The sequence below is a fragment of the Rhipicephalus microplus genome, unplaced genomic scaffold, assembly GCF_043290135.1.
Source record: "Rhipicephalus microplus isolate Deutch F79 unplaced genomic scaffold, USDA_Rmic scaffold_36, whole genome shotgun sequence".
In the NCBI taxonomy this organism is placed as follows: Eukaryota; Metazoa; Arthropoda; class Arachnida; order Ixodida; family Ixodidae; genus Rhipicephalus; species Rhipicephalus microplus.
Window position 1 is genome coordinate 4,185,956 of NW_027464609.1, and position 72,089 is coordinate 4,258,044.

Consider the following 72,089-nt stretch of genomic DNA (forward strand, 5'->3'; position numbering starts at 1 on the left):
CATTATTTCATAATGAGCATGAATATTTCAGCTATTCTGAATGCCAGCATCGTCATCTCAAGTTTTGATGACAAATTTCTTTTAAAAATGTCCCATATATAAGATGCAGTAAAATGGCCTTTTAAATTACAATATTTGACGTTTGTCATCCCCTCTACCACTTCAAGTTTCTGCACAGTGCTAGCCTTTCAGAACTAAACTTTGTGATTGTCATCCACCAGATCAGGGGAGTTTGATACCTTTGGTTTTCTTCCAATGGTGTGCTTTCTTATAAGGATAGTTGCTAGATGCAGTGGTGTGTATTTTTTTTCTTGCGTTCTAGTTTTATCGCTGTGTTCATTTCAACATGCATACAATGCATCTGCACAGATATTTGAAAATAGTCAGCACAACAGCAGATAAAGCAACACCAGTGACACGAGAGCAAGCAAAGGCTTCTAATTGAAATTTTATACAACATACAATATATAGCCCCCCCCCCCAAAAAAAATAATAACATGCGCATGGTAGAGGAAAAAAAATTAAGTGAAGGGACACTGAAACAAACTAAAAGTATCTAAAGCAAAATAGCACATGACGATGAATACAGGTAAGCCAGTTCTTTAACAGATAGTAACATCGAAGGTTCAATGTCACCAGCTTCCTTTAGCTGTTCATGCAGCCTCAATGATAATCCTGGTGCTATCATAAAGGTGAGCTGCAAGAGCTTGTCTTTTCTCAAACACAGGCTGGCAACCACATTGTCAACAATCAGAAGCCAAAGAACCATCTCTATTGTTTTTACTTTTTGACAATATTCCTGCAACCCTATATTTAGGCACCCATCTATTTGGCCCACATAACTGTGTGCACAGAACCAAGGTATGCTGTAATCGATGCCTACTGCACAGTCAACAAAGCTTTGCAGTACATAGCTTGGCTATGCTTCAAAGGTTTTTGAACAACACTAGTTCAAGCACATAACTTAGATTGCTTATTCAGTGCGTTGGTCAAACAGGGAAGTTTTTAACCAGATGGCTACAGAAAAATTTGCAAAAAGTAAAGTACAAGGGTAGAAACGTTTGTTTGGCTTCTCATAATTAGAAAACGATTGCCAGAACCTGCCTGAGAAAACACAAGATCTTACCACTCATCCTCATGATGGCACCTGTGCCCCGCCGCAGTTGTCTAGTGGCTAAGGTATTCGGCTGCTGACCCGCCGGTCGCAGGATTGAATCCCGGCTGCGGCGGCTGCATTTCTGATGGAGGCGGAAATGTTGTAGGCCCGTGTTCTCAGATTTGGGTGCACGGTAAAGAACCCCAGGTCATCTAAATTTCCGGAGCCCTCCACTACGGCGTCTCTCATGATCACATGGTGGTTTTGGGACGTAAAACCCTACAAATAAATAAATCATCAGGATGATACCCAGAACCTTCAATACTTTTGACTGCAAAGAACTGGCTTACCTCGATTTATTGGCTAGTTCTATGTCACCGCTTTTTTTTTGTGGTCTCTGTGATTTTGTGCTTTACTTCGATTTTTTTTTGTTTTCAGCATAAGCCTGTTGTTTTTATCTCGGGTGTAGGCAACACAATTGAGAGTTGAGATAAGTTTCAATTGGATGTCGGTGCTAATCCTCGTCTAACTTGTGCTGCTGTGTTTAGCACTGAGCAGTTTGAAGTATGGAATACCAACTAGTCCGCAGCCGCATATGCTGCTCCATGCCCAGAAACCCTGGAGTGTTAGCCGAACGCTCAAAGTCGAAAGTTTTTTCATCGCTCGTGCAGCCATGGAAGCGAATAACGAGGCTTGATTCAGCATGCGAGTGTCACATGGGCACTTTCTATCGAAAGTGAATTTATGGACCGTTATTGACTCATCTCCACATCTAATGCAATCAGAAACTTGGACTGGATAGCCATCAAATTTATATCGTGTGATGCCTGTACTTTGAAATCAGAAATGGTCGGCAGCTTTTCTGAATAATCTAGTGGTTAAAGTACCGTGCATTTAACAGCTCAGGTAATACGAGTTTGATGCTACTACGCATGTAAAGTGAAGTATTCGACGAATAAGCGCAAGAATCTGAGCAGATTGCCGAACAGGCACGCAAACCACAAAACTAGAAGCGCACCCAGCAAAACTGGCAACACGTACGGACTACCACACCGTCACTACCGCACGCACAACAGAAGTGAATATCACGGATGTCAGAGAGCCCTGAAACAGGTTGATGAGTCCTAGACTCGTGGCCCTAGACATCGTGGCCTTCACGCCAGCTCAGGCGAACCACAAAATTCAGCGGTTCCAAACGCGAACACAATCTAACTATTCATGTTCACAAAGCTCATTGCAACAACAAACGAAATCATAGTGTGCGCCAACGATGTGAACACCGAGCCGACCATAAACACGAAAAAAATAGGCCCGATGTGCCTTCACCAAAATAAAAACTTCCATAGGTTTCCTGAACCGGCGTTGTAAACTTTGACAAAAAGCCGCAATGTTCCGCAAATCCGCCTAGATCCAAGCCAAGTTGGGTGAAAGTAGCCTTTTTGTTATTTCGACCGGGTTAGGGTGGCTAGAATGTGTTCTAGCCACCCTAACCGGGTGTATATAGCAAACCGGCTATTCTCACCAGGTCACAGCAGCGGCGGCCCTCTTTTCACCATGTCGTAGAAGTATTGATATGGTTGTCCCCTTTAGATCGGGCGGTGGCTAGCGCCACAAAGCCGTAATACTTAGTAAAACAAAAACTACATTTATTTTTTCCCCTTTAAATAGTGAGGTTGAGGATTCATGCTTTGCAGTGAAAGGTGGAATTTTCACTCGTGCCGTGACTTTAGCCACCAATCAGATAACCCCCTCCTAGTTAATTTTTCCCGCTTAAAGTCTATTTTGCCCTCCTGTCCCTAAACCACAGTGCTTTGAAAAACTCTGCCCCATCATCCTGAGCTATAGGGTGAAGCCCTTTCCAGAATAATATCAAGTGTGCAGCTGTTTCTTCTTCCTCTCCACACGCACAGCACACCGTGTCTACCCCTTCGTCTTTGGCCCGATATGTCTTGGTTCGCAGTACTCCCGTCCTGGCCTCAAACAGTAGGTCTACCCCGAGTATTATCATAGATCCTTTCCTGGGCAATTTCCTACTTAAAAGTTTGATAGATATCTAGTGCGGACTTCCTAATCATGCCGATTTTCCACATATTGGTTTCAGCTTCCTTCACCTTCTTCTTAACCGATAAATTTTTTATCGCTGCTGTTTTCTAAGTATTTACCCGTCTATTTTCTGGTTCGCTTCCTCCATTTTGTATCGACAATTTTCATGTACAAGTAGCTCAATACCTTCCTAGCCCAACGCTCCTCCCCCCTTTCTCTCAATCGCTTCTCAAATTTTATCTGGCTGCAAGCTTGCCTGCCTTCAAATGATGTCCATCCCATCTCACCTTGTGCTCCCTGATTTGGTGTATTCCCGTGAGCTCCTAAGGCAAGCCTACCTTTTCTACGTTGCTTAATTTCTAATCTTGCTTGAACTTCTGATCTCATGCACACGACTGAATTGCCGAACGTCAGACCAGGAACCATGACCCATTTCCATATACCTCTCACAACATCATAACTATTGTATTTCATAACTTCCATAACTTTTTTCTGCCTCTAACAAGCCACTGCACCAATTTTCTCGAATTAATGACGACGTTCCAGATATTTTATTTTTACCCGGTATTGTTTCGTTGCTCCTGAATTTGAAAACTAAAACTTCAACCGGTCCCGACCAAATTCCCAACACTTTTTTACGACGATATGCCGAAATGCTATCGGAATTCCTTATAATCATTTTCCGCGCTTCCATCTGTTCCGGACGCTTGCCTCGTGACTGGAAAGTGGGACGCATTGCTCCAGTGCTCAAAAAGGGTGATAAAGATTTGGTGCCAAACTATCGTCCGATTTCTATAACGTCTTCATCTTGCAAAGTGCTTGAACATATCATAGCTAAATTTATTATAACGTTTCTTAATGATAACAACCTACTTTCGGATGTTCAGCATGGTTTCAGGAAAGGGTTTTCCACAGAAACTCAGTTAATTTCTGTTGTGCACAGTTTTTCACAAATTTTAGATAAGGCAGGTCAAGTTGATGTCATCTTCTTGGATTTCACGAAGGCATTCGATCTTGTTCCTCATGATAAGCTTATTCAAAAACTGGAATCGATTGGCCTTCCAGAATTTATAATTTCCTTGATTTCTTCCTATTTGTCTGACCACGTTCAGTTTGTAAGCATTGCCGGTAATTGCTCTGACCCGCTTCCTGTAACTTCTGGGGTTCCCCAAGGGAGTGTACTTAAGCCTTTATTATTTTTACTTTATATTAATTACATTGTTGATACTGTTTCTTCGCCGATTCAGATCAGACTGTTTGCTGATGATTGTGTGCTGTTTAATGAAATAACTTCCTATGAAGGCCAGGTCTTGCTAAACACTAACCTCCAAAATATCTTTGCATGGTGCGAGCAATGGGAGATGAGGTTAAACACAGACTTCATGCGAGTAACCAACAAAAAAATATTTTACCATTTACATATTAATCCGGTACCCAGACACTAGCTGAGGTTGTTGAGTATAAGTACCTTGGTGTCACTCTAACAAACGACCTCAGCTGGAATAAGCACATCTCTAATATTTGCACATCGTCTTTCCGTAAACTTGGTCTTTTGAGACACAAACTAAAGCATGCTCCTTCTACTGTAAAAAACTAAGTTATTCGACTGTTATACGCCCCTCATCGGAATATGCCTCAATCGTCTGGGACCCATACACAAAAAGAAACATTGAGGCTTTCGAACTAATCCAACGCAAAGCGGCACGTTTTATTTACTCCGAGTACCGAAGAACTGATTCCCCCACAAACCTTATGAAAGAAAATAGTATACCCACACTTGAAAAACGTCGTAAAATTCACAGGCTCAAATTTCTTTTTATTTTAAATAACAACAAGCTGTCAGTAAACCGTGATATGTATCTGAAACCACTTACGACAAGACAAACCCGGCATCGACAAACTCATTCATTAACACCATATTTCGCCAGAACAAACATTTTCAAATACTCGTTCTTTCCTCCAACCACAAACGACTGGAACTGCCTACCTCAATCGTTAACCAGCTCTGTAGAGGTACTTGAGCGTATTTAACAATGACCTATGTTTTTGTATCTTTTGTATCTGATGTATCCTTTTTGTTCTTGCTGTTCACACCTGTGTGCAATGTTATGATCTTTGCCCCTCCTGCTGGGGCCCTTAAATGGGTCTGCAGTATTTTGTAAATAAATAAATAAATAAATTCCACAGTGCCCTGTTTTTCATTACCGCTGCGTTTCTGTTACCTTTAGTCGTCATGTATATTTCGTGTTCCCTTAGGTACTCGGCCCCATTGCTTATCCATACGCCCAGATATTTGTATTTATCTGTTATCTCTAGCGTGACCTCCTGTATTCTAGGCTCACTACCTTCATTGTCATTAAACATCATGACAGCTGATTTTTCCTTACTGTATCTGAAATCGAACCTATCTCCCTCATTACCACAGATTTCCACCAATCCCTGCAAATCTTCCTTGTTGTCGGCCATTAGCGCTATATCATCTGCGTACAGCAATGCTGGTAGTGCCTGATCAATGAGTTTTTCTTGTTTGGCTAAAGAGAAGTTGAATCCATATGCACTTCCCTCTAATTTGGCCTCTAATCCTTGTAGGTACATCAAGAATAACAAGGGTGAGAGTGGACATCCCTGCCTAAGTTCCCATCTCACCTCTGTGGGCTTGGATACCTGTTTTTCCCACTTTATAACTACCTTGTTACTTTTATAGATTTTCTTTTAAAGATTAGTGACTCCATCTTCCACACCCAGTGTGTCTAGTATTCCCCACAAGTCCTCTTGATCTACGCTATCGTACGCTCCCTTGATATCCAAAAATGCTAGGCACAGGGGCCTGAGTTCCTTTTATGGTATTTTGATGCACTGCGTCAGTGAAAACAGATTATCTTCCAACCTCCTGTGTTTCCGAAACCCATTCTGTAGTTACCCCAACACCCCCTATTCCTCTATTCATGCCTGCAGTCTTTCCTTTATAATCTGCATCGCCAGCCTGAAGACCACCCGCCGGAGGCCCTCCCGCTCCCGGTATGGATGCGAACTGCACGTAGCCCGACCTCGCCTGCTCAACCCCATCACCAACGAACACAGGATACCTCAAGTTTTTCGCATCAGCGCCCACTGCACGAGCCAGTTCCCTGGATATCGCCACCAGCTCACGTGGCCGCAACAACTGCTGATCTTCGGGTTACGTCCTCTTCGCCACCGGAACGCATATATTCATGCAGGCCGTGCACGGCCCATGTTGGGCTTGGCAACACCGCAACCATGGTCACGGCAACTCACCTGCGACACCTTTTTGTATTGCAGGTAAAAACTCCATATTCATTGTATCCACGTCACACTCGTTATGCGGCACTCCTGGTGTTGCCAAGCCCAAAGTGCTGTTTAGAAATTGCAGTTGATTGTGCATATGTCATCAAACAGATATTAGCGCTGTCAGGTGACATAGAACTGAATCCAGGTGCTACCACTCGTTCCGGTGAAGCGCAAGCATCCGGCGACTTACTCCTGGTTCCTAAAGAACTCCAGTCTGGTCAAGCTTCCATGCTGCAAGAACTCAAATCCATTCAGGAAAAGCTATCCCAGAACGACAGCGCTATTAGAGAGATCAATAAGAGGCTCACTTAAATAGAAAGAGATTGCGAATTGCTAATGGGCATAAAGGAGCAAATCGACGATATCCGGTTACTTTCTGATAAAAATGCAAAAGATATAGCAAGAATTAGGGTGAGATTAGACAACTTGGAAGACCGAGCGCGCCGTTCTAACCTCCTATTTTTGGTTTTCCGGATCGCGAGCGTGAAACATGCGCAGAATCTGAGGTTTCAGTGCTGCAATTCTGCAGCAAAGAACTAAACACCATTATTGAACATATGGAAATCGAGAGAGCCAGACTCGGGAAATACAATTTAAACAAAAGCCACCCAATCATCGTTAGATTCGCTCACTTTAAGACTAAAGATAAAGTTCTGTCGTGCGTCTATAAACTGAAGGGTTCCAATTACCGAATATCTGAAAACTTCTACCCCAACACACTACAAGCAAGGAAACATCTCGCTGAATTCGGAAGAGCTCAACGGCAATCGTTGAGACTTCGACATGACAAGTTAATTGTTGGTAGCAATACTTACATGTACGACCATAATTCACAAAAGGTTGTACAGCGCCCTTTCAACGCTTAAGCCCCAGCCATGCCACTCTGCGAAGAAAGTCTTTTTCGTTTTTACATACCAACATAAGAAGCATCCTTCCTAAAGCCGACACCTTTCAAAGCCTAATTAATACAACGGAGTCCGATTTCTTCACGATTACAGAGACATGGTTTAACCCTTCTATTACCGACACTGAGTTGCTACAGCATTTCCCAGATTTCGATATGTTTCGACGTGATCGTACTGTAGGAAACTATGCGAACGACGACGAAGAAGCAAGAAACGGCAAGCCACAGCGTTGGTGCACACGCGCGACCCGAGCTTACGCTTGTTTTGTATTTTCGGCCTGTTGACGTTCCCCGCTCTTCTGGCGTTCCTTGGCCTTCCAGTAGGTCTATACGTAAATAAACTACGTGGCATCTGGTGGAGGTGTGTGGACTCCCGTACAAACGTGGAAATTCACTCCCATAAGCTTCCCCCTCCACGTGACACGAACATGGCCACCGAGACGCCTCTCCAGGTGGGACCTTCGACCGTCCACGTCACTTGCGGTGCCGTGTATCCTCAACGAGACCCTCCTATCTTCACGGACTCCACTGAGTCGGATGTCGAAGATTGGTTGGCGAGATACGACAAAGTCGGCGCAAGTAACAAATAGGACGACCCAAGTAAGCTGGGCTACGTCACGTTCTACCTTGCGGACACCACGCAACTGTGGTTTAATAACCACGCAGCTGAAATTCCTACGTGGTCTGCATTCAAGACTGCTATTACGGACGTCTTTGGACGACCTGCGGCACGCAAGCTTCAAGCCGAGCACCATTTATGTGACCGTGCGCAGCAACCAGGCGAGACCACACGGCCTACATTGAAGATGTGTTGCATCTATGCAACCGCGTCAATTCTACCATGCCTGAGGAAGAAATAATTAGGCATATTTTTAAAGGCATTGACGACGGCGCCTTTGAGATGTTGCTCGCGAGAAATTTCCCGACAATTGCTATGATCATTTCTCTCTGTCACAGCTTCGATGAGTTGCGTAGGCAGCACGCAATTGCTCGTCAAGCCCTCACGACGCCAGACACACTCGCTAGCTTGCAACTAGCTGCCCATCCTACCGATCAGCAGCCGCTGCTTTCGACAACCAAGGACTTCGTCCGCGAAGAGGTAGCGCGCCAGCTGTCACTGCTGCCACTGACACATGAGCCCGCGCAAGCTTTGGCACCGGACCTACAACACGCCATTCGAAACCAAGTCGCTGAGGCCCTTCCACCGATGCATCAGCAACCACCTGTCACTACGCCTCTCACGTACACCGCCGTTGCTGCTCGGCCTACGCAACAGCGTATGCCGTATGCCCAACCTGCCACGCCGCCCTATGTCGTGCCTGCAACCACAATTGCTGCGCCGTATCCCTACGCGAAATCTCCAGCTCCATTTTACCGTCGAGCAGACGCTTGGAGGACGCCGGATAATAGGCACATCTGTTTCGCCTACGGTATCGCTGGACACGTTGCCCGCCCCTGTCGCCGAGATCCATCGCTAGTTGACACCGTGGGCAGGCCAATAGCGTCGTCTAGGACGCCATCAAGGTACACCACTGACGGTCATCGACCCTTCGCAAACCATCGGTCACCATCGCCCCGACGACGCACCCTATCACATAGGCGTCGCCGACCTGCTACGGAAGAGGGAAACTGATCGCTGCAGCTCCGGAGGCAACAGCTGCATACCATTTGAACTGCTTAAGGCCTCCATCTTTCTCGCCGCAAAACGTTATCGATATCGATGTTGAAGGGACCGCCGCACAAGCGCTTATCGACACAGGAGCCACCGTTTCCATAATCTGTGAGACCTTATGCCGCCAATTGAAAAAGGTGACGACACCTCTTTCGGGCCTGATGCTCCGCACGGCCAACTCACAGTGCATAGAACCTACAGCTGTGTGCACTGCACGTGTCATTATCCAAGGTGAACTTTATGCCATTGAATTTTTTGTGCTGGCATCATGCTCCCACGAAGTAATTCTGTATGGGACTTTCTTTCGCGTCATCGGGCCATCATAGATTGCTCACGTGCAGAACTTGCCCTTACACCACTGCCAAGCTCTTGTTTGGTAGATTCTCCTTCTGAAGCTTACAAACTTGTCGTTGTTGCAGACACAGAAATAGCACCGAGAACATCCACCCTTGTAGCCCTGACCTGTACGGCCACTCCTGCCGGAACTGTTTTGTTCACTCCGTCTGACGTATTTACCCGCCACCGTAGCCTACACCTGCCCTTTGCCGTACTCACCGTGGAATCCGGCGCTACCGGCATGCTCGTTGCGAACTCGCTATCGTCGCCAGTTACCTTACTTCATGGAGAATGTTTGGGTAACATACAAGACGTTGACCTCTTGCGCCCTCTGGAGTTTGCCGAACACCCACCTCACCTGCAGCTCAATGCTATGACGCCACCTGTGGCCACACTGCCCGCGCCAGACTCATTCCAGCCCCCTGTTGCCGCTGAGCTATCGCTGACACAAAGACGCGAACTCTTGTCCCTTCTTCGAGAGTTCCGTGCTGCGTTCGATTGCGCTCAACCATCTTTGGGTCGCACAGCGAACATCATGCACCACATTGACACCGGTAATAATGCTCCCTTACGCCAACGACCATATCGAGTTTCAGCGGAAGAGCGCCGTATTATCAACGAACAAGTCGACGATATGCTCAAGCGTGGTGTCATCCAGCCATCGCAGAGCCCTTTGTCGTCCGCTGTTGTACTTGTGCGCAAAAAGGATGGGTCTATTCGATTCTGTGTCGACTACCACCGGCTCAATAAGATAATTCGGAAGGATGTGTACCCATTGCCACGCATCGACGACGCTCTCGATTGCTTGCAAGGAGCAGAATATTTATCCTCGTTAGATTTACGCTCAGGTTATTGGCATGTTTCAATGGCTAATCCTGACCGATCGAAGACTGCATTTGTAACAACTGATGGGCTGTATGAGTTTAACGTCATGCCGTTTGGACTCTGCAATGCCCCAGCTACCTTCGAACGGATGATGGACACCATCCTTCGTGGCTAAAAGTGGAACAAGTGCCTCTGCTACCTAGACGACATCGTTGTTTTTTCTCGCGACTTTTCGGCTCACCTTGTTCGTCTTCGTGCTATTCTCACGTGTCTCACCTCCGCTGGCCTTCAACTTAACATCAAGAAGTGCCATTTTGCCGCACGTCAGCTCATTATGCTGGGTCAAGTCGTCTGCAAAGAGCGTGTTCTCCCAGATCCAGCGAAACTCCGCGCCATGGCCGACTATCCGAAGCCCAATTCTATCAAGACGCTTCGAAGTTTTGTCGGCCTGTGCTCATACTTTCGTCGATTTGTGCAGAACCTCTCTTCCATCATCGCACCTCTTACCAACCTGTTGACAACTTCCAAAGGCATTTCTACTTGGTCCAAAGAGTGCGACGAATCCTTCACCGCGCTTCGGCGGTTGTTATCATCACCTCCAATACTACGTCATTTTGACCCCGATGCGCCTACGGAGGTCCACACCGACGCCAGTGGTGTCGGTCTTGGTGCTGTATTGGCTCAACGAAAACCAGGATACCAAGAATACGTGGTCGCTTACGCGAGTCGAACCCTCAAGAAAGCCGAGTGTAATTATTCTGTAACGGAGAAAGAGTGCCTCGCAATTGTCTGGGCTTTGACGAAGTTCCGCCCATACCTTTATGGCCGCCCTTTCGAAGTCGTTACGAACCACCACGCTGTATGCTGGCTATCATCGCTCAAAGACCCATCGGGACGCCTTGGTCGTTGGGCGCTTCGCCTACAGGAATATGACATTCGTGTTGTATACCGATCCGGTCGCAAGCACTCCGACGCTGATGCTCTATCCCGCTCGCCGCTACCGGCTGACCCAACCTCCTCGTCACCTTCTTCAACTGTCATAACACCAATCGACTTTAGAGAAATGGCATCGGAACAACGCAAAGATGTGTGGATTTCCCAACTACTCGCCTTTCTGACTGATCCGTCAGATAATTTTGTCTCAAGAACTATCCGCCGTCAAGCCACACGTTTCGCTAATCTAGACGACCTCTTCTATCGGTGGAATTACACGTCTGAAGGTCGGAGGTGGCTCTTAGTGATACCCAACCACATGCGTTCGGAAATCTGTACAGCTTTCCACAACGACCCGCAAAGCGCTCACGCCGGCGCTCTCAAAACGTACAACCGTCTACGTCAGCGGTACTACTGGCGCGGCATGTACACATTTGTTCGCAAGTACGTACGTCCTTGTACTGCATGCCAGCGACGTAAAGCCCCACCTCAACGCCCTGCCGGTACACTTCAGCCTCTGCCTTGTCCAGCGCGTCCATTTTACCGCGTCGGTATCGACTTGTACGGACCACTTCCCCCGTCGTCTTCTGGAAATAGGTGGATAATTGTCGGCGTGGACCACCTTACGCGTTACGCGGAGATGGCAGCACTACCCGCAGCAACCGCCAGGGAAGTTGCGTTTTTCATCTTGCGCAACTTCGTCCTTCGCCATGGTGGTCCCCACGAGCTTTTGAGCGACCGGGGGCGTGTTTTCTTCTCTGACGCCATTCAAGCCTTGCTCGCTCAGTGCAACATGGTTCATCGCATGACGACAGCATATCACCCGCAGACGAATGGCCTCACAGAACGATTTAATCGCACTCTCGGTGATATGTTGACGATGTACACAACTTCAGACCAGATCAATTGGGACACTGTCCTTCCATTCGTCACGTATGCGTATAACACCGCTACGCACGCGACAACAGAATTTTCCCCTTTCTTTCTGTTGTACGGACGCGAACCATCGTGCACGCTGGACACTATCCTGCCATACACGCGCGACTCCTCCGAGTACACTGCAATTTCTGATGTTGCCAGGTACGCAGAAGATTGCAGACGATTGGCCAGTTCACTGACAACCGAGGACCAAGGCCACCAGAAGCTACGGCATGACACCGACCGACATCTCTCTACTTTCACGACTGGTGCTCTTGTTTGGCTCTGGATTCCACCGAGTACTCATGGCCTTTCCTCGAAATTACTGGCACGATACCACGGGCCCTACCGCATTCTCGCCCGTACGTCACCAGTCAATTATGAGGTAGAGCCTTTGACACAGTCTCACGACTTAAGAAGTCGTGGCCGAGAAATTGTGCATGTGAGTCACCTGAAGCCGTATTACGACCCCGCTATAGTGGCTACGCCTTAAGTCGCCAGGTTGGCTACGCTATCCACCGGGGGCCAATGTAGGAAACTATGCGAACGACGACGAAGAAGCAAGAAAAAGCAAGCCACAGCGTTGGTGCACACGCGCGACCCGAGCTTGCGCTTGTTTTGTATTTTCGGCCTGTTGACGTTCTTCGCTCTTCTCGCGTTCTTTGGCCTTCCAGTAGGTCTACACGTAAATATACTACGTGACAGTACTAATAAACGGGGTGGAGGCGTACTAATAGGTAGCCATAAAGATCTTCAGTGAAGCGAAATTAGGACATCATCGTGCTTAGAAATCATGTTTGTTCTTTGTAATGCTTGTTATCCCCCCACAATCATCGGTGTTTGCTATCGTCCCCCTGGTAGTGACCCCCATTTTGTATCTGAATTCCACGGGGCTATTCGCTCCTTAACTGAATCTTATCAAAATTTTCCGATACTGCTTTTCGGCGACTTCAATTTCCCAGCAATACCTCGGACTAACCTAGCATGTGTTACTTTCAAAGACAGTATAGAGAGCAATTTTGTCCATTCATGTCTAACGTTTGGACTTACGCAATTAGTCGATGAACCTACGCGTGGCAGCTATAACTCCTTTCATATTCTTGACCTTGTTCTTACTTCTGGGCCTCAAAGAGAGTGTCCCAGATGACGTTCCTACGAGGACTCAGTGAACACTTTGTAATCATGCGTCCTATTCTTGTAAACTACACCATTCAAGAAAAACAACAAAAGATATAACGCTGTATGATAAAGGCAATTATTCCGCTATAAACTCAGTTCTCGAGCAATGTGTTGCTTTCTTTCTTATCGACCTTTCAAAGCGTTCGGTTGAAGCTAATTGGCTGCTAATAAAAAACAAAATGTTAGTTATATTCACTAAGCATGTGCCCACGATTACTGTTACCAAGGAAAAGTCATCCCCGCGGTTTAACATCACATAAAAAACCTAAATAACAAAAAGAAACGACTCTTTCGATCAGCAAAGCGGTCCAATAGCGCATGTGCGTGGAACAGGTACTGCAGAAAAATAATTCGATAAACTTGCTAACAAAGAAAAACATTTATTTTTTTCACAAACATTGCCTGCTTTGTTAAGCAACAACCCCGAAAATTCTGGCGCAAAATTAACCCCTGTACCCTCCAACCTTTAGTACTGCACAACGATCAAAATCATCCAATTCCCGATCACGAGGCCGCCGAACAACTTAAGAGCTTTTTTTCTTCCGTGTTTATCGTTGAACCTGTCGATAACTTGCCTTCATTTCTTAATATCAACCACAGTGAGATGCCGGATATCACGTTCTGCTCAAACGGCACCGCAAAACTAATCGACTCACTGAAACTCACATCTTCATGTGGAATCGGCGGTATCCATGCGAAAATGCTCAAAACACGAAATCAATTGCTAGTACACTACTCTGTCATATTTTTCAGCAGTCGCTATCATCAGGATTGGTGCTTGAAGATTAAAGAGTGGGCAAGATTGTTCCAGTGCCCAAAAAAGGTCCTTCATCTCTTTGCAGCAGTTATCGCCCCATTTCCCTTACTAGCGTTTGCTCCAAGCTAATGGAGCATGTTATTTACTCTAACATCGTCAAGTTCTTAGTCAGCAATAACTATTTTCATTCCAGTCAGCACGGCTTTCGCTCAGGATTTTCATGTGACACACAACTAGCTTTATTTTATCATAATATCAGTTCCAGCCTCGACATAAATATACCTGTTGACGCCCTGTTCTTAGACTTTGAAAAAGCACTCTACCAAGCCCCACATCAACGGCTACTACCAAAACGTTCTCGTCTAAACAATAATACAGTTGTATTTAATTGGATTTGCAGTTTCCTTACCAATCACCAACAATTTGTGCATGCTAACTCCGTCGCATCTAGCCGTTCCTTTGTAATCTCTGGTGTGCCGCAAGGTACAGTACTCGGACCATTACTTTTTCTCATTTACATCAATGACCTTCCATCAAACACCTCTTCAAGCATTCGCCTCTTTGCAGACGACTGCGTCGTATACCGTCCCCTAGCAAACAGCGCTGACACTACTACACTTCAAAACGACCTCAATCTAATTGTATCCTGGTGGGATAAGTGGTTAATATTATTAAACATAAAAAAACGCAGGTCCCATCACCAGTTAGCAGAATACACCATTTCCGGCACTGCAGTCTCACCCGCTGTGTCATACAAATATCTTGGTGTCACATTTTCAAGCAACAATTCCTGGTCAGCGCACGTGATTAAGATAACCAAATCCGCGAATCGCACTCTGGGTTTTCTACGTAGACACTTAAGACTTGCGCCCCCATCAGTTAAACTAATATCGTATGTCCCACTTGTTCGTCCAAAATTAGAGCATGCATGTTCTGTCTGAGATTGGTGAGATTGGTGGATCCCCACCAATCTCACTTATCCAACATTCTCGAATCGATTCAAAACCGTGGTGCGCATTTTATCTACTCTGAATATACCTACCATTCCAGTGTTTCCAAACTTAAAACTCGTGCACACTTTTCTAATCTAGAATTACGACGTCACATATCTCGACTATGCCTTTTTCGCAAATTTTATCATGCCCCCATCGAAGTTCCAGCCATCCTGCCAGTCCATCGCTCATCAAACCATACGAACCATTCAAGCGCAGTGTATCCTCCACCAGTCCAAAGCACCGCACATCTTCGCTCCTTTTTTTGGACAACCGCACGGGACTGGAATAGTCTGCCTACAGCTACCGAGCACCACTCCGACCCGCATCAATTCAAGATTGCCCTCGAATCACTTTTTTTTATTCTGTAATTATTACCCATCCCGCATGTAATACCCCAGCTGGGGCCTTTGAAATATTCAAAATAAATTATTAAATAAATGAATGAATAAACAAATAAATAAATAAATAAATAAATAAGTAAATAAATAAATAAATAAATAAATAATAAGGGTGACAGGGGACAGCCCTTCCTAAGCCCCCATTTTACCTCTGCAGGCTTGGATACCTGTTTTTCCTACTTTATAACTACCTTGTTACCTTTATACATATTCTTTCAAAGATAACTCACTACATCTTCCACGCCTAGCGTGTCCAGTATTCCCCACAAGTCCTCTTGAACTAAACAATCGTACGCTCTCTTGATACACAAGAATGCTAGCAACAGGGGCCTGATTTCCTTTTCTGCTATTTCGATGCACTGCCTCAGTGAGAACAGATTGTCTTCCAAGTTCCTGTGTTTCCGAAACCCATTCTGCAGTTCCCCCAGCACCCATCATCCTCTATCCATGCCTGCAGTCTTTCCTTCATAATCTGCATCGCCAGCCTGTGGACCACTGATGTCACTGTTATAGGACGATAGTTTTAATGTCAGCTTTGTCCTCCTTTCCTTTATAGATCATGCTCACCCTGCTAAGTTTCCATCCATTGGGAACTTCACCATCGATTATTGTTTTGCTCACTGCCTCTCTCAAAGCCTGCTTAGACTTCGGACCTAATGTCTTTATCAGCATAATTGGAATGCCATCTGGGCCTGTTGATGTTGCAACCCTCTTCTCAGCCCTTTCCTACTCTCGTTGTGAAAATGGAGCCATTGCGCCACTTGATCTATCGCTGTCTATTGTGGTGTGTAAGGCACTTCTTTGTTGAAATTTTGGTCACCCTTGTTCTTATACTTTGAATAGCTTCGTCCCCTTTAACCTAGCACCTTGAGTTGTAGTTACAAACCTCTGCTCTAGACTTGTTTCTTTTCATAGGGAGTTCAGATGGTTCCAAAACTTCGCAGCTGCCTTTCTGTCCTTTTTATGTACTTCTGCCAGCCACTGAGCACCCTTTCTTCTAATCTTTTCAGTGATCAGGAGGGATGCTTCTTTTCTAGAGCTAAGAAAGATGTCCCATTTTCTTTCAACATCGTCTGTCGGTTCACCCCGCTGCTTAGCATGTCTGTGTTCCCTAGAGGCTTCTTGACGTTTTGCTATGGCTCTCTTAATTTCCTCATGCCACCAACTCTTGGGCTTGTGTCTTCTTTTCCAGGGTGACTTGTCACAGGCCTTAGCAAGCTCTAGATCAAACAGCCTAATTAGGTTTGTGTATGTCCACACTATTTTATTATCCTCAGTGATTACTTTCTCAATTTGTTTAGTAGCAATTTCTATTTGCCTTTCTGAATGAAAATTGGCATGTAGTTGCTCATCTTGTCTTCTTCCCACTTTCACAGATCTTCCAGAACTTAGCTTGATACGTTTGTGATATCTACCCAGACCTCTGGAGCAACCTTCATCTATGTGCATTCCCCTGAGCTTATCATACATCCTTTGTGACATCAGTGCGTAATTTATCTTCGACTGCAGCCTTCCTACTTCCCTTTGCCCTTCACACTTCTCGGTACTGTTGGAAATGATCAATCAAGCCTTTCACACATATCCATGATGATTTTGCCTGTCGGGTCGGTATACCGATCTATATCCTCTATGTGCGTATTCATATCTCCCAGTATAATTATCTCGCACCCTCCTCCTAACTCCTGAATGTCATTTTATATACACTCTACCATTGCCTGGTTTTCCTCTCTGGCTTTTGCTCCCGTCCACAAGCACACGAAACCAAGGAGTGTCATTTGCCCTACCACTTTCCCTTTTAGCCATAAATATTCCTTGCACTCCTGCTTGACCCTTTGCCAGTCTGAACTTTTAAGAATGAATGCCCATATACCACCCCCCTTTCTGCTGCCTTCTGTTCTATTACAATGTTTCCAACAGTATTCCGAATTGTTAGGAGGTTGTTCCATGTCCCGAAGATGTGTCTAACACCCCATATACCATCAGTTCCTCCTGCCTCAACTGCTCTTCTATCTCTTCCCACTTTAACCTATTCCTTCCACCCTGCATGTTAATACAGACTATGTCTGACTAAGCTTGGCCCTTGTGCTTACATTGATTTTTTCTCCCATGGACTCCGTGTGACTCGAATATTTGTGCCCCTTTAGAACCATCTTCGGCTACACTGTTGGCCTTAGAGCTCTGGGCCCCCCTAAAAAAATTGTGGCTTGACGATCCATCCTATCACCAACCCTCCAGCCCGTCGCACCACTGTAGTGAATGCCATCCTGTGCAAAGGGGCGAGCGCAGGGCTCATTCACGTCTTGGTTCACCTTCATTACGCTGTATCCAAGTTGCCGGCTCATACCCCTGATTACACAGTTGGCCTCTTTTCAATTCCGCGAGACTGCCCCCAGACCTCTGGGACTGTGCATGTGGTCACATGCACACTCCCGGAGGCTTCTCGGAGCTTACGCATCCCATCCATTAACCGTCTTTCAAGGTTATGATCCTTGACCTTAAACACATCATTGAGCCCAGCCTGATAAATGACGATATTTTCGCCCTCCACACTCTCCTCTACAACCTCCTGAGCCTTTGCCAGTGCATCCACCATGCCCTTCCCTGACTGGACCTCCACCCTCACTCTCCCACCTTTCTTCACTGTTTTGAAGACGCCATCCCTAACCCCGGCCACGTTAGAGTCCCCCACCACCAGGACCCTTCTACGCTCTAATCGCTGGCTTTGTGTTTTTCATGGTGCCCCCGTTTGCTTCACCTGTTTTTCTCTCGGCAGTCTGTCATGTGTTGACAAAGCTTACATAAGCAAGGCGGACATAGCTGACATAAGCAACTACCGTCTTATAATAGTGACATCAGTGGTCTACAGTATGGCGATGCAGATTATAAAGGAAAGACTGCGGGCAAGGATAGAGGATGAGGGGGTGCTGGGACAACTGCTGAATGGGTTTCAAAAACACAGGAGGTTGGAAGACAATCTGTTCTCAATGACTGAAATGAGTGCATCAAAATAGCAGAAAAGGTCCCTGAGGCTAGCATTTCTGGATATCAAGGGAGCGTACGATAGCGTGATTCAAGAGAACTTGCGACGAATACTGGACACACTAGGTGAGAAAGATAGGGTCACTAATCTTTCAGAGGAAATTAATAAAAGTAACAAGGTAGTTGAAAAGTGGGAAAAACTGTTTTCCAAGCCCACAGAGGTGATACAGGGGCTTGGGCAGGGGTGTTCTTTGTGTCCTTGTTATTCATGATGTACTTACAAGGATTCAAGGCCAAAGTAGAGGGAAGTGGACTTGGCTCCAACCTCTCTTTCGTCAAACAAGGAAAACTCATTGATCAGGCACTACCAGCATTAATGTACACAGATGATATAGTGCTAATGGCTGACAACAAGGAATATTTGCAGAGAATGACGGAGATCTGCAGTAATGAGCGAGATAGGTTAGGTTTCATATTCAGTAAGGAAAAATCAGCAGTCATGATTTTTAATGATAACGAAGGTAGTGAGCTTAGAATACAGGAGGTCACACTAGAGATAACAGATAAATACAAATATCTGGGCGTATGGATAAGCAATGGGACCAAGTACCTAAGGGAACACGAATTATACGTGACGAATAAAGGTAACAGAAATGCAGGAGTGATGAAATATAGGGCACTGTGGAATTATAATAGGTATGATATTGTGAGAGGAATTTGGAAAGGGGTCATTGTTCCTGGTCTCATGTTCGGCAATGTGGTTTTGTGCATCAGATCAGCAGTTCAAGCAAGATTAGAAATTAAGCAATGTGGAATAGGTAGGCTTGATTAGGAGCTCACGAGAATACACCAAATCAAGGAGTACAAGCTGATATGGGATGGACTTCATTTGAGGGCAGGGAAGCTAGCAGCAAGATAAAACTTGAGAAGCGATTGAGAGACATGGGGGAGGAGCGTTGGGCTAGGAAGGTTTTGAGCTACTTGTACATGAAGAATATCGATACAAAATGGAGGAAGGGAACTAGGAAATTGAGTGGTAAATACTTATAAAACAGCAGGTGGCCAAACCAAAAAGAACTATCGGTTAAGAAGAAAGTGGAGGAGACGAAGACTGGCATGTGCAGAAAATGCATGATTAAAAAGTCCGCACTAGAGATCTATCAAACTTTTAAGCAGGAAATTGCCAAGGAGAGGATCTGTGAGAATACTCGGGGTAGTTTTACACTGTTTGAGGCCAGGATGGAAGTACTGTGAACCAAGACATATTGGGCCAAATACGAAGGCGTAGACACGGTATGCAATGCATGTGGAAAGGAGGAGGAAACTACCGAGCACTTGATAATGTTCAGTAAAGCGCTTCACCCTATAGTTCAGGATGATGGCGCGGAGTTTTTCAAAGCACTGAAGTTTAGCGACAGGGAGGGCAAAATAGACTTTAAGCGAGTAGAATAAACTAAAGGAGGTTATCTGGTTGGTGGCTAAAGTCAAGGCATAGGTGAAAATTAAATCCTTTACTACAAAGTAGTAGTCCTCAACTTAACTATTTAAAAGGAAAAAAGATAAATCTAGTTGTGATAAATCTAGCTGCCCGATCTGAAGGGTACAGCCACATCAATCCATCCATCCATTGTGGGCCGCAGCAATATAATAATATTGCCGCGAGGTGTATTGCGGATAGTGTTGCGCATGCCGATACCGTGACTCATCTGCGAAGATCATGGCCCGCACGTCGACCATTCGTTGATAACGAGATAGCGCCAGACGCTACGGTGACTGTATCTCGGATGGTGAACGCGCCTTGCGTTCCAGTGGCACATTTTCTGTTACCCGACGGCCGTCGAACGCGTCTTGCCTTCCAGTGGGACATTTCTGTTACCCGACGGCCGTCGAACGCGCCTTGCGTTCCAACAACAGACACACCGGCTTAGCGGGAGGCGAACAGCGCACTCGACTGCCATCGGGTAACAGAAAATGTCCCAGTGGGACATTTTCACCTGGCCGTCACCGTCACCTGGCCAAAGGCACGACCACCTGGCCAAAGGCACGACCATTGCTTTTCTCGATGAAATCGCGGAAGTCAGTGACACCCTCGCTCTCTCGAATCCAGCGACTATCACTCCACAGACTCACAACTCGCAGCTGTCATTCGACATTAACCCTTCCTTGCCTCAATGCAAGCAGCAACTGCTCCAGAACGTCCTTCGACGTTATGACGACTGTTTCGTCACTTCTTCACAGGTCCGACACACTTCTTTGGCAAAGCATCGAATCATAACACAAGAAGACATGCGCCCTCTCCATCAAAGCCCTTATCGTGTGTCGGCACGTGAACGTCAGGCCATCCGAGAGCAAGTTGAGGGAATGTTACACGACGATGTAATTCAGCCATCGAAAAGCCCATGGGCGGCACCAGTCGTCCTTGTCAAAAAGAAAGACGGAAGTCTTCGGTTTTGCGTCGATTACCGACGGTTGAATAGTGTAACCAAGAAGGACGTGTACCCTTTACCAAGGATCGACGATACCCTAGATCATCTTAGTGATGCAAGGTACTTCTCGTCCATTGATCTGAAGACAGGGTATTGGCAAATTCAGGTTGATGAAAGAGACCGAGGAAAGACCGCCTTCATCACGCCGGATGGATTGTATGAGTTCAAAGTGATGCCATTTGGACTTTGTTCCGCTCCAGCAACCTTCCAGTGTCTAATGGACACAGTACTGGCAGGTCTCAAGTGGCAAATATGTCTCGTATAACTGGACGATGTGGTCGTCTTCGCCTCCAACTTCAGCGACCACCTGAGCGACCACCTCCGGACGGTACTGGACGCAATTAAGTCATCAGGACTGACACTGAAGCAAGAAAAATGCCATTTTGCCTATGAAAAACTACAGTTCCTTGGCCATGTTAAAAGCAAAGATGGCTTAAGACCAGATCCCGAGAAGACAGCCGCTATCGCACAGTTTCCTCAGCCGCAAGATAAGAGAGCAGTGCGCCGATTCTTAGGACTGTGCGCCTATTACTGACGCTTCGTCAAGAACTTCTCACACATTGCTGCCCCTTTGACCCAGCTCACCAAGTCGGACGCCCCTTTCGAATGGAAAGCTGAGCAACGTGAGGCATTCAAAGAACTTCAACAACGTTTACAGTCTCCGCCTGTGCTGGGTCACTTTGATGAAAATGCCGAAACTGAGATACATAGAGACGCCAGCAGCATCGGCTTAGGTGCCGTTCTAGTTCAGAAGCACAAGGGCTGCGAGCGCGTCATCACGTATACAAGCCGCTCACTGTCGAAAGAGGAAGTGAACTATTCCACGTCTGAGAAGGAGTGTCTTGCGATAGTATGGGCCACCTCGAAATTCCGCCCATACTTATATGGCAGACCCTTCAAGGTCGTAACGGACCATCATGCGTTGTGCTGGTTGGCCAGTTTGAAAGACCCTTCTGGCCGCCTCGCTCGATGGAGCCTACGGCTTCAGGAGTTTGACGAGAAGGTAGTCTACACATCTGGTCGTAAGCACTCCGACGCAGACTGCCTCTCAAGAGCCCCTGTCGGCGCACCACCAAGCCATGAAGACGACGATGCCTTTCTTGGGCCTATCAGCAGCAGCACCTTTGCATTACAGCAGCGCTCAGACCCGATCCTACAACAATTGATCAACTACATCGAAGGAAAGGCCTCCATACCACCTGCACTGTTGATTGATTGATTTGTGGGGTTTAACGTCCCAAAACCACTATATGATTATGAGAGACGCCGTAGTGGAGGGCTCCGGAAATTTTGACCACCTGGGGTTCTTTAACGTGCACCCAAATCTGAGCACACGGGCCTACAACATTTCCGCCTCCATCGGAAATGCAGCCGCCACAGCCGGGATTTGATCCCGCGACCTGCGGGTCAGCAGCCGAGTACCTTAGCCACTAGACCACCATGGCGGGGCACCTGCACTGTTCAAGCGTGGGATATCCTCCTTCTGTGAGCAAAACGGGGTGGTAGGTAAAAAGAACTTCGCACCGAATAAGGCAGCTTGCCTTCTTGTCGTCCCAAGCAGCCTCAGAGTAGAAATTTTACAAGCGTTACATGACGAACCCACTGCAGGCCACCTCGGTTTTACACGCACACTCCACAGAATTCAAGAACGATACTACTGGCCCCACCTCTCCTCAGATGTAGCGCGGTACGTCAAGAGTTGCCGCGAATGTCAGCGCCGGAAGAGACCTCCAACAAAACCAGCTGGATTTCTCAAGCCAATTGAACCCCCGTCGAGACCATTCCAACAGATTGGTATGGACCTGCTTGGACCATTCCCTACATCAACATCCGGTAACAAGTGGATCATAGTGGCCACTGATTACCTTACCCGATACGCTGAAGTTAAGGCCCTCCCGAACGGCACAGCCGTAGAAGTTGCCAAATTTTTTGTCGAATCAATTCTCCTCCGTCATGGCGCACCTGAGGTACTAATAACAGACAGGGGAACAGCGTTTACGGCTGATCTTACTCAGGCAATCTTACATTACAGTCATACAGATCTTCGAAATTGAGGACGACGCAGCGAGCAATGGAAAGAAAAATGGTAGGTGTAACCTTAAGAGACAAGAAGAGAGCAGAGTGGATTAGGGAACAAACGGGGGTTAAGGATATCATAGCTGAAATCAAGAAGAAGAAATGGACATGGGCAGGGCATGTAGCGCGTAGACAGGATAACCGCTGGTCATTAAGGGTAACTGACTGGATTCCCAGAGAAGGGAAGCGGGTTAGGGGGAGACAGAAGGTTAGGTGGGCAGATGAGATTAAGAAGTTTGCGGGTATAAATTGGCAGCAGCAAGCACAGGACCGGGTTAACTGGCGGAACATGGGAGAGGCCTTTGTCCTGCAGTGGACGTAGTCAGGCTGATGATGATGATGATGATGATCTTCGAAGAACAACTGCGTACTATCCGCAGACAAATGGTCTCACGGAACGCTTGAACAAGACCATTGCCGATATGCTCGCTATGCACGTGGACACAGAACACAAGACCTGGAAATTAATTCTGCCTTACGTGGTCTTCGCCTACAACACCGCGGTGCAGGAGACCACTAAAATGACACCACTTAATCTCGTCCATGGGAGGGCTGCCGTTACTACCCTGGACGCCATGCTGCCTAATGTCACCGATGAAAACAACCTAGACGTGGCCGCCTACCTTCAGCGCGCAGAAGAAGCCCGGCAGCTTGCTCGTCTGCGCATAAAAGACCAACAGTGAAACGACGCAAGACGCTACAACCTGTGGAGACGCGATTTAACATACAGGCCAGGTGACAAAGTCTGGGTTTGGACGCCCGTTCGCCGCCGAGGATTAAGCGAAAAACTCACGCGCCGTTATTTCGGCCCATACAAAGTCATCCGTCAAGTGGGTGAAGTGGACTATGAAGTAGTCCCTGATGGGGCTAGCTCATCCCAACGACGCCGCGCACGACAAGTAGTGGTACACGTCGCCCGTTTGAAGCCCTATCATGCGTGCTAAAGGAGGCTCCCTGTTTGCATCTCTTGTTTTGTTTATGTGTGCGTGATTCGTGCTTATTTGCCAATTACTTCCGCACAGGCTGTCCTTTTGTTTTGGTTTTATTTTAAACAAAGCATCGGGTCGATGCTTACGTTGAGGAGGGGAGCAATGCCGCGAGGTGTTGTTGCGGATAGTGTTGCGCATGCCGATACCGCGACTCATCATTCGTTGATAACGAGATAGCGCCAGACGCTACGGAAACTGTATCTCAAACGGTGAACGCGCCTTGCGTTCCAGTGGGACATTTTCTGTTACCCGACGGCCGTCGAACGCGCCTTGCGTTCCAGTGGGACATTTCTGTTACCCGACGGCCGTCGAACGCGCCTTGCGTTCCAGTGGGACATTTTCTGTTACGCGACGGCAGTCGAGCGCGCTGTTCGCCTCCCGCTAAGCCGGTATGTCTGTTGTTCCTTTAGTGGGCGCAAGTCCGCCAAATAAACGAATCTCCTTCTACTTCTACTAACCTCCCGGTCTCCTGTCTTCGGGCTACCCTCACTCTTACGTGACAATATTATATCTCTTGTAAACTTGCCTAGCTCTGTACGACTCGTTTTTGATGGGAGCTGCTGCGCTTCGCTCATACACTCTTAAAATTGTGGCTCGAGGCTTTCACTTGTTCTTAGGCCACGCAATTTGTAGTGTTTGTAGTGAAAGCGAGATAATGGGCCCTGGTAGGTCGTAGTGGGCAGCCAGTGTACGCAATGGCTGGTGTACGTGTCGCACATCTTGATTTTCTGGTCTTGTATCGAGTGAACAAGCGAGGTCTTCCCGATTCAATGAGCTCGTTAAAGTCATTATTATCATCATCAGCCTGACTGCGTCCACTGCAGGACAAAGGCCTCTCCCATGCCAGTTAACTCGGTCTTGTCCTTGCTGCTGCCAATGTATACGCGCAAACTTGTTAACCTCATCTGCCCACCTAACCTGTCTCCCCTTAACTATCTTGCCTTCTCTGGGAATCCTGTCAATTACCCTAATGACCTGCGGTTATCCTGTCTATGTGCTACATGCCCGGCCCATGTCCATTTCCTCTTCTTAATTCTAACTATTATATGCAACCCCCCTTTGTTCCCTAATCCACTCTGTTCTCTTATTTTTCTTAAGGTTACGCCTACCATTTTTTTCTATTGCTCGCTGCGTCGTCTTCAATTTAAGCTGAACTGTCTTTGTAAGTCTCCAGGTTTCTGCTCCGTAGCTAAATACCGACAAGATACAGCTGTTATATATCTTCCTCTTGAGGGATAGAGGCAATCTACCTGTCATTATTTGAGAGTGCTGGCCGAATGTACACCACCCCATTCTTATTCTTCTAGTTACTTATATCTCGTGGTTCGGCTCCGTGGTTATTACCTGCCCTAAGTATACATAGTCTCTTATAACTTTAGGTGGACTATTATCTATCTCAAAGCGCCACTGTTTTCGAGGTTGTTGTACATTACTTTAGTCTTCTACAGATTAATTTTAAGACCCACCATTCTGCTCTCCTTGTATAACTCCATAATCATGACTTGCAACTTGTCTTCTTAGTTACTCAGCAATACAAAGTCATCGGCGAAGCACAGGTTACTAAGGTAATCTCCTTTAACCCTTATTCCTAACTGTTCTCATTCTAGGCTTCTGAAAACCTCCAGTAAACATGCGGTAAATAGCATTGGGGAGATTGTATTCCCCTGCCTTACACTCTTCTTGATTGGTATTCTGTTGCCTTCTTTAAGAAGCGTTGTGGTAGCAGTTGATCCCCTGTACATTTCTTCCAGGATGTTTATATATGCTTCATTGACACCTCCATTCCACAGTGTCAGCATGACTGCTGATATTTCAACTGAATCAAACGCAGTCTCGTAATCTATGAAGCCTATGTATAGTGATTGGTTATATTGTGACCATATCTCTATTACCTGATTGATAGTATGAATGTGGTCGATTGTTGAGTAGCCTGTTCGAAATCCTGCTTGTTCCTTTGGTTGATTGAATTCTAATGTTTTCTTTACTCTGTAGGCAATTACTTTTGTAAATAGCTTGTATACTACAGAGAATAAGCTAATCGGCCTGTAATCCTTCAAGTCCTTGTCATCTCCTTTCTTATGTATTAGGATGATGTTAGCGTTCTTCCAAGACTCTGGTAATCTTTCCGTCAGGAGACACCTCGTAAACAGGGTGGCTCGTTTTTCTAACACAATCTGACCTCTATCTTTCAGCAGATCAGATGTTACCTGATCCTCACCAGCAGCTTTGCCTCTTTGCATGCTCTCTAAAGCTTTTCTGACTTCTTCGTTCGCTGACAATTGCGCCTTATACCGCAACATTAAATGTTTTAATGATCCTACCACTCTTCAAAATGACCTTGGCTTAACCTTTCGGTGGTGCGAAACTTGGCAGATGTCCTTTAACGCCTCTAAATGCAAGTTATTCTCGTTCACTCGAAGGCATACCAATTTAGCATTTCACTATAAGATTAATGACGCTGTTGTGTCAGCTACATCATCTTACAAATATTTAGGCGTTCGCCTTACATAGGATCTATCCTGGACTACGCATATAGCAGCTGTCTCGTCGAAAGCCTCTCAATCTTTCGGATATCTCTGCAGAAACTTGCGCAACACTCCTTCTAATGTACGCGCATTATCATATTGTTATGAATAATTGTAGCACCTGGTACTATATAAGCTCTTTATTTAGGGCGAACTTCTGCCCGTAAACTCAAAACTAAAAATGGTCAGCCAAATTGTCTCTTGCTCGCTGATTCCAATCTCGTCGGTCTCTTCATCTACCCCTCAAGTCTCGTGCCAGTCCCGTGGCGTAGCATCGTGGCGCGTGCAGGACGGCGTTCCATGGCGCGGCTTTCTTGCTACTTGTGTGGCAGCTTTTACGAACACGAATTGTGGCACGCGTCTTCTGCGATGGCCGAGCTGTGGCCTTAGTCCCCCTCTTAGCACGCATCGCCCCGATGCGTAGAGCCAGCTGACAGTTCCTAAATAATAGGACTTGTCCTTGCGTTAGACTACGTGAGTCAGTTCACTTGTTCAGTTCCTGTCGTAATACGGTTTCATCCGTACTACATGTACAACTTCCGGGAGATTCCTGCGATGTGTTGTGCATACTTGACCTTCAAGGATCACTTGGTAGTTTAATAGGCCTAGCTGACGAAAAACCCCGTAAGGGCCAAAATAGCGCCGCATAAGCTTTTCTGATAGGCCACGTGCACGTAAAGGCGTGCAGACCCACACTTGGTCTCCAGGGGAGTACTGAACGTCCTTTCGTCTTAGATTGTAACGGTGCGCGTCGACATCCTGCTGTTGATTGATGCGGTTCCGTGCTAGTTGTCGCGCCTCTTCTGCCCTTTCTACTTATTCGCTTATGTCAGGGTCCTCTTCATTCGTGCTATTGACAGGCAGCATCGCTTCTAATGTCATTATTACTGTCCGACCATAAACAAGTTGAAATGGAGTGAAGTGGGTTATCTCTTGTACTGCGGTATTGTATGCAAATGTAGCATACGATAATATGGTGTCACAAGTCCGATGCTCGACGTCCACATACATCGCGATCATGTCAGCAAGCGTCCTGTTCAGCCTTTCTGTTAACCCGTTAGTTTGTGGATGGTACGCGGTAGTTCTTCTGTGGTCGGTGTGCGTTAGTTTCATGACAGACTATACTAGCCTGATAATGAACGCAGTTCCTTTGTCAGTTGTAAGGACTTAAGGTGAGCCATGTCGCAACACTATTTGGGTCACAAAAAACGGAGCCACTTCATTTGCCGTTCTTTTTGTGAGAGATGGGGTCTCGGCATACCGTGTCATGTTGTAGGTTGCTAGAACTATCCAGCGCTTCCCAAACGATGACATAGGAAATGGTCCTAGCAAATCCATTCCGACTTGCTCAAACGGGACTTTCGGTGGCTCTATGGTTTCAAAAGACCTGCTGGCTTTAGGGGTGGTACTTTGCGTCTTTGGCATTCTCGGCATGATCTTACGTAATGCTGTACTGAATCCACCAATTTTGGCCAGTAATTTCTCTGGCGGATTCTTGCTAAAATGCTACTAATGCTTAAGTGACCTGCCGATGGGTCATCATGACACGCTTCTAAAATTTCCGCTCGCAGTGATGATGGTATCAGCAGTAGGAACGTTTCACCGGTGTGTTGAAAGCTTCTCTTGTAGAGAACGTTGTTGCGGAGGACGTAGGAACGTAGTCCACGGACGAAAACTCTCGGTACTTCGACTTGCTGCCCCTCTAAGTATTGAATGAGCAGAAGTGATTCCGGGTCCATTCGCTGATCATGACCCATCTCCGACACATTCACAGCTCTAAGAAATGCGGAGTCTTGTTCTTGCTCAGGAGACGAGGTCTGGACTGGTGCTCGTGACAAGCAATCCACAGCATTGTGCTTGTGGCCAGACTTGTAGACTACCGTGATTCTTGTAGACGCAGGCTCCATCTAGCAAGTCTTCCGGAAGGATCCGTGAGGTTCGCAAGCCAGCACAATGAATAATGGTCACTGATGGCTCGGAAGGGTCTACCGTATAAATATGGACGGATCTCACTGATGGCCCATACAACTGCGAGACATTCCTTTTCCGTAGCTGAATAATTATACTCAGCTTTCGACAGAGTGCGGCTTGCATAAGCAATAACTTTTTCTTCCCCGTTCTACCACTGAACAAGAATAGCCCCGAGGCCAACGTTGCTGGCGTCCGTAAGAATGTCTGTTTTGGCATCTTCATCAAATTGAGCGAGTATGGGAGGTGACTGCAAACCCCGTCGTAACTAAAAGAAGGCATCTTCATGCTCTTGGTGCCAGATGAATGGCACACCTTCCTTCGTAAGCCCTGTCAGTGATTCCGCAATCTTGGAGAAGTTTTCAACGAAGCGCCTCTAGTAGGCACAAAGCCCCAGGAAACGTTGCATAGCTTTTTTGTCTCTTGGCCTGGGGAAATTCTATTCCGACTTGCTCAAACGGGACTTTCGGTGGCTCTATCGTTTTCAAAAGACCTGCTGGCTTTAGGGGTGGTACTTTGCGTCTTTGGCATTCTCGGCATGACCTTACGTAATGCTGGACTGAATTCACCAATTTTGGCCAGTAATATCTCTGGTGGATTCTTACCAAAGTCTTACTAATGCCCAATTGACCAGCCGATGGGTCATCATGACACGCTTCTAAAATTTCCGCTCACAGTGATGATGGTATCAGCAGTAGGAACGTCTCACCGGTGTGTTGAAAGTTTCTCTTGTAGAGAACGTTGTTGCGGAGGACGTAGGAACGTAGACAACGGACGAAAACTCGCGGTACTTCGACTTGGCCAGTAATATCATAGCAGGACTTTTACCAAAGTCCTACTAATGCCCAAGCGACCTGTGGATGGGTCATCATGACATACTTCTAAAATTTCCACTCACAGTGATGATGATGATATCAGCAGTAGGAACGTTTCACCGGTGTGTTGAAAGTTTCTCTTGTAGAAAACGTTGTTGCGGAGGACGTAGGAACGTAGTCCACGGACCGCAGTGATCTTATCAGAGTCTGGGCGGACACCGTGAGAACTGACAATGTGCCCAAGGAACCGAAGCTCCGGAATCCAAAGTAGCACTCTTTGGGTTTGATTGTAAGTGCAGCCATACGAAAAGCGTCCAGTACCGTTCTCAATCTCTGTACGTGCTGCTCGAACGTTGTGGAAAAAATTACTACATCATCAAGATAGACAAGGCATGACTGCCATTTGAGGCCGGACAGCACAGTGTCCATCATCCTCTGGAAGGTAGCGGGAGCAGAACACAAATCAAATTGGAGTACATTGAACTCATAGAGTCCGTCGGGTGTCACAAACGCCGTCTTTTCACGATCTGATTCGTTGACTTCTATTTGCCAGTACCCCCTCTTTAGGTCCAACGATGAAAAAAAGTGAGCATTGTGCAGTTTATCCAACGTATCGTCGACTCGTGGGAGTGGTTACAGGTCTCGCTTCATGACGAGGTTGAGTTTTCTCTAATCAACACAGAACCGCCTGGTGTTGTCCTTCTTCTTCCCCAGAACTACCGGCGATGCCCTTGGGCTTTTGGAGGGCTGTATGACATCGTCGTCGAGCATCTCCTGCACTTGCTTCTTTGCCGCCTCCTTTCTTTCGGAGCTACTCAGTATGGATGCTGACATACTGGTCTAATCTGCCCTTCTATTACAATGAGGCGCTTTGCTACAGGAGTACGTCCGACTTTCGATGAAGAGGAAAAACACTCTGCGAATTCCTTGATCAAGTCCACAATCTGGTCTTTCTGCAGAGATGAAAACTCTCGGTCAATATCTATTTTCTCGAAGACACTGTCCACAGTTGAGGGGGTTGTGGTCACTTTTTCTTTGGTGCAAACATCTGAGACTTGTGCGTAGTCATGAAGTGATACAGTGGCTGCTCCCTTCGCCACATGCTGTACCTCGTTGGTAAAGTTAGTCAATAGCACATCAGTATATCCGTTCCGCAGGTTCACTAGACCTCTCGCCACGCGTATCCCCTTCGGGAGTAGCAGTTCGATATTTTCATCAGCTAGTCCGGCATATTCACGAAAAACATCGCTTTTCACAGAAACTGTCATGCTGTTTGCTACGTGGCGGCACTGTCCCACCTTCATCCACAATACGAAGAGACGAAACAATTGGTTGCTCCGCATGACACACGGCAACAGCGTTCTCTGTAGAGAAAGAAACTTGGGATTTCCGCAAGTCGATGATGGCACTGTTTGCTTGCAGAAAGTCCATGCCCAGATTTGCCTCACGGGAACATTTAGGAAGACCAATAAAACTGCAGACGTACACATGGCCTCTTATTCCAACTCTCGCTTTGCACAACCCTACGGGGCTGACTAAGTGCCTTCCAGCTGTGCGTATCTGCGGTCCGGTCTATTGAATGAGCACTTTATTCAGCTTCTTTGCGAGCATGCTACTTATTACTGAGTAGTCTGCACCTGCGTCTATTAACGCTATGGTTTCGAGGTCGTCGATTCTGACTTGTAGCTCGGAATCACGTCACCATTACTGCGCTTGTCCGTCATTGTGTCAGTGTCGTACTCTGATCCGGTTAACGGTGGACGGTTTTTAGTTTTCCGAAAATCAGCGGTTGTGCCTCCACAGGTCACTGGTTCTAGTTTTCCCGCCGCGGGCTTGGTGAACGACGCCTCGTAAAAGTAGATGATGGGTGTGGACTCGGCGACCTATTGCGCATTGGTACAATCGACCGCGATTCATGTCACTGAGTGTTTGGAAAGGCATAGCGCGAAGATAAAAATTCTTCGATTTCGTAAGGGCACTCACCGTTACGAGGGCAGGGTGCATTCACTGGGAAGCCACGTAGCCCGACCCGACGGTAGTGGCATGTCCGATAAAGATGACCTGCCTCCCCACAGTGGTGGCAGAGGGGCCGCCGGTATGCCGTGCGCCACACATCATTTTTGCGGGGTCTCGCTTCGGGCATCGGGGGTGGCGTACTGCGAGGAAAGGTCGGTGGCATAACGGGAGCTTGTGCAAAGTTCGGGCGTCTGATGTCTTGCAGTACGACTTGCGCGTACGACAGCTGTGGCTAAGGTTCCGGTTGCGTGTGGTGGGGCACCTGAGGCTGTGGTTGAATAATTGCTTGCCGCACTTCTTCCCGTACAACGTCCGCGATCGAGGGCATTGCCAGAGGACTTTGGGGGAGTTGCAGTTTCTGGAGCTCCTCCTTAACGATAGCCTTCACCATTTCCCGGAGGACGTCAACGTTGGTGGGGAGGGCTGTTGACTCCGCCCTGACTGTAGAGACGCTGAAGTCTCTGCTGTACAGTCACGCACGTTGTTGTAGTGTCCTTTCCATGGTCGTTGACTCGGACCGGAACTCCACCACTGTTCGCGGTGGATTACGCACCAGGCCTGCGAAAATTTCTTCTTTTACTCCGCGCATGAGGTGCCGCATTCCTTCTCTTCGGCCATGTTTTGGTCGGCTCGGCGGAAGAGCCGCGACATGTTTGCTATGTACATGGCCATGCTCTCGTTATTCCGTTGGTTCCTCGCCTGAAGAGCAGCCTCTGCCTTCTCTTTGCGGTCTGTGTTCGGATAGGTTGCGATTAGCTCTCGTCGGAAGTCGTCCCACGACAGCAAGGACGCTTCATGGTTCTCAGACCACGTACGTGCCAAATCTTAAAGTGCGACGTAAACGTAACGAAGTTTTCGTGCTTCGTCCCAACCATTCAAACGTGCAACGCGCTCGAAGCCTTCAAGCCAGTCCTCGGCGTCTTCAAAGGTCTCATCGTGGAAGACCTCTGGTGTACGTGGCGAATCCACAATGAGGTGAGATGGAGATGGCATCGACTGGGTGGCCATCGCAGTGACGCTTGTGCTTGAGGTCTCGACAGGTCCTTATGGGTCAATTAGGAGGCCATACTCGGGCTGCTCACCATGTAGTTTGCGACTCGTGCGTTGGTGCACAGGTGTTAATTCTGCTGGCTCCAATCCTCTAGGATCTTGGCTTCTCTCCCTTGCCTGTGATGGGCTTAGAATCATACCCCGCACCTCTACCAGATTGTTACGAATAAATATAGCACCTGGTACTGTATAAACTCTTTACTTAGGGCAAACGTGTGCCCGTAAACTCAAAACTGAAGATGTTCAGCCAAAATGTCTCTTGCTCGCTGACTCCAACGTCGTCGGTCTCTTCATCTGCCCCTCGAGTGTCGTGCCAGTCCCGTGGCGTAGCATCGTGGCGCGTGCAGGACGGCGTTGCATAGCGCTGCTTTCTTGCTACTTTTGTTGCGGCTTTTACGAACACGAATTGTGGCACGCGTCTTCTGTGATGGTCGGGCTGTGGCAATATGTTACTTATGTTCGCCCACAGCTAAAGTATGCGTCATCCACATGGTCACCATATCAAGATTACCACGTACGTATGTTGGAAGCCATCAAGAATAGGGCAGCGAGATTCATCTCCGGAAACTACGGCTATCATTCAAGCATTACCCTAATAAAACAAGACCTTGCATTTCAGGCGCTAGAAATTTGCCGCAACATTGCTCTTTTATGTCTGTTTCATAGGTACATTTATAGTAACAATATTCACTGTTTGCCACTTTATTCTCCTGCGCGCACTTCCCAGCGCATTCACAATGCACGTAGTTTCATGCGCATTCATAGTCACATGCAGGCTTTAGCTTATCATCACAAATTTGAGCCATTGCATATTGGAACAGTCTTCCGGATCTTGTTGTATCCAATTGTAACCGTGAAATTTTTTGTGGTGACCTGATTTCGTGTCACTCTAATATTGTATAACGCAGTTGCACCTTGATTTTTGTAATCCTCTCTCTCTCTCTCTCTCTCTCTCTCTCTATATATATATATATATATATATATATATATATATACATATATATATATATATATATATATATACTGAAATACAATGGTGCAGCTGACGCTTTATTCAAGCAACAGCAAGATGGCACCGATGATGTAGAGGAACGGGCCGAAGACTGATGATGGTTATTGATAGATGAGGAAGATGACGTACAATGAATTCTCACACTAATTTCCCCCGTCGACGGAAGCGGCCAGCCTGGCCGCGAATTACGCTGTGGAACGCATACAATAGGGCTTGAGACGCGAAACGTGCACAATCTCTGTCCCGCGGCAGCGTTGGTCAGTGGGGACATGAACAGGTGTGACACGGTAGTTCACCGGTGAGGTCTGTTCGATAACTTTGTTGGGGCCAAGATAGCGTGACTCAAACTTTTTGCATAAGCCAGGCGTTCGCTCAGGAGTCCACAGAAGTACATTGTCGCCAGGGCGGTAGAGAACGACGCGGTGAGTGGCATCGTAACGATGTTTTCGATCTTCTTGGCTAGCTTCGGTGTTTACACGGGCAAGACGACGGCATCGAGCAACGTGGGACAGAAACTGGTCGCAAACGAATGGTGAAGAGTTGACAGGGCCAGAAAAGAATGAAACATCGAGTGGTAGTGTCGGTTGGCGTCCGTATACTAGGAAAAATGGAGAATAGCCTGTGGTTCGTTGAACTGACATATTATATGCATACGTGACAAAGGGAAGTATGGCATCCTAATTGCGATGGTCCGGTCGGATATACATGGACAGCATGTCACACAGCGTGCGATGAAATCTTTCCGTTAAGCCATTGGTTTGCGGGTGATAGCTAGATGATTTTTTATGAACTGTTTTTGATGCTTGAAGAACTTCACTGAGCGTGCTTGAAAGAAATGCCTTTCTCCGGTCACTCAAAAGAACATGAGGGGCTCCATGACGTAGATAAATAACATTCAAGAAGAAAGTTGCTGCTTCCGAAGCACTTCCTGAAGTGATTGAGGCCGTCTCAGCGTACCGGGTCAAGTGATCAACCGCGGTGACGATCCCCCTCTTGCCGTCTGATGTAGTTGGGAGGGGCCCGAAGAGGTCAATTCCGACGACAGAGAATGGCTCTGATGGACAAGGAAGTGGTTGTAGGGTCCCGACTGGAGCAGTAGTGGGCCGCTTGCGGTGTTGGCAAAGTGCGCACGAGGCAATATATTTAGCTACTGTCGTGGAAAGACCTGACCAGAAGAATCGACTGTGGATGCGCTCGTATGTTTTGTAGTAACCCAAGTGTCCTGACGTCGAGTCGTCGTGGGAAGCGCGCAGAACTTCAGTGCGTAGTGCGTGTGGTACGACGGGAACCCATCGGTGGCCTTCCAGGTGGAAAATGTATCGATATAGCACATCGTCCTCCAACTTCAATAGTCGGAGTTGTTTCCGGAGCCTGGCATTAGGGGAAGACGAAGCCCCGGTAAGCCGACCAATGATGTCAGTGCAGTTAGAATCGGCTCGCTGGTGAGTAGTAAGTACTGACGGATGGATGGATGAAGGTAGGGAATAAATGGATGATATCGACGAGGCGTCCTCCATATAGCCAATTTGACAAGGGGATGTGACGTGTGCCGAGAACTGCGGCAAAGGGCATCGTGACAAAGCGTCGGCATCTTGATTTTGTCTTCCAGTCTTGTAGATGATGTCAAAGTCATAAGATTGTAATCGGAGAATCCAGCGGCCAAGTCGTCCCGACAAGTTTTTGATTGTGGACAACCAGCATAGAGCATGGTGGTCTGTCCCAACTGTAAAATGTCGACCATGTAGGTACGGACGAAATTTTTGGATGAAGCAGGCAACAGCCAAGCACTCCTGTTCGGTTATCGAGTACCTCTTCTCTGCAGAGGTCAGAGTGCGGCTTGCATACGCGACAACTTTCTCGCGAAAGGCATGGTCGCGCTGGAGGAGTACGGCGCCGATTCCTTGTCCACTCGCGTCAGTCTGTAATATCGTAGGTGCCTTGTCATCGAAATAACAAAGCACCAGTGGGGATGTCAGTGCCTGCTTGAGTTCTTGAAATGAGGCTTCGCATTGATCATTCTAATCGAAGAAACCGGTACTAGCAAGGAGCTTGTGGAGAGGAGCGGCAATAGTGGCAAAGTTGCGAATGAAGCGGCGAAAGTACAATGCGAGTCCAAGGAAACTGCGTAGTTCTTCGGAACGAAAGGGTCGCGGAAAGTTGAGGACTGCGGAAATTTTGTTCGGATCGGGCTGGATGCCATCTTTACTAACGAGATGTCCTAGAACTTTTATAGCTCTGTTGCCAAAATGGCACTTCCTTGTGTTTAGTTGAAGTCCAGTGTTGGAGAGACATGTGAGCACTTGATCTAGGCATTGCAGATGATCATCAAAAGTGGAAGAAAACACGACGATATCATCGAGGTAGCATAGACAAGTTTTCCACTTGAGGCCACGAAGAACAGTGTCGATCATCCTTTCAAATGTGGCGTGAGCATTACATAGACCGAATGGCATTACGTTAAACTCGCAAAGACCGTCCGGCGTAGAAAAGGCGGTCTTTTCTTTGTCTGCTTCGGCCATTGGTATTTGCCAATACCCGGACCGAAGGTCAAGGGTGGAGAAGTATTGGGCGCCTTGCAATGAGTCAAGTGCATCATCTATACGGGGCATCGGATATACATCCTTTCGGGTAATCTTGTTGAGCGCGCAGTAATCAACACAAAACCGTACCGATCCATCTTTCTTTTGTACCAACACAACGGGTCATGACCAAGAACTGGTAGAGGGTCGTATGATGTTTCTGTTTAGCATATCGGTCACGTTCTCCTCGATGATTTTGCGCTCGGCTAAGAAGACTCGGTAGGGACGACAGCGTACAACAGTCTGACCTTCAGTGTCGATGGGATGATGCGCAACTGTGGTCTGTCCTAGTGCCGAAGCATTGGCGTCGAAGGAGGCCTGGTGTTTCGTTAGCAAATTCAGCAACGCCTCACGCTGAGAAGCAGAAAGGTCAGGATTTATCCCGGGAGCAAAGGTGGAGGAAGTAACAGACTGGGCCTGTTGTGGCTGAGCTGTCAAGGCGTCAAGAGAGACCAAAGATACCGTTTGGGTATCTACATAACATGACACTGCAGAACCTTGGGGTAGGAGGACGGGCTCTGGGGTAGGGTTCAGGCCAAGGATTATCGCAGCACTGTCTTTGAACCGCACCAGGCTGGAAGGGACTACAACGCCGCGAGCTAGACAGCTGCTGGAAGGGGTAATAAGGACGTCACCATTGGCAATATTCGGAGAAGTGATGGTGATGAGTTGCTCTTGACCCGGGAGCAGTATGGATTCGGAAGCTGTGAAGAAACGCAATAGTTTTTCGTCGCCGCGTTCGCTGCATTGATCGGTCTCGATCATTTCGACTACACGTTGACGGCAAGAAATTAATGCAGATGCTGATGAGAGAAAGTCCCAACCTAAAATTAGTTCATGAGCACATGAAATTAAGACAGCGAAGGTGATGTGATGAAGAATACCATCAATGAAGACACGTGCTGTACATTAGGCCGATGGTCTAATTATTGCTCCATTGGCCCCAATCAAAGATGATCCAAGGTAGGGTGTCTTCACTTTCCGCAATAGAGAACACAAGTCGGCACGCATAACTGAAATAGTTGCTCCTGTGTCCACCAAAGCCAACGCCCGCACACCTTGCACAGTTACCAGTAACATGTTTGACGGTCGTTCAGGAGAACTTGGGTTATTTCGCCGCCATGCAGTTTTCCCTCCAAAAACCGCACTGTTTAGTTTTCCGATCGCTGGGCAGCCAGTTGAGAGACAGGCCGAAGTGGTGAAACAGAGCGTCGGAGTGGCGAAGGGGAGCGTGGTCGGAATGCACGTGTATTGTTGGTCGTGTTGGAAATGCGCACAGGAGACAGTAATCGGTGGTTGGAACGACTGTCGGCATAACGGTAGTAACCTCGAGCACGTGTGTCGTCTCGTTCAAAAGCGGCTTAACCACGACGTTCATCTTGCTGCTGACGTCGACAGACCCGGGAAATGTGTCCTCGAATTCCACAGTAGGAGCAAATAGGCCGTGGGGCCCGCCAGGAAGAATGGTAGGTGGGGTTCGGTGGACAGGCGACTAGAGGTGCGAGTTGTTCGTGATCAGGTATAGGTGGTGGTACTTGAGACGGCGAGGGTTGCATTGCAGCGATCTGTGCATACGAAGCAGGTTGGGGGCATGGTGGAGCACGGCGGGTGCTTTGAAATGCTGACATTTCTTCCCTAATAATGCCTCGCAGATCGCTAGAGGCGGGTTGAGCGGGAACGTTGTTAGAAGGAGGTAAAGTGTAGGCTTGCAATTCCTCACAAATTATGGCTCGAATGATGGATCAGAGCTCCATACTGTTTGCCAGGGGGTTCTCAGAGAAGTCGGGTCGCAGGCGGATTGACGGCAAGGTATCATGCCGCTGGCATACCGAGACGACGTCAGGAACCATCGAAGGGTTGTGTGCGACGAGGGCGTTCAAAGCGGTAAGTCCGATACCCTTCAGAAGGTGCCGGACACGATCACCTTCTGGCATGGTGTCGTCGATACGGCGGCAAAGTGCAAGCACATCCTCAATATAAGAAGTGTAGAGCTCACCACAATGTTGAACGCGTCCTGCCAGTTTCTTGCGAGCAACTTTTGAACGGACGGTCGGTGTGCCGAAAATGCGTTGAAGCTGGTCTTTGAAGAAAGACCAATCGCGGAAGTCGCTCTCATGATTCAGGAACCACGTCTTGGCAACCTGAGAGACGTAAAACTGGACGCGGGCTAATTTCGATGCCTCGTTCCAGTTGTTGTAGACACCTACGCGGTCATAGTTGTCGAGCCAGTCTTCGACATCTTCGCCAGGCAGACCGGAGAAGATTGGAGGCTCCCGAGTGGGGTTGTTGACCGGGCTAGGGTTGGCGGCTGGTGGTTGCGCCGGCGGGTGGTTCGGTTGGGCTTGCTCTTGCGCCATGGTGCTCTGCTGGCGTAAGCGACGTCCCGAACGGAGCTCCAGGAGCTGGCTTTGGATGGAGAGAGGTCGAATAGATCGGGAAGCACCTTCCACCACTTGAAATACAACGGTGCAGCTGACGCTTTATTCAAGCAACAGCAAGATGGCACCGATGATGAAGAGGAACGGGCCGAAGACTGAAGATGGTTATTGATAGATGAGGAAGATGACGTACAATGTATTCTCACAATATATATATATATATATATATATATATATATATATATATATATATATATATATATATATATATATATATATATATATAATATATATATATATATATATATATATATATATATATATATATATATATATATATATATATATATATATATATATATACATATATATATATATATATATATATATATATATATATATATATATATATATATATATATATATATATATATGTAACGTAAGAAGGTAGCGATAGTTAGGAGTTAGTAGTAGAGGTCGAGAAGGAAGAAGTGAAAATGGAATAAACACGGAGTATGAGCCTGGCCACGTCTCCGATTCATCATAGCGTCACACAAGTCGACAGGATGGAGACCTGCCTGCCCCTTCATCAGTCGCTCAGCATCGACGCAGTTCTACAGAAGACACCCTGCCCATACATTGACTACCGAATCATCGCCTAGAAGGACAACGACCAGCACCATGACAGAACCATCGGCTGATCTCGACATCCCCAGGTACACTGGATCAGCGGACGACGGACCCGTACAGGACTGGTTCAACCTATTCGAGGTCCACGCCGCCGCTGCATCCTGGTCGGAACGGGAGATGGTTACGAACTTCAGCGACTACGTCACCGGTGAGGCATTCAAATTTTACCTGGTTCACATTTTCGAGAACGACGAGTCATGGCAAAAAATCAAAGAGGAGATGATTACCCGTTTTAATGATTATGACCAAGACTTACTCATTGGCAACCATCTAGAGACAACTGCACACTATCGTCAATTTCCTAAGCAGTCCTCATGCATTCGAAAGTCCAGCGCGAATCGACAAGTGCCTCAAGACGAAGTGGCACATGCGTTTACTTACAGAAGGCCATGCGTATATTCGGAAAAACCTAACCGTCAAGCGCGCATCCCTTCTGCGTGAAAGTCAGCATTTCCGAAGTCATCGCTTCAACATACGACACGAGACGTCGCTCACCCTACTGATGCCTTTCATGCTTCGTCTGGCATACATGGTCCACCACCTGGTTTTCTACGACGCAGCTCTTCAAAGGCTCCTAACGGTCACTATTCGTGTCATAAGGACGCCTTGTTCATGGTAGACCAGCTGACACATGAGGAAAATGCCGAACAACGCCATGACGACTCAAAGAGTGAAAATCAGTCTTCACACATTGGATCAGCTTATTTTCCATCCAGCACAATTGGGCTACCTCCTGGTTTTCCGTCACTTGGCTCTTTCGTCGCTCACAACGCCCACCTCACATCTAGCACGCTCACAATGGTCGGGATAGAGCTGTGGAGCTCGGAGAATACTCAGCCAAGCCCTGAACCTACCATCCAGATTCACACGCAAGAACCACTCGCAGCGAACAGAGAAGAAGACCCGGATGATGTATCTATCAACTCTGAAGCATTACCTTCATTACCCGAAATGCAGCACAACAGCCTAGAGACTACTACCTGCCCACTCGACACCACATTCAATTGCCCAGAAAGTCAGTGTCATGGTAAAAAAGGGCTGCCACCTCAAGTCTTTTCGCAGCAACATCATCAATTCCAGCAAGTCCAAGAACAACAGAGATTCCAAGGGCTATACCAACAAGGACGACGACGAATGGAATCATCTTCGGAAGAACACACGCGGTTTATGGAAAGCCGTTTACAAACGTGTCAACCAAGCCAACGACATACTCAAGATTTCTCGCTCGAAACAAAGAAAGCATCGAATTCAAGATATTTTCCCAAGGAACGTCGAGTAAGCTTTCTTCAGTCGAGATCAAGACTCAGGCAACACGACATACAACGTCGAGAAAGGCGCCTAACCCTACCCTGTATTCCGCAAGGACGCATAAATCACCGCACTAGCTTCGGTCAACAAGCACGCAAACGGGTGGCGATGCATGGGTTCCAATCAAGACAAATAGCACGATACCTGCGCAAATCATCCAGCCAATGCTTCAAAGCCATCACACCACGTTCATTCATCGCAAGAATACCGGCTGTGTTTCCATCTGATTTCACGCTCAAAGCATGCTTATGTTGTCCAGAGCGCAACAGCCAGCCTCGCCCTCCAGAGCTGTACTTGATACCCCGGATTGCTGTCCTCTCCTGTGAAGCTATAGTGTGTTAACGGAAACTTCCTCGGACTTGGAATGATCTTCTCTTTTTGACAGTGTTCAGTTCTAAGCCATGCATGTTCAGTTTTCATTCATGTTCATCTGACGCAACTTCTTTCGGGGGGAGGGGGAATCCTGTAACGTAAGAAGGTAGCGATAGTTAGGAGTTAGTAGTAGAGGTCGAGAAGGAAGAAGTGAACATGGAATAAACACGGAGTATGAGCCAGGCCACGTCTCCGATTCATCATAGCGTCACACACACACACACACACACACACACACACACACACACACACACACACACACACATATATATATATATATATATATATATATATATATATATATATATATATATATATATATATATATATATATATATATATATTCTACCGAAGCATAGTGGCGCCAGCTCTGTGCCAGCGTGAAAGAAGACGTTGACGTCCGTGTGTGGCTCGTGCTTGCCGGGTTCCTGCCTGTAGCAGCTTGTTGCGGCTAACGTTTCTCGAATAATAACCTGTGTTTTTACGCAAACTTGCTCGTTGCATTTGGTGGAAACGTGCTGGGTAACGTCCTGGAGCACCGCAGCCGTAAGCTACCATCTCAGTCCGCGATGACCGAGCGCGTCGATCCCCTACAAGACTCTTCCACGCTGCCACCTGTCAAGTGTTCTGGTGTACTTCTTCTGCGTGAACTACCAGTATACAACGGCTCTGAAGATCAAGATGTCGAGGACTGGCTGGCAGAGTACGAGCATGCCAGCGCGATTAACAAGTGGGATGACCCTGCGAAGCTGACTCACGTCATCTTCTACTTGACGGATTTGTCCAACCTATGGTTCAGCAACCACCAAGCCGACATCCCCACCTGGTCGGTTTTCAAAGAGGCCGTCACCTCGTTTTTCGGTCGTCCAGCCATGCGAAAGCTTCGTGCTGAACTGGGACTGCGGGGACGATTTCAGCGAAATGGTGAGAGCTTCACGAGCTACATTGAGGATGTGATCAGCCTCTGTAGGCGAGTTGATGCCAGGATGACGGAGGCTGACAGAATAAAGAATATAATGAAAGGCATTGATGACGACGCTTTTCATATGCTTGTGGCCAAAGACCCACAGACCGTCACGGCCGTGATTCAGCTATGTCAACGTTTCTATGAGCTGCGCAAGCAACGAATTTCTACACGTCGCGCTAATACGCAAACAGCTGATATTTCGGCCTTGGAGTGCAAAAGCAGTGGCCCCGACTATAGCGTTTTAATGCCTCAAATTCAACAGTACATCCGGGAGGAAGTTGCTCGACAGCTCTCTGTTGTAGCCACCATCAACGAGACCCCCACAACACTGGACCACTCACTTCGCCGTGCTATTCAGACGCAAGTTGCCGAGGCTCTCCCTTCGCCCGCATCCCCAATATCAGTGGCTGCACCCTGACCTTTGGAGAAGCCGTCCGCCAACCTCCTGCCCAACCGCCGCTCCCTTCATACAGTCCAGCCACCAACTACTACAGGTCACCTGTTTCAGTTTATCCGGTAAATCGGCCCTTTCCACCACCTCGAGCACCTGTAAACTCTTGGCGTACTCCAGATAACCGGCCCGTCTGCTACAACTGTGGTATTCCAGGACATGTCGCGCGCTACTGTCGTCGCCGTGGATTCTATTTTAATGATGTTCAGCATTCCGGCAACGCACCTCGGCAATCAGAATCGCATGTGACACCTGCTTCACATGACCCCCGCTCACGTCGACCAGACTTCAGCCGACGTCGATCTCCTTCACCCCGTCTTCGGTCTCCTTCCCCCATGCTTCGCCGTTCCAACTACGCCGGGGAGGAAAACTAACAGTCGCAGTTCCTGAGGCAAGAGCTGCGCCACCAACGAAATTTCCAAGGCCTCATATTTCGCCCCCTAACGAGATTGCCGTGTTTGTGGACGGTTTCGCCACAACTGCTCTTGTCGACACAGGTGCCGCTATTTGTATAATCAGTGAAGTGTTATGCCGGAAACTGAACAAAGTGACGACTCCACTGGTTGAAATTTATTTACGCACAGCGAGTTCGCAACACGTTCAACCTTCTGCCACATGCACTGCTCATGTTGTGATTCAAGGAGTGCTTTACATCGTTGAATTTGTCGTCCTTCCGCATGGGTCTCATGAAATCATCCTGGGATGGAACTTTCTTTCCGCTAATCATGCGGTTGTTGACTGCGCTCGTGCTCAACTCGTTTTGTTTCCATTCAGCACGACATTTATAGATCTCCCTCGCTCACCCTAAAAGATGATCGTCACCGCTGACGTCGTCATTTCTGATTTTTCGGTCGCCGCGGTATCTATTTCGTGCAACTCCGTTTCCGATTCAACTGCCCTATTTATGCCGTCACAAAAATGCGCTCGTCGCCGGAACTTTGTTGTCCCGTTTGCCGTCATAACACTTGCCGATGGCTCAAGTGCCGTGTACGTGTGCAATCCGTTCCCTTGTCCCGCTACCTTATTGCATGGCGAATGCATTGGGAGTCTTGACACTTATGATGACATCTTTCCTTTCGATGCCCGTTCTGAGACGACACCGACGTCCGTGGATGCTGTCACAGCTGCCACCGCGCCCTCACTACCTGACGAAGACGTTCTGTTGCACAGCGTATACATCGGCCTTACGCAAGACCAGCGCAATCAGCTCATTCAACTACTTGACCGTTTCCGCGCCTCCTTCGACCACGGACAACCTCCATTGGGACGCACGTCAGTTGTCGTTCACCATATCGATACCGGTTATTATACTCCACTTCGTCAGCGCACCTACCGCGTCTCGCAGGCTGAGCGTGACGTCATTACTCAACACGCCGACGAGATGCTGCAACGTGGTGTTATTCAGCCCTCACACAGTCCTTGGGCTTCGCCAGTTGTCCTCGTGCGAAAAAAGAATGGCTCCATCAGGTTTTGCGTGGATTATCGTCGACTAAACAACATCACACGCAAGGATGTTTATCCCCTGCCACGCATTGATGACGCCTTAGATTGCCTTCAAGGTGCGGTGTTTTTCTCTTCACTGTATCTGCGCTCTGGATATTGGCAAGTGCCAATGGCTGAACCAGACCATCCAAAAACGGCGTTTGTGACCCCTGACGGCTTATATGAATTTAATGTAATGCCCTTCGGTCTTTGCAATGCGCCTGCGACTTTTGAAAGAATGATGGACAGTGTCCCCAGGGGACTTAAATGGCACATCTGTCTTTGCTATTTAGACGACATAGTTGTATTCTCGGCGAATTTCGAAACTCATCTTTCCCGTCTGGAACAAGTTCTCCAGTGCCTTACGGCAGCCGGGTTGCAAATAAGCTTCAAGAAATGTCGTTTTGGCGCCCGCAAACTCACAATTATCGGCCACGTCGTTTCAAAAGAAGGAATATCGCCAGACCCTGCCAAACTGCGTGCCGTTGCCGAGTACCCCAAGCCTACTACCCTAAAGGAGCTTCGTAGTTTCGTAGGCTTGTGTTCCTATTTTTGGCGTTTTATTCGCAATTTTGCCTCTATAATTGCCCCTCTCACTCAGCTTCTCTCCCGTAGCGCGGACCTCTCTGGCTGGAATGCCCACTGCGATGAGGCATTCACGGCGCTACGCCGGCTACTCACGTCTCTGCCAGTTCTCCGCCACTTCGATCCCAATGCACCCACTGAAATTCCCACGGATGCAAGCGGTGTCGGCCTCGGTGCCATTCTCGCTCAACGCAAGGATGGCTGCGACGAGTACGTTGTCGCCTATGCCAGCCGTACACTAACGAAGGCAGAATCCAACTATTCCGTCACGAAAAAGGAGTGCTTGGTTATCATTTGGGCTATAGGAAAATTTCGCACCTACCTTTACGGACGCCAGTTTGATGTCACAGATCACCATGCCTTATGCTGGTTAGCGTCCATGAAAGATCCTACTGGCCGCCTCGCTCGTTAGGCTTTACGCCTTCAGGAATACGATCATCATCATCATCAGCCTGACTACGTCCACTGCAGGACAAAGGCCTCTCCCATGTTCCGCCAGTCAACCCGGTCCTGTGCTTGCTGCTGCCAATTTATACCCGCAAACTTCTTAACCTCATCTGCCCACATAACCTTCTGTCTGCCCCTAACCCGCTTCCCTTCTCTGGGAATCCAGTTAGTTACCCTTAATGACCAGCGGTTATCTTGTCTACGCTACGATACGATATCCGTGTTGTTTATCGCTAAGGACGCAGACATTCAGACGCCGATGCACTATCCCGTTCTCCATTGCCTCCTGACCTTGCCTGCTTATCAACTGCCATTTGCGATTCGTCATCGTTGAGCATCACTGACATGCCATCCGAACAGCGCAAGGATCCCTGGATCAATTCCTTGCTCGACGTCCTCTCTCACAGTTCGTCAGAAACGACTTCACGCTCCCTCTTTCGTCAAGCAAGACACTTTGGTGTCCGTGAAGGCTTGTTGTATCGCCGCAATTACGTGACGGACGGCCGTAGGTGGCTCCTCGTCATCTTTCGTCATTTGCGTTCGGACATCTGTGCTGCCTTTCACGATGACCCCCAGTGTGACCACGCTGGAGTATTTAAGACTTACTCTCGCCTTCGGCTAAGATACTACTGGCGCGGCATGTATCGGCACGTTCGCCAGTACGTTCGGTCATGCACCACGTGTCAACGACGCAAGACGCCTTCTCACAGCACTGCTGGCCCTTTGCAACCCTTAACCTGCCCAGCGAGACCATTCGACCACGTCGGAATTGATATTTATGGTCCTCTACCCAACTCTCTTCGAGGCAACCGGTGGATTATCGTCGCCGTCGATCATTTGACACGCTACGCTGAAACATCTGCGCTGCCTGCTACCACTGCGAAAGACGTTGCGTCCTTTCTTCTTCACCATCTTATTTTGCGATACGGTGCACCTCGTGAATTACTGAGTGACCGTGGACACGTGTTTCTCTCGAACGCTGTCGACGAGCTACTCAAGGCATGTCGCACTGTCTATCGGAAATCCTCGGCATACCATCCTCAAACCAATGGCTTGACGGAACGCTTTAACCGTACCCTTGGAGATATGCTTGCCATGTACGCCTCTGGCGACCACACTAATTGGGACCAAGTGCTCCCTTTTGTCACGTACGCGTACAACTCTGCGCCACAAACAACCACTGGCTTTTCTCCTTTCTTCCTCCTGTACGGACGTGAGCCATCATGCTCCATGGACACCATTCTCCCTTACAGGCCTGATGTTTCCGAAGCGACGCCTGTTTCCGAAGCAGCTGCTTATGCCGAAGAGTGTCGTCAACTCGCTCTCTCATTTACCGCACAAGACCAATGGCGCCAGAAAACTGACCACGATTCCTCTGCGTCTACAGTACACTATAACCCAGGAATGCTGGTCTGGCTCTGGGTCCCGTCTACCCCTCTCGGTCTTTCTCCGAAGCTTTCGTCGAAATACCATGGCCCCTACCGTGTGGTGCGGCAAACATCTCCTGTCAACTATGAAGTTGAGCCCATTGATCCACATTCGGACCAACGCTGCCGTGGGCGTGAAACAGTACACGTATCACGCCTCAAACCGCGTTATGACCCCCTTGTCGTGTCCTTTCCCTAGGTCGCCAGGTTGGCTCCTTTCTGCGCGGGGAGTAATTGTACCGAAGCATAGTGGCGCCAGCTCTGTGCCAGCGTGAAAGGAGACGTTGACGTCCATGTGTGGCTTGTGCTTGCCAGGTTCCTGCCTGTACCAGCTTGTTGCGGCTTACGTTTCTCGAATAATAACCTGTGTTTTTACGCAACCTTGCTCGTAGCAATATATATATATATATATATATATATATATATATATATATATATATATATATATATATATATATATATATATATATATATATATATATATATATATATATATATATATATATATATATATATATATGTATATATATATATATATATATATTGCCACATTGAATATGCAGCACGAAGAGAACAACGAAGAACACGCGCAGCGAGTGAAGAAGACGAGGTTCTCTTCCGATCAGTTTGCCAGTATTCTAATACAATTAAAGTGAGTTCATATATATATATATATATATATATATATATTGTTTCATGTGCTTTTCTCTTTTATAGGTATTTCATTTGTATACTGATGCCCCCCTTACTCAATGCCCTTCAGTGGGCCTGTAAGGTATTTTGAATAAGTAAATAAATATGCAAGTGGCAGGTAAGGGGGACCAATGCTTCTCTGTTGGGACCTTCCCCCCCGCCTCCCGTTAGCTCGGGTCCGTGGTGTCGTTACACACCAAACGCCTCCTTAGGCAGACACCACAGCGAATGCTCGTTAAAGTACGACAACAAAAAACACAATCAACAAAACCACAATCAATTGCAACATCGTACTCAGCAACAGATGACTAGCCCACAACAAACCGTGCTGCAGCACGTGAGCTTCCATAGGTACCCAGAGAGGCACCCAGGTATGGCGTGAGAAGGCGAGCACGGTGGAAGTTACATCACATGAACACTATGTATAAAGGAAAGACTGCAGGCATGGATAGAGAATGAGGGGTGTTTGGGGAACTATGATGATATGTGGGGTTTAACGTCCCGAAACCACCATATGATTATAAGAGACGCCGTGGTGGAGGGCTCCGGAAATTTCGACCACATGGGGTTCCTCAACGTGCACGCAAATCTGAGCACACGGGCCTACAACATTTCCGTTTTCATAGGAAATGCATCCGCCGCAGCGGGGATTCGATCCTGCTACCTGCGGGTCAACAGCCGACTAGTGCTGGGGGAACTGCAGAATGTGTTTCGAAAACACAGAAGGTTGGAAGACAATCTGTTTTCACTGACGCAGTGCATAGAAATAGCAGAAAAGGAACGCAGGCTCCTGTGGCTAGCATTTTTGGATATCAAGGGAGCGTACGATAGCGTGGTTCAAAAGGACCTGTGGGGAATATTGGACACACTACGGGTGGAAGATGGAGTCACTAATCTTTTAAAGTATATCTATAAAAGTAACAATGTATTTGTGAAGTCAGTCACTGCGTCAATCAGCTGCACGATTACATATCCGATTGGGCCCATACTCTGTCATCGAGGCCGTGACATCCGCAGTGGTAGTAGGCATACTGTCCCCTCACACATGCCATGCGATTCGCTCGCTGTGGCAGCTCTAAACCCTCGTGGACGTCCTCAAGTAGCGCTGTCATCCTGCTCACACCTATATCGCCACAACGTGTCCATAGCTATGCTCTAAATAACGCGTCATGCAACGTGAGCCCTCGAGCACGGCAGCCTGCATCGGGCATGCGCGGCGGTGTTTTCCCCACGGAACACCTATACACTACGTTTCCCCGGCCGTTCCATTCGGCGTGCGTCCCATTGAACAAATGTACCTGGAGGAGTTCTGCCATACGCCACGACGCGGCATTCTTCTCCTATTCTTGGTCCTATAACAACTACCGTCCTATTACAGTGACATCAGTGGTATACAGGGTGGCGAAGCAGATTATATAGGAAAGACTGCAGGCATGGATAGAGGATGAGGGGGTGCTGGGGGAACTGCAGAATGGGTTTCGGAAACACAGGAGGTTGGAAGACAATCTGTTCTCACTGACGCAGTGCATTGAAATAGCAGAAAAGGAACCCAGGCCCCTGTGGCTAGCATTTTGGGATATCTAGGGAGCGCACAATAGCGTGGTTTGAGAGGACTTGTGGGGAATACTAGACACACTGGGTGTGGAAGATGGAGTCACTAATCTTTAAAAGATATCTATAAAAGTAGCAAGGTAGTTATAAAGTGGGAAAAGCAGGTATCCAAGCCCACAGAGGTGAGATGGGAACTTAGGCAGGGATGTCCACTCTCACTCTTGTTATTCATGATGTGCCTACAAGGATTAGAGGCCAAATTAGAGGGAAGTGCATTTGGCTTCAACCTCTCTTTGGTCAAACAAGGAAAACTCATTGATCAGGCACTACCAGCATTAATGTACGCAGATGATATAGTGCTAATGGCCGACAACAAGGAATACTTGCAGAAATTGACATCTGCGGTTATGACGGCGACAGGTTAGATTTTAGCTTCAATAAGGAAAAATCAGCAGTCATGATTTTTATTGATAAGGTAGTGAGCTTAGAATACAGGAGGTCACGCTAGAGATAACAGATAAATACAAACAACTGGGCATATGGATAAGCAATGGGGCCGAGTACATAAAGGAACACGAAATATACTTGACAACTAAAGGTAACAGGAATGCAGAAGTGATGAAAAATAGGGCACAGTGGAAGCACAGTAGGTACGATGTTGTGAGAGGAATATGGAAAAGGGTCATTGTTCCTGGGCTGACGTTCGGCAATGCAATCTTGTGCATGAGCACAGAAGTTCAAGACTAGAAATTAAGCAACGTGGAGTAAGCAGGCTTGCATTAGGAGCTCACAGTAATACACCAAATTAGGGAGTACAAGGTGATATGGGATGGACATCATTTGAGGGCAGGGAAGCTAGCAGCAAGATAAAATTTGAGAAGCGATTGAGAGAAATGGGGGAGGAGCGTTGGGCTAGGAAGGTTTTCGGCTACTTGTACATGAACAGTGTCGATAAAAAATGAAGGAAGCGAACCAGAAAATTCACTGGTAAATACTCAGAAAACAGCACGTGGACAAACCAAAAACAACTATCGGTTAAGAAGAAAGTGAAGCAAAGGCAAACTGACATGTGGAGAATTGGCATGATTAAGAAGTCCGCACCAAAGGTCTATCGAACGTTTAAGCAGGAAATTGCCAAGGAAAGGATCTATGATAATACTCGGGGTAGTTCTCTACTGTTTGAGGCCAGGACGGGAGTATTGCGAACCGAGACAAATCGGGCCAAATACGAAAGGGTAGACAGAGTATGCAGTAAGTGTGGAGAGGAAGAAGAAACAGCCGAACACTTGATAATGTTCTGTAAAAGGCTTCACTCTATAGTTGAGGCTGATGGCGCAAACTTTTTCAAAGCACTAAGGTTTAGGGACAGGGAGGGCAAAAATAGACTTTAATTGGGTAGATTTAACTAGAAGGAGGTTCTGATATGTGGCTAAAGTCAAGACACGAGTGAAAATTATTTATTTATTTATTTATTTATTAGAATACCCTCAGGGCCCGTAGGGCATTACAGAGGGGGTGGGTACAACATATATAACACACAAGAAAAAAAGACAAAATAAAGAAACAAGTATCAGATGCGCAAATCAGGAAGGCAACATAAGTCAACTAAAAATGTATAAGAATTCAAGCACATACAAAACAAAGATAGATAATGGAAACTGCGTATAGTTACAAGCATTGCTGAGAAATTGCAGTCTTGAATAACAAAGGGTCTGTTATTGATACAACGGAAGAGGGAAGGTGGTTCCAATCGGCGGCTGTTTTCGGTAAGAAGGCTGCTGAAAAGAATTTGGTGCGGCAAAACGGAATTAAACCCTTGACTGCAAAGTACGAGTCCTCAATCTCACTATGTGAAAGAGAAAAAAGATAAATACAATGGTTAGTTTACCAAGTATTACGGCTAGGTGGCGTTAGCCGCCGCACAATCTACAGGGTACAGCCACATCCATCCATTCATCCATCCATGGTCCAGAGTTCTGGGGGCAGCCTCATGGGATTAAAAGGATGGAAGTGGAGCCCGACTGTGTGATCAAGGGTTTGAGCCGGCAACTCAGATACAGCGTAATGAAAGTTAACCAAGACGTGTACGAGCCCGGCGCTTGCCCCTTTCACAGGATGGCAATCACTACAGTGGTGCAACGGGCAGGAGGGTCGGTAACAGAAAGGGTCGCCAAGCCATAGCATTTTTAGGGGGAGCAAGAGCCCTGAGGCCATTAGTGTAGCCAAAAACGGACCTATAGGGGCACAAATATTCAAGCCACACGAAGTCCGTGGGAGAAGAAATCGACGTAAGCACAAGGGCCAAGCTCAGTCAGGCGTAGGCTATATTAACATGCAGGGTGGCAGGAATACATTAAAGTGGGAAGAGATAGAAGAGCCGTTGAGGCAGGAGTAGCTGATGGTATATGGGGTAGTGGAGACACATCTTCGGCAGCTGGAGCAACCACCCTGAAATCCAGGCTACGTATGGGAATAATGCAATAGAACAGAAGGCAGCAAAACGGGGGGTGGAATTGGTGCATTTATACATAAGAGCATGGGTTGGCAAAGAGTCAGGCAGGGATGCATGGAACATTTATGGATAAGAGGGAAAGTAGCTGGGCAGATTAAACTCCTTAGCTTGGTGTACTTGTGGACGGGAATAAAGGCCAGAGAGGAAAACCAGGAAATATTGGAGTGTATATCAAAAGACATTGAGGAATTAGGAGGAGAGTGCGAGATAATTATAATAGGAGATATGAATGCCAAATAGAAGATATAGATGGGTATACTGACTCAACAATCAAAATGATTTTGAATATGTGTGAAAGGCATGATTTGATCATTTGCAACAGTACCGAGAAGTAGGAAGGACAAATAACTTGGGAGGTAGGAAGGCTGCAGTCAACAATAGATTACGCACTGATGTCACATAGAATGTAGGATAAGCTCAGGGGAATGCACATAGATGAAGGTGGCTCCATAAGTCTGGGTAGTGATCACAAACGTATCAAGATAAGTTTTGGGAGACCAGCGAAAGTGGAAAGGAGACACGATGAGCAGCTACAGAAGAAATTTCATTCAGAAAGGCAAATATAAATTGCTACTAAACAAATTGGGAAAGTAATCACTGAGGATAATATAACTGTGTGGACATACACAAGTATAAATAGACTGTTTGCGCTAGAGCTTGCTAAGGCACGTGACAAGTCACCTTGGAAAAGAAGGCACAAGCCCAAGAGTCGTGGGATAAGGAAGTTACGATAGCCATAGCAAAACGTCAGGAAGCCTCTAGGGAACACAGACATGCTAAGCAACGGGGTGAACCGAAAGATGATGTTGAAAGAAAATGGGAAATCTTTCCAAGCTCTAGAAGGCAAGCATCCCTCCTGATCAATGAAAATATTAGAAGAAAGTGTGCTCAGTGGCTGGCAGAAGTACATAAAAATTACAGAAAGGCAGCTGCGAAATTTTGGAACCATCTAAAATCCCTAACAAATGAAACAAACCTAGAGCAGAGGTTTATAACTACAGGGTTTATAACTAAGGTTCTTGGCTAGAAGGAGAAGAAGCTATTGAATATATAGGAAAAAGGTTGACAGAAAAATTTCAACAAAGAAGTGCCTTACACACCACAATAGACAGCGATGGATCAAGTGGTACAATGGCTCCATTTTTCACAACGACAGTGGGAAAGGGGTGAGAAGAGGGTTACAAGTAGTACATCAACACGCCCGGATGGCATTCCAATTATGCTGATAAAGACATTAGGTCCGAAGTCTAAGCAGGCTTTGAGAGAGGCAGTGAGCAAAACAATAATCAATGGTGAAGTTCCAAATTGATGGAAACTTAGCAGGATAAGCATGATCTATAAAGGAAAGGAAGACAGAGCTGACATAAAAAACTATCGTCCTATAACAGTGACATCAGTGGTCTACAGGCTGGCGATGCAGATTATGAAGGAAAGACTGCAGGCATGGATAGAGGATGAGGGGTGCTGGGGGAACTGCAGAATTGGTTCTGGAAACACAGGAACTTGGAAGACAATCTGTTCTCACTGACACAGTGCATCGAAATAGCAGAAAAGGAACTCAGGCCCCTGTGACTAGCATTTTTGGATATCAATGGAGCGTACAATAGCGTGGCTCAAGAGGACTTGTGGGAAATACTAGACACACTGGGTTTGGAAGATGGAGTCTATATTCTTTTAAAGGAAATCTATAAAAGTAACAAGGTAGTTATAAAGTGGGAAAAACAGGTATCCAAGCCCACAGAGGTGAGATGGGAACTTAGACAGGGATGTCCACTCTCACCCTTGTTATTCTTGATGTACCTAAAACGATTAGAGGCCAAATTAGAGGGAAGTGCATTTGGCTTCAACTTCTCTTTAGCCAAACAAGAAAAACTCATTGATCAGGCACTACCAGCATTAATGTACGCAGATGATATAGTGCTAATGGCCAACAACAAGGAAGATTCGCAGAGATTGATGGACATCTGCGGTAATAAGGGAGATAGGTTAGATTTTAGATTCAGTAAGGAAAAATCAGCAGTCATGATTTTTAATGATAACGAAGGTATTGAGCTTACTTATATATTTATTTATTGACTCCTCAAAGGTCCCATAGGGACATTACATGAGGGGTGGGCATGACACGGCACTTGAAAGAAGGGTAACAACATGGTAACGGCAACAGACTATGTACAGAAAATATGGCGGCACTTCTATATAAGGGGTGCGGCACAATACTAGAAAGGAGGGTTACAATGTCGTAACGACGGCAACATAATGGGTACATTAATTATGGGGGCACTACAATGGCGTGCTTGAAACGAGATTGGTCCATGATGGTAGCAACTTCAGCAGGTAGGTCATTCCAGTCTCGGGATGTGCGTATGAAAAATGATTGTTGGAATGTATTAGTATGGGCACGTTCCGGATAGACTGCGTTGGCGTGGCTAGTACGGGAAATACGGTGGGCTAGTCGGATGTACTGATTTCTGAGTTGTTGCGAGTGGAAGAATTTGTGGTAAAGACACAGTCCAGCTATTTTGCGGCGAGATTGAAGTGAAGGAAGGTTAAGGTCTGCTTTTAACGCTGAAACACTTGAATAATGAGAGTAATCAGACAAAACAAATCGAGCCGCGCGATTTTGGACAGATTCCAGGGTGTTGATCAAATAAGTTTCTTAGGGATCGAAGATGGCGTTTGCATATTCTAATTTGGGCCGCACGAAAGTTTCGTATGCAAGTAATTTTAATGAGGGAGGGGTTAGGCCAAGATTACGGTGCAGGTAGCCAAGAGCACGGTTAGCGGAGTTCGTTATGTGGTTAATGTGACAATACCAGTTTAAGTCGTGGGATATATGGACACCTAACTATTTAACCGAGTCGGCAGAATCAATAGCAATATTGTTAATAGTATACTTAGGCTGCACAAAATTGTGGCGGCGGTGGAAAGAAACGTGCACAGTCGTCTGGACATTTATTGACATCAGCCAGTTATTGCACCAAGCCTGTACGCAAAATAAGTCTTCTTGTAGTGCGGATGTGTCACAGGTGCTACTTATAGAGCGATAAATGACGCAGTCGTCTGCGAAAAGACGGACGTTCGATATAAGATTTGTGGGGAGATCATTTATATATATGAGAAAAAGAAGTGGCCCCAGAACGGTTCCTTGTGGAACACCGGAGAGCACGTGCGTGAGTGATGATGTATGCGAATTGGCGTGGACAAATTTCTGGCGGTCATTTAGAAATGCGCTTATTCAGTTCAACACAAATGGGTCCAGATTAAGGCGAGACAATTTTAGCAGTAGGCGATTGTGTGAGACTTTATCAAATGCTTTTTCAAAATCAATAAAGATTGCATCAGTTGGAATGTTGCGGTCTAGGCATGAATGTACGTCATGAAGAAACATGGAAAGCTGAGTGTCACAGGAATGATCTTTACGGAAACCATGCTGATTAGGATTGAAGAAATTAACGGAATGCAAGAATTTGGCACTGTGCGAATACAATACATGTTCCATAATTTTAGGGCAAACACCGGTAATTGAAATCGGTCGGTAATTATTGGGGCTCAAACGATTTCCCTTTTTAAATACTGGTATGACCTTGCCGATGCGCCAGTCATAGGGAACCGATCCTGTGTTCAGAGACTGTTGAAAAATGAGTGAGAGAAACAAGCTGCTCATGCGTTTGGTGTTTTTTAGCATTTTGGCATTGATACCATCAATACCAACACATGATGAATTTTTCAGCGAGTCAATTACTTTCACTATGCCTTCTGGTTCAAAGACAATACTCGGCATGGGGGGTTATCCCAAAAAGGGACAGTAGGAAGGTCATTCAAGGGTTCACGTGTAAAAGCAGTGCTAAATGCGCTGTTTAATATATCTGGTACTTCAAGGTCCGGAATAGGGAGTTCAGAGCTATCGCACAGTGAAACAGAGTTAGATGCACTGGGATTATTCGTTTTCCAGAAGCGCTTTGGATCAGTGCGTAGCATAGGGGGTAATGTGACAGAGAAGAAACTTTGTTTAGCGTGGGTGGCTGAGGATTTGTAATCGTTTTCAGCGGTGTAATATTTTTGCCAGGCTTGATTCGTGTTAGAATTTTTAGCTGCCCGGAATAATCGCTTTTTCTTATTGTTTAAGCGTTTAAGGGATGTATTAAACCACAGAGAACTCGGGCATTCCGATATCGTTTTAGTAGGAATATAAAGGCATATTAGGCGTTGCATCTATGATTTAAAAAGAAGCCAGTTAGATTCAAGTGAAAGCTGCGCAAAGCTGGCTGAAAAATGTTCAAAGAACGTTGATAAATCCCGGTTCATACTGTCGTAATCCCCTTTATCGTACAACGTAAGTGTTTTTCTGGTTTTTTTACTTGTGTGTAAACTGCATGAGAATGAGGCATGCACAACCAAATGATCACTCAGGCCACGCAGGTAGGTGATAGGGGAGACGTTCTCAGGGTGTGAAGTTAAAACCAGATCTAATATGTTAGACGAGTGGTCGGTAACACGCGTGGGTTGAGAGACCAGTTGGGACAATCCGAAGGGGAGGCAAGTGTTGATGAACTCGCCAGGGGGGGGGGTATGTTTTGATGACATAGAAGCAGTATTAGACCAATTTATACTAGGGAAATTAAAGTCGCCAAATAAAAATATAGGACTGTTTGGGTGGGTCGTTCTTAGTTGGTTCAAATTTTCGTTAGCAGACGTGAAAAAGAACTGTCAGTCCTAGGAGCGCGATAACAAACTCCGATCAAGATGCGCGGGTGGGATGCGTGGCAGCAGAGCCAAACAATTTCTAATGGCGATGTAATATTGATGCGCACGCAGCGTAGGTCCCGTTTCGTGGCAACAAGGACACCACCATCACGCAAGTTGTTATCCCTGTCCTTGCGAAATATGTCACAGTCAGAGAGACAAGGCAATATTTCCGAATCATCGATTAACGAGTTAAGCCACGTTTCTGTTAGTAGCACAATATTTGAAGATGAAGAATTTATCAGGTCGCATAGCTTATCCCGCTTCGGAATGACACTCCGTATGTTGGTTAACAAAAATGATAAAGACTGATGAAAAGGACGTGACTCGCGTAGTTTATTTCTTGGCTGCTATGAGCTCTTTTCGACAACCGTATTTGAAGCATGATCAAATACATAGGTTTTGTTGTTTACGGCCAGTGTTTCATGGCGTAGCTTGAAGCTCGAGTTTTGAGTTTTCCCAAATTCAATTAGGCGCTTACGGGCAAGGCGTGCACTAGGGGAGAGATCCTGAGAAATGCTGAAGACGGTGTCTTTGAGCTTACTGTTAAGTGATAGTATATGGTCCTTATCTTTATAATGCGCGAATTTCACTATTATTGGTCTGCACTTTCCGGTGCGGGACGTACCTATGCGATGGGCCCTTTCAATGTCACGGGGTTGAACGATAGTTTGAAGGAGGCGATTGCAGTGCTCAATTACTATTTTTTCCGACTCTTCCCACGATTCGTTCTGGGCGTCTTGATGCCCATAAAAACCAAGTTATTGCGCCTTGATCTGTTCTCTGCGTCATTGATTCGAGCAGTTATCAATTTTATATGTTGAGCATTGCCATCAGCATCCGACTGCAAGGCTGCCAGTAGCGGCCTCATAGTCTCTAGGGAAGCATGGTCTGACTCAATCTTATTTAGCCGTTCTTTCATCTCTCCGAAGGTCTTTTCATGCTCCACTAGTGTTGTCTGAATCGCTTTTAATTGCTCTAACATAACTGCCTGACTAGTTTGTAGTTCTTTAAGTACCTTGAGCATTTGCAACGAAACGTCAGCAGAGCCAGAAGAGTGGGGGGAGTCAGGTCCAGGGTTGGTCTCTACATCGCCAGCTAACAAGAGAAGCTGCATAAGTGCGTTTGTACAGTCATAAGCAAAAGTACAAAACCAGTGTGGGCTCGGCAGCACAACTAGGGCACGGTAACTAGTTCGCTTAGTAAAAAAATTGCCCGCAGCTTCCCTCGGGGGAACACTGAGGAGGATGCGGACCATATAATTGGTTAACGGGGTGTTAAAGTGCGACTTACTTGGGTCGATGGCTAAATTGGTTAACGTGGTTGTGAAATGGGGTGTTAAATTGCGACTTACTTGGGTCGATGGCTAAATTGGTTAACGTGGTTGTAGGAGGGGGTGTTAAATGAGTGAACACGTACACACGTATGCGAAAGGGCGGCGCTGGTCGAAGGGACGTCGATCATTGTGTTTGTGGATTCGTTGGAATTCATTTCACCGCAACCTTGGACGTCGACGCGCCGTACAAACCAACCGACGAGCGGCAACTGAGCGAGCGAGCGCCGACCTTGAGTATATATACAGCACGACGGCGCATGCACTGTCAGCTGTTGAATGTTCTCGAAGCGCGACGCCACATGCGCGTCCACTGGAGAATCAGGAGAATTGTAGATGTCGAACGCGGTGTGTAGAGGAGGAAGGGTGCACAGATGGTGGAGGACTGAAGCGCGCGCGGTGTGTAGAGGAGGGAGGGATGCACAGATGGTGGAAGAGTGGGCGACGGCGCATGCGCGCGCGTCAGCTGTCGAATGTTCGAGAAGCGGTGCGGACGGCGCACTACAAGGCGCGAGTATAAGATGCTCCGCATCTAAAAGACTATAGCGGTTTGTTACCTGCACCAAGAAGAGGCAAGGAAGTTTAGCTCCGTCCATTGCGGTGCTGCCGAGCCCACTGAGCGCCGCGACGATCCGGGCGGTCTTTATGTCCAGGTTGAACGCATGCGCCGTGCTGGATGTCCCGGCTTCCAGATAGATGCGGTATCGCCAAGATGTCACCAGATATGGCCAGTGGGAGTGAAGTGGCTGCGTAGAACTGGGTGCGCGGGGCTTTTCGGGGTCAGCAGCTGCCGCTTCGTCCGCCTTCCACATCGAAGGCTCGTGAACGGCAGACCCAGGGTGTCGACCGCGGCAGGGCAAGCGAGGTGCACTCCGGGAGGTTCCGAGAGCTGTAGGCACCAAAATCCAAGAAAGTGCACCAAGAAGAGGCAAGGAAGTTTAGCTCGGTCCATTGCGGTGCTGCCGAGCCCACTAAGCGACGCGACGATCCGGGCGGGCTTTATGTCCAGGTTGAACGCATGCGCCGTGCTGGATGTCCCGGCTTCCAGATAGATGCGGTATTGCCAAGATGTTACCAGATATGGCCAGTGGGGGTGAAGTGGCTGCGTAGAACTGGGTGCGCGGGGCTTTTCGGGGTCAGCAGCTGCCGCTTCGTCCACCTTCCACATCGAAAGACGGCTCGTGAACGGCAGACCGAGGGTGTCGACCGCGGCAGAGCAAGCGAGGTGCACTCCGGGAGGTTCCGAGAGCTGTAGGCACCAAAATCCAAGAAACTGCACCAAGAAGAGGCAAGGAAGTTTTGCTCGGTCCATTGCGGTGCTGCCGAGCCCACTCCGGTGCATTGCGGTGCTGCCGAGCCCAATCTACACGAAGTCACGCTATAGACAACAGATAAATACAAATATCTGGGCGTATGGATAAGCAATGGGACCAAGTACCTAAGGGAACACAAAATATACGTGACGACTAAAGGTAACAGGAATGCAGCAGTGATGAAAAAAAGAGAACTGTGGAATTACAATAAGTATAATGTTGAGAGAGGAATATGGAAAGGTGTCATGATTCCTGGGCTGACGTTTGGCAATCTGGTCTTGTGCATGAGATCAGAAGTTCAAGCAAGATTAGAAATTAAGCAACGTGGAAAAGGTAGGCTTGCTTTAGGAGCTCACGGGAATACACCAAATCAGGGAGTACAAGGTGATATGGGATGGACTTCATTTGAGGGCAGGGAAGCTAGCAGCAAGATAACATTTGAGAAGCTATTGAGAGACATGGGGGAAGAGCGTTGGCCTAGGAAGGTTTTCAGCTACTTGTACATGAAGAATATCGATACAAAATGCAGGAAGCGAACCAGGAAATTGACTGGTAAATACTTAAAAAAACAGCAGGTGGCCAAACCAAAAAGAACTATCGGTTAAGAAGAAAGTGAAGGAAACGGAGACTGGCATGTGGAGAATTGGCATGATTAAGAAGTCCGCACTAGGAATCTATCGAAGTTTTAAGCAGGAAATTGCCAAAGAAAGGATCTATGATAATACTCGGGGTAGTTCTCTACTGTTTGAAGCCAGGACAGGAGTATTGCGAACCAAGAAATATCGGGCGAAATACGAAGGGGTAGACACAGTATGCAGTGCGTGTGGAGATGAAGAAGAAATTGCCGAACACTTGATAATGTTCTGTAAAGGGCTGCACCCTAAAGTTCAGGATCATGGCGCAGAGTTTTTTAAAGCACTGGGGTTTGGCGACAGGGAGGGCAAAATAGACTTTAAGTGAGTGGAATTAACTAAAGGAGGTTATCTGGTTGGTGGCTAAAGTCAAGGCACGAGTGAAAATGAACCCTTCACTGCAAAGTACGAATCCTCAACCTCACTACTTAAAGAAAAAAAAGATAAATCTAATGGTTAGTTTACTAAGTATGACGGCTAGGTAGTGTCAGCTGCCGCCCGATCTAAAGGTTACAGCCACATCTATCCATCCATTCATGCTGTCTGTGCCCTACTTCCGAGCTGTGGGGACGTGTTTTCGCGCGCTTCGCCTGTTCAACGGGTTCAAGGTCATGCAAGGTTGTGCAAGGCTGGTTGGTGCAGAGGCAGCGCGCAACGAGAGATAAGTTTCTGTTCATTTCTTTGTAACAGAATAGAAAGTTGGGCGAGTTGGTGTATATTCATATTAAAAAAAAGCGGCGCACAAAAAGACGGAGACAAAGAAGGGGACCACACACAGCGCTGCACTCACAACTGAAAGTTTAATCCGAGTAACAAGAATTTAAAAAGTAAAAGCCGCGCATGACAAGTGAGGCACAACGAGATTAAATGATACGCTCATCAATAAAAGTGAACTCTTTTTTGTGCAATGTAACCGAGGTCTGGCTTACGCAAGCATCACGTGGCTTGTTAATATGATAGGCTTCAGACACCTCACGGGTGAATTGATCGTGGTGCTTAAAAATAATAACAGTGTTAGACAGATCAGGTGTGCACCCACACGTGGCACAATGCGAAGCCAAATGGGAAGGCGTGCCGTTATGCAAAGAGAGATAGTGCTCCCGCAACCTTTTATTAACACAGTGGCCCGTCTGTCCCACATAATGAAGACCACAAGATAAAGGAATGCGGTACACCACCCCAACAGCGCAAGGCACATACTTATTTCTATGGTTTACGGCACATTTCTTTACATCTGGCTTGTCAATGTCTAGCTGTTTTGACACCAATGCACATATCTTTCCCAATTTATTGGGTGCCCTAAAAACCACATCAACTCCGTAGCGGGAACCAACATTCTTTAACCCATGTGCCAGTTTATGCATATAAGGAATTGCTGCGATCTTCATTTTTTCCCGATTGATTTTCCTAGCTGCACGACCTTTTAAACCACCAATTAGCTTATCGCAAACAGCCACAATTATGTTAGGGGGGAATCCTGCTTCCTATAGTCTTGAAACTTGCTTAGCAAAACCCGAACCCAACACATGCCTGCAAGATTTTTCTAGAGCGGATTTGAGGCAGGTGAAAGCGATGCCCCTCTTTACCACCTTTGAGTGGGCTGATCCAAAATTAAGAATTGGTTTCACTGATCGTGGCTCAAAACACCAGCAAATATGGGAACTCTGAAACCGAAGTTTAAGATCGAGAAATTGTAAACAGTCGGATTCTGGAACCTTCGATGTGAAGGACAAACCCATGCCTTCTGTCCTGAACACCTTTGTAGTGCCATCATCATCATCATCATTTTTTCCATCACCGCGCCGCGTCTCTCGCGCAGCTGGCGCGAGCTCGAGCTGCGCGAGAATGAGAACGAGCTTCTGGCCTGGCGGTTTGGACGCTGGTAGCCGACGTGGCTCCGCTTCAGGCCTGCAATAAAGTGGCGAGATCGGCTCGGCCCCATCGGCCGCCTTCGACGTCATCTCACGTCTCTCCTCTTCTCTCGCCGCTACATTGGTGACCCGGAGAACACGCCCTTCGCCGAGCGGCCCGCGGCCATGTTCCCGCAACTCTGCCCACCAGTGCCGCCGTACCAATCAACCTACCCCAAGGTATGATTCATGCAGCTCGATGCCGTTCTGGCGCTGAATGGCATCACGGACCAGCTGCTGATGCACGCCGTTCTTCTCGACGCCCTACCGGTAGAGTTGCGCCATCTCGCTGCCACTTCAAGCACCAGCCCGCAGCCTTACGATGCCCTCTGCACTGCAGTGCTCGCCCGCAGCGGCAACACATACCGTCCGCTTCCGTTTACCCGCACCAGGCAGGTTTCCCCGGCGTCGCAGAGCAAGGTACGCACGCAAGCGCACGCAGAGCAAGCGACGGCACGCGACACCGTGGCCCTCGCCGTTTCCGCGACCACCAGCTCAGACGTCTCGGCCTCCTCCTCGCCGCAGCTGCTGGTCAGCTCCACGACGGTGCCTCCTGCCGCTCCGCCACCTGCCACTGGTGCCAGCAATGGCCTGCCGGGTGCCTCGCCACATTCCACTCGCACCTCCCCGGCCAGCAGCCGACCACCCTCGGCGTCCCCGCTCCCCGCCCCTGTCCCTGTCTCTGTTTCGTGGTCTACGACGGGCCCCAGCGCCGTGCCTTCGCGGAGCCAGAGCCTGCCCTCATCGTCGGCGTCGACACCGGCAACCACCAAAGCAACTGCCACCGTCGCCCCCCAGCCCGTGGCGCCGCAGCAGGCACCTACGTCGAGACCCGGCGTCGCACAGGTGGTTTCGGCTAGCCCCAGTCCTCGCACCTCTGGTGCCCCCCGGCTCATCCAGCCGAAACAGCCACAGATCCTGCCCAAGCTGTCGAGCGGCAGCGCGAACATGACGACGCCTTCGGCAGCGGCGACCACCCGGTCCCAGTCTCCCCGGGCAGCCCAGCACAAGGCCACACCGCGGCCCGCGCCTGTACCGGCGCCGCAGCCTGCGACCACGGTGCAGCGCGGAGCCGCGATGGGGCTCAACACGGGGAGTCCGCTGCTCATCGGGAACCCCGCGACAGCGCAGCCGGGTATGTTTCCGGCTGGTCCTGCGCACGACACTTTCCTGCTGAACCAGTACATTCCGGGCCTGGGCCACAGCCCGATTCTGATACAAGGCGCACTGGGGCAGACCCAGAGCTCTCTGGGACAGATACAGGGGGTCCAGCTGGCCCTGCGGCCACCCCATGCCACGGGCCTGGCCCTGGGACCTCAGACGGGGCCCAGGCCCCATGGGGAACATCCAGGACCGCCTGGCACCCCAACGCTTCTCATTCCACAGAACCTGGGGCCAAGGCCCAACATCTTTCTGGCACCGCCACGCATGATGTCGCCCCCCTCGTTTGCCATAGTCCCGAAACAGCCACTGACGCTCCAAGAGCTGCAGGCCATGCTGCCCACGCAGACCACGCTGGCCCAGCCCACACTGGGTGCGTTCCAGACAGACCAGCACCGATCCCTGGTGCAGGTACCGACGTTCACCCAGCCGCAGATACTGGCGCATGCCCACCATCACCACCACCACCACCACCATCATAGGGCCCTGTCGGGACCTGTAATCTCAACAGGCGGCAGTATAGTGTCCTCTGCACCCAGCGCCAACATTGTCACCCACCATCCTGTCATGACCTCGTGACACACGGTCCACTCTCGGCCTGTCCGACCAGGTGACCGTGAGACCCGCTTGTCGGCTACCACAGCGACCCGGCACTTCCTCCTGCGTCCTCTGCGCAACTCCCAGAGTCGCCCACCAGAGACCCGCTGCTTACCGATGGCCCATCAACGTGGACAAACTGGACTTGCCAAAGGAACACTTTATGGACTGCCGTTCATGTACATAGCATTTGTCGCCCTCTTTCTTTTTTTTCATATGTGTTCAAATCGCGCAAAGCGCTAGGGGGGGGGAGCCCTGTAGTGCCATCATCATCATCATTTTTTTCATCACCGCGCCACGTCTCTCGCGCAGCTGGCGCGAGCTCGAGCTGCGCGAGAATGAGAACGAGCTTCTGGCCTGGCGGTTTGGACGCTGGTAGCCGACGTGGCTCCGCTTCAGGCCTGCAATAAAGTGGCGAGATCGGCTCGGCTCCATCGGCCGCCTTCGACGTCATCTCACGTCTCTCCTCTTCTCTCGCCGCTACACCTTCAACACATTGGAAACAATATCCGGGAACGTGGCATCCTTTATAACACCTAAAAAATCGTCCACATATCGGAAAATACGCATCACAGTTCCGCTTAGGGTTTTGTCTACAATGCGATCTATTTCGGCTAAAAAAAATTCACAAAGGACAGGTGCAACGCACGAACCTATACAGACTCCTGAACGCTGGATTAGGGTCTTCCCTTGCCAACCAATGTACGTAGACTTTAGGTAAAAAGCTAGTAATTCAGTGAACGATTCTACAGATATACCACTACTACTTCTGAAACGAAGCTCATCATTGTCTTCCTTGATACATTCCTGAACGCACACTAGGAGCTTATGATTAGGAATCGAAAAAAACACGTCAACAACATCTATACTGAACGCCAGACAGGAGCTCGTGTCGCGCTCCTTAAGAAACTGAACCAAAGCACCCGAATTTTCCACTCTAAAGGGATCATGAACGTACAGCTGCTTCAAATGGCTTTCTAAATACCTAGATACATTTTTCTGCCACGTATCTGTTTCCGTAATAATGGTACGAAAAGGCATGTCGGGCTTATGGGTTTTTATCGTAAAGAACGGGCTCAATTCCAAACCCTGGCTTTTTGCCACAGAGGAGGCCAACCTCTCAAGATTAAGGTCCCGCAAAAGATTAACCGCCTTATCTCTGACCTTGGACAACGTCACAGAGGCTGGCTTAAGGTTCTTCTCTATAGCTTTACATGCCTTTTCTGAAAACATTCCACTATCCATAATGACAAAGAAACCTTCCTTATCCGCCACAACCGGTCTTAAATCCCTTCCTACGAGCACTTTAGCCAAATGAAAAACAGGTGAAACATTCCGCGCAATTCCATCAGCTTTGGCTAAGGCATCCACACACTCAACTACACACCGTGGGCGTAAGTCTTCTTCCACACGCCTTGAAACTGTCTTAGCAACCACGACTTTTTCAACCGGGTTCATTCGAGGTTCAAAACCGAACTTGGGGCCCGAACGTAGCACTCACTGAACAGCCTTCGGCAACGGGGAAGCACTTAGGTTCAAAAACTTGCCGCCTTTGTTCGCCGGTTTTCTTTTTGCTGGAAGCGTCGGTCGCAAAGTATTCCAAAGGAACTCACTGAATTCCTTACTTGTTCGACACCAGTCCAGGTAGTCTGAAGAACAGCGGCGCCTTGCATCCTTCCCCGAGGCGTAACAGGATACACGCATGCAATCCTTGAAAACACGAACCTGCCTCCACAGTTCAGACCTCAAGATACGACACATTCTTCTTGCATGGCCCGTAGTACGCGGCAACCAACCACATGAAGCTTGTAGGTTCGGAGGGCACAAACCTAGACGTGCGTACCACGACGCGACTCTCGCTTGGCACATACACAGCGCAATTAGTGAAGCCAGGGTGGCCCGATGAGAAGTGCTCAAATAGAACAAATAAAAGAGCCCTGTGTACAAGAAATATATTGTAACAGAATAGAAAGTTGGGCGAGTTGGTGTACATTCATATTAAAAGAAAAGCGGGGCACAAAAAGATGGAGACAAAGAAGAGGACCACACACAGCGCTGCACTCACAACTGAAAGTTTATTCCGAGCAACAAGAATTTAAAAAGTAAAAGCCGCGCATGACAAGTGAGGTACAACGAGATTAAATGATACGCTCATCAATAAAAGTGAACTCTTTTTTGTGCAATGTAACCGAGGTCTGGCTTAAGCAAGCATCACGTGACTTGTTAATATGATAGGCTTAAGACACCTCACGGGTGAATTGATCGTGGTGCTTAAAAATAATAACAGTGTTAGACAGATCAAGTGTGCACCCACACGTGGCACAATGCGAAGCCAAATGGGAAGGCGTGCCGTTATGCAAAGAGAGATAGTGCTCCCGCAACCTTTTATTAACACAGCGGCCCGTCTGTCCCACATAATGAAGACCACAAGATAAAGGAATGCGGTACACCACCCCAACAGCGCAAGGCACATACTTATTTCTATGGTTTACGGCACATTTCTTTACATCTGGCTTGTCAATGTCTAGCTGTTTTGACACCAATGCACATATCTTTCCCAATTTATTGGGTGCCCTAAAAACCACATCAACTCCGTAGCGGGAACCAACATTCTTTAACCCATGTGCCAGTTTATGCATATAAAGAATTGCTGAGAACTTCATTTTTTCCCGATTGGTTTTCCTAGCTGCACGACATTTTAAACCACCAATTAACTTATCGCAAACAGCCACAATTATGTTAGGTGGGAATCCTGCTTCCTCTAGTCTTGCAACTTGCTTAGCAAAACCCGAACCCAACACATGCCCAACACATGCCCATATTTGCTACTGTTTTGAGCCACGATCAGGGAAACCAATTCTTAATTTTGGATCAGCACACTCAAAGGTGGTAAAGAGGGGCATCGCTTTCACCTGCCTTAAATCCGCCCTAGAAAAATCGCGCAGGCATGTGTTGGGTTCGGGTTTTGCTAAGCAATTTGCATGACTAGAGGAAGCAGGATTCCACCCTAACATAATTGTGGCTGTTTGCGATAAGTTAATTGGTGGTTTAAAAGGACGTGCAGCTAGGAAAATCAATCGGGAAAAAAGGAAGTTCGCGGCAATTCCTTATATGCATAAACTGGCACATGGGTTAGAAAATGTTGGTTCCCGCTACGGAGTTGATGTGGTTTTTAGGGCACCCAATAAATTGGGAAAGATATGTGCATTTGTGTCAAAACAGCTAGACAAGGACAAGCCAGATGTAAAAAATGTGCCCTAAACCATAGAAATAAGTATGTGCCTTGTGCTGTTGGGGTGGTGTACCGCATTCCTTTAACTTGTGGTCTTCATTATGTGGGACAGACGGGCCGCTGAGTTAATAAAAGGCTGCGGGAGCACTATCTCTCTTTGCATAACGGCACGCCTTCCCATTTGGCTTCGCGTTGTGCCACGTGTGGGTGCACACCTGTCTAACAGTGTTATTATTTTTAAGCACCACGATCAATTCACCCGTGAGGTGTCTGAAGCCTATCATATTAACAAGTCACGTGATGCTTGCGTAAGCCAGACCTCGGTTACATTGCACAAAAAAGAGTTCACTTTTATTGATGAGCGTATCATTCAATCTCGTTCTACCTCACTTGTCATGCGCGGCTTTTACTTTTTAAATTCTTGTTGCTCGGATTAAACTTTCAGTTGTGAGTGCAGCGCTGTGTGTGGTCCTCTTCTTTGTCTCCGTCGTTTTGTGCGCCGCTTTTCTTTTAATATAAATATACACCAACTCGCCCAACTTTCTTTTTTGTTACAATATATTTCTTGTACACAGGGCTCTTTTATTTGTTCTAATTTGAGCACTTCTCATCGGGCCACCCTGGCTTCACTAATTGCGCTGTGTATGTGCCAAGCGAGATTCGCGTCGTGTTACGCACGTCTAGGTTTGTGCCCTCCGAACCTACAAGCTTCATGTGGTTGGTTTCCGCCTACTACGGGCCATGCAAGAAGAATGTGCCGTATCTTGAGGTCTGAACTGTGGAGGCAGGTTCGTGTTTTCAAGGATTGCATGCGTGTATTCTGTTACGCCCCAGCGAAGGATGCAAGGCGCCGCTGTTCTTCAGACTACCTGGACTGGTGTCGAACAAGTAAGGAATTCAGTGAGTTCCTTTGGAATACTGTGCGACCGACGCTTCCAGCAAAAAGAAAACCGGCGAACAAAGGCGGCAAGTTTTTGAACCTAAGTGCTTCCCCGTTGCCGAAGGCTGTTCAGTGAGTGCTACGTTTGGGCCCCAAGTTCGGTTTTGAACCTCGAATGAACCCGGTTGAAAAAGTCGTGGTTGCTAAGACAGTTTCAAGGCGTGTGGAAGAAGACTTACGCCCACGGTGTGTAGTTGAGTGTGTGGGTGCCTTAGCCAAAGCTGATGGAATTGCGCGGAATGTTTCACCTGTTTTTAATTTGGCTAAAGTGCTCGTAGGAAGGGATTTAAGACCGGTTGTGGCGGATAAGGAAGGGTTCTTTGTCATTATGGATAGTGGAATGTTTTCAGAAAAGGCATGTAAAGCTATAGAGAAGAACTTTAAGCCAGCCTCTGTGACGTTGTCCGAGGTCAGAGATAAGGCGGTTAATCTTTTGCGGGACCTTAATCTTTAGAGATTGGCCTCCTCTGTGGCAAAAAGCCAGGGTTTGGAATTGAGCCCGTTCTTTACGATAAAAACCCATAAGCCTGACATGCCTTTTCGTACCATAATTACGGAAACAGATACGTGGCAGAAAAATGTATCTAGGTATTTAGAAAGCCATTTGAAGCAGCTGTGCGTTCATGATCCTTTTCGGGTGGAAAATTCGGGTGCGGTGGTTCAGTTTCTTAGGGAGCGCGACACGAGCTCCTGTCTGGCGTTCAGTATAGATGTTGACATGTTTTTTTCGATTCCTAATCATAAGCTCCTAGTGTGCGTTCAGGAATGTATCAAGGAAGACAATGATGAGCTTCGTTTCAGAAGTAGTAGTGGTATATCTGTAGAATCGTTCACTGAATTACTAGCTTTTTACCTAAAGTCTACGTACATTGGTTGGCAAGGGAAGACCCTAATCCAGCGTTCAGGAGTCTGTATAGGTTCGTGCGTTGCACCTGTCCTTTGTGAAATTTTTTTAGCCAAAATAGATCGCATTGTAGACACAATCCTAAGCGGAACTGTGATGCGTATTTTTCGATATGTGGACGATTTTTTAGTTGTTATAATGGATGCCACGTTCCCGGATATTGTTTACAATTTGTTGAAGGTGTTCAGGACAGAAGGCATGGGTTTGTCCTTCACATCGGAGGTTCCAGAATCCGACTGTTTACAATTTCTCGATCTTAAACTTCAGGTTCAGAGTTCCCATATTTGCTGGTGTTTTGAGCCACGATCAGTGAAACCAATTCTTAATTTTGGATCAGCCCACTCAAAGGTGGTAAAGAGGGCCATCGCTTTCACCTGCCTTAAATCCACTCTAGAAAAATCGTGCAGGCATGTGTTGGGTTCGGGTTTTGCTAAGCAAGTTGCAAGACTAGAGGGAGCAGGATTCCCCCTAACATAATTGTGGCTGTTTGCGATAAGTTAAGTGGTGGTTTAAAAGGACGTGCAGCTAGGAAAATCAATCGGGAAAAAATGAAGTTCGCAGCAATTCCTTATATGCATAAACTGGCACATGGGTTAAAAAATGGTTGGTTCCCGCTACGGAGTTGATGTGGTTTTTAAGGCACCCAATAAATTGGGAAAGATATGTGCATTGGTGTCAAAACAGCTAGACAAGGACAAGCCAGATGTAAAGAAATGTGCCGTAAACCATAGAAATAAGTATGTGCCTTGTGCTGTTGGTGTGGTGTACCGCATTCCTTTATCTTGTGGTCTTCTTTATGTGGGACAGACGGGCCGCTGTGTTAATAAAAGGTTGCGGGAGCACTATCTCTCTTTGCATAACGGCACGCCTTCCCATTTGGCTTCGCATTGTGCTACGTGTGGGTGCACACCTGATCTGTCTAACACTGTTATTATTTTTAAGCACCACGATCAATTCACCCGTGAGGTGTCTGAAGCCTATGATATTAACAAGTCACGTGATGCTTGCGTAAGCCAGACCTCGGTTACATTGCACAAAAAAAGAGTTCACTTTTATTGATGAGCGTATCATTTAACCTCGCTGTACCTCACTTGTCATGCGCGGCTTTTACTTTTAAAATTCTTGTTGGAATCTTGCCAGACTTCTTTCTCTGGCCTGAACATTCTTCAGCTCTATTGAGTTCTGAAGGTACAGGGACAATAATAATTGAGTGTCAAAGCTGTATGGGTGCACCTTTACTCGCATGTGTACGGAATGTGCCATTGCATGCCTCTGAATTTCTTTACGGGCCGTTGAGTCGTCGACCGCAGCTGGCACCAATGATATGTATACAGACGGAGTCGCGCTTGCCTAGAGCACCCAGCCGGCCGCTTGAGCTGCCGTTTTCTGACGAAATGTGCCAATAGCGACACCGTCATGGTCGTTTTAGGTCCTTTTGGTGTAATTCTAGCATGAGTGAAAGCTTGTAGCTAGCGTGAAGTGGCAGCTGCGAACACCAACTGCGTCCACAGCCACGCGATTTAGACAAGTGTGATCAGTGCTCATGGATTCAAACATGAGACGTTACTCGAATATTAGAGTCAAGGCGAGTATTCAATATCGCTGGAAACATCGGGCAGCGGAGTGGAGTTCAACCTTGCTGTGTGCTCGTGCAACCGCGAAATCGAATCATGTCGCGTCGGAACAAAGTGCCCCGGCATCTTTTTTTAACATTTGCTAGAGATAGCAGAGCACGTCGTATAGCCGCATTTTTTACAGCTTTTTTTCTTTGAAAGAGTTGAATGACAAGAACACAGGCCAAACATTTGCTCTGAAAATGTTTTTTTTAATTTGTAATTGACAATACGCTAAGAATTCCTTGAAACATAGACACAAGTTCGCAGGTGGAAAAATAACGGTGTTTAGAAGGACACGAAGTAGTAGTGCATGAACGTTGTCGCGGACAACCTTCTCGCGAGATTTCGAGCCATTAAAAGCGCACATGTCTAAACGGCTTCTATTTTCCCCTTCGAAGTGGGCCATAATCAGTGTCAGCGGTTTCTGTGTGCTTCAAGGAGGAGAGCCCAGCGGAATCTTGAGGACATCAGTAGCCAGCGAACCTTTGTGCTGCCTGGACGTTCCCTGTTCTTGGTGTCATTACATAAGTTAATTTTGTTTTAGTCCCCATCTTTGATTCACTCTTTGGTGTGCCATTACATAAGCCACCGAGTCATAGGGACACAACAAACGTCATCTTCGTTTTTCGGTGTTCCGGTCTGACCACCTTCACCTTCTCGGTTTACGATAGTTTTGTGCAAAATAGTAACAGAGTACTACTAATCTTTTAAAGGATATCTATAAAGATAACAAGGTGATTATTAAGTGGGAAAAACAGGTATCCAAGCCTGCAAAGTTAAAACGGGGGCTTAGGCAGGGGTGTCCCCTGTCACCCTTATTATTCATACCTACAAGAACTAGAGGCCAAATTAGAAGGAAGTGGACTGGGCTTTAACTTCTCTTTCGTCAAACAAGGAAAACTCAATGAACAGGCACTACCAGCACAGATGTACGCAAATGATATAGTGCTAATGGCCGACAACAAGGAAGATTTGCAGAGATTGATGAACATCTGCGTTAATGAGGGAGATAGGTTATATTTCAGATACAGTAAGAAAAAATTAGTGTCATAATTTTTAATGACAACGAAGGTAGTGAGCTTAGAATACAGGAGGTCACGCTAGGGATAACAGATAAATATCTGGGCGTATGGATAAGCAATGGGGCCGAGTACCTAAGGGAACATGAAACATACGTGACGACTAAAGGTAACAGGAATGCAGCAGTAGTGAAAAACAGGGCACTGTGGAATTACAATAGGTATGATGGTGTGAGAGGATTATGTAAAGGGGTCATGGTTCCTGGTCTGACGCTCGGCAATGTGGTCTTGTGCATGAGATCAGAAGTTCAAACAAGATTAGAAATTAAGCAATGTGAAGTATGTAGGCTTGCCTTAGGAGCTCACGGGAATACACCAAATCAGAGAGTACATGGTGATATGGGATGGACATCATTTGAGGGCAGAGAAGCTAGCAGCCAGATAAAGTTTGAGAAGCGATTGAGAGAAATGGGGGAGGAGCGTTGGGCTAGGAAGGTTTTCAGCTACTTGTACATGAAGAATGTTGATACAAAATGGAGGAAGCGAACCAGGAAATCGATGGTAAATACTTAGAAAACAGCAGGTGGCCAAACCAAAGAGTACTATCGGTTAAGAAGAATATGAAGGAAGCTGAGACCAATATTTGTGTATTCATTTATTTATTTATTTATTTGTTATACTGTTAACCCTCACTTGAGGGTCGTTGCAGGAAGGGTGAAGAATTGAGTTGCACAAGATTAAATATTTGAAAAATCGTAAGATGAACTCTGTAACATACAGCATAATTATATGAGAAGCACAGTTACATGCTTTTTCACTCAATATATTTACAACATGATCTCTATGACCAATGAAACATTTTTAAAGAAACACATACATGAACACTGATAACTATACATTCTCAACAAAATGCCTATCAAGAGCAACCTCAAAATCACTCAAAGTTCTTATTTGCACCATATCGTTAGGTAATTCAGTACACATATCAATAGCATTGGGCAAAAAGGAAAATCGGAAGATATCTGTTCAAGCATGGATTGATTGTATGAAGTAAGTCATGTTGTTCTTGGGAACCTTTTGTAAGAATGCTTCAAATTATTGTCTTTGTTTATTTTCACCCCGGTATGATCTAAACAGAAGTTTCAACCTTTGTTTCCGCCTTCTTAGTTCTAGCGATTCTAATTTACATTACTTTCACATTTCAGTAACAGAATCCCTTCTTCGATATTTGGAGCAGATAAAGCGAGCTAACATTCTCTGAATGCGTTCTAATTTATTTTTTAAGACCTTTTGGTGTGGGCTTCACACAGCACTAGCCTATTCTAATCTCGGACGCACATACGTTTTGTAGGCAAGAAGCTTGACATCTTTTGTGGCTCGGCCTAACTTCCTTCGTAGGAAGCAGAATTTTTGACATGCTGATTGACATATTTTATCGACATGAGGACGCCAGCTCAACTTATCTGTTATAGTTACACCCAAGTATTTAAAGTTACAGACTTTCACCAGCATATTATCACTAATGTTATATGCAAACGAAAGCACTTCCTTCTTTTTTGTGATGTGTGTGTGTAAGTGGACTTTTCAATGGTAATTTCCATACCCCATTTAGAACACCATAAGTTTAGGGTTCGTAAGCACTGATTGATATTCACTTGATCTTTTCTGCATGATACCGGACAATAGATTAGGCAGTCATCTGCAAATGGCTTAATTTTTTCTGGTGGTTGGGCAACTGATGATATATAATCTATATATACAAAGAAAGAGTAGGGGCCCCAATACAGATCCTTGAGGCACTCCCGAATACACCTCCCAATTTCCCGACATAGCATCTCCCACTCTAACTGCTTGTTGTCGATTGCTTAGATAAGCTCTGATCCAACTGAGAACATTCTCACTAATACGGCATTGCGAAGCTTGAATAGCAGCTTACGGTGTGAAACTCTGTCGAATGCCTTTGAAA